This window comes from Clupea harengus, chromosome 14 (assembly GCF_900700415.2).
Source record: "Clupea harengus chromosome 14, Ch_v2.0.2, whole genome shotgun sequence".
Classification (NCBI taxonomy): domain Eukaryota; kingdom Metazoa; phylum Chordata; class Actinopteri; order Clupeiformes; family Clupeidae; genus Clupea; species Clupea harengus.
In genome coordinates, this window is record NC_045165.1 from 14,076,410 (window position 1) to 14,136,958 (window position 60,549).

At 45.2% G+C, this 60,549-nt stretch overlaps 2 protein-coding genes across 2 annotated transcripts; one reads left to right on the forward strand and one right to left on the reverse strand.

Annotated features, from left to right (window-relative positions):
- Nucleotides 1–23,825: 23,825 nt before the first annotated feature.
- On the forward strand, nucleotides 23,826–45,323 carry nhsl1a (NHS-like 1a). The gene is given in 9 exon segments (XM_012836631.3): nucleotides 23,826–24,335; nucleotides 26,832–26,984; nucleotides 32,182–32,309; nucleotides 34,266–34,461; nucleotides 35,143–35,274; nucleotides 36,313–38,989; nucleotides 38,992–39,668; nucleotides 40,872–40,998; nucleotides 43,078–45,323. Coding segments are annotated over 9 exon segments (4,929 nt in total). The 5' UTR covers nucleotides 23,826–24,280; the 3' UTR covers nucleotides 43,862–45,323.
- A 958-nt stretch (nucleotides 45,324–46,281) lies between these two features.
- Nucleotides 46,282–56,786, reverse strand: LOC105908366 (solute carrier family 22 member 8). Its single transcript, XM_012836867.3, has 11 exons — nucleotides 56,578–56,786; nucleotides 54,103–55,984; nucleotides 53,512–53,612; nucleotides 53,176–53,330; nucleotides 52,886–53,054; nucleotides 52,234–52,336; nucleotides 51,866–51,996; nucleotides 50,548–50,765; nucleotides 49,323–49,431; nucleotides 48,197–48,433; nucleotides 46,282–47,040 (listed from the first exon to the last, which is right to left on the reverse strand). Exons 2-11 carry the CDS (start codon nucleotides 54,337–54,339, stop codon nucleotides 46,917–46,919), a joined length of 1,584 nt encoding a protein of 527 aa, XP_012692321.1. The 5' UTR covers nucleotides 54,340–55,984; nucleotides 56,578–56,786; the 3' UTR covers nucleotides 46,282–46,916.
- Nucleotides 56,787–60,549: the final 3,763 nt, after the last annotated feature.

Here is a 60,549-nt window from a genome sequence, read left to right on the forward strand (position 1 = left end):
CTGAACGATGTCTGAAAGGCTCGATGTCTTGGAGTGAAACAGAGTGAACGTGAGCAAATGACCTTAATCTACTCTACTGAACCTGTGTGCTGAAGAAAGAACTTGAAAGAATAGTGAATGAAGTGGAATGAAGAGGTTCATTGCGTTGGTATGTCATATTTTGGCTGATGCGGGTGGGGGGGGGGGGGGGGGGGGGGGGGGGGGGGGGTGAGGTGGCCTTGAGAGGATCACGTGTCACGGACTCGTGTGGATGAAGTTGGACTGAGTTTATGGAGCTGAGGTTTCCATCATTAGTAACGTGTCATTCTTCTGCATACCTGTGCACTGAAGAGGGGAGTGGTGAATAGGTTGTGAGGATGGTAGATGAAGATCACTTTCATCTGACAAGGTCATCGCTCATGGCATATCGTACTGGTGAAGTGGATTAGGTGGATGTAGTAAAAAAAAAGCTGTGAAAGAGCTGTGTGTGTCTGTGTGCAGGGGCTGTGTGTGTTTGTGTGAAGGAGCTGTGTGTGTTTGTGTGAAAGAGCTGTGTGTGTGTGTGAAGGGGCTGTGTGTGTCTCTGAAGGGGCTGTTTGTGTGTGTGTGAAGCAGCTGTGTGTGTCTGTGTGAAGGAGCTGTGTGTGTTTGTGTAAAGGGGATATGTGTGTCTGTGTCAAGGGGATATGCGTGTCTGTTTGAATGGGATATGTGTGTCTGTGTGAAGATGATCCTGTCTGATAATCCTGATTATCCTTTTCTCGTTAAAAAAAAAATACTTTGATTTAGAACACGTATAGGGGTGGCCGACTAATTTTCATGCCGCTTAACTTTCACCTGCAGTATAAAGTCTGGTTTATTTAGGTGGATTATGAATTTTGTTCATCTGTTACAAATGACATTTCAGCGTTCTCAAGACCACGTCATTTCTGTCCCACCCTGAGCAGCTCACCCTGTCACACCTGATTTTTTGAGCACAGAGGGACTTCCTGTAAGGCCTGAACATTAAAGTCCTTGTTGGATAAATCAAATCGGAACTCCACGGCAACTGTACAAAAACATTTCCTCATGTAGTGTTAAACTCTGCACATTACATACAGCCTCTCATTGAGGCCTGTGTCATAATGACAGCCTGTGCTCAACTGAGCTTCACCACCCGCTTTGAGTGGCCGACAGACGGGATGTTTGTGCGGGGTTGCCTAGCAAGATACATGCACTCGTTGTAAAGTAGTTTGCCATTTCCGAAGCACCCTGTTCAACTCTGAAAGACAGAGTCATTTCATTGACGGGCAACTGGTAATGAGCAAAGCAACAAGGAGCGAGTTCCACCATACATGAACTAAAGGTACTTTAATAACTGGGCAAAATCATTTTGCTAATTTAATACCATGAGCAAGATCCTAAGTGCAAACATGTGTAGATCGGTGCAATGATCCCACTCTCCACACGATAGCTTTAGTTCATGCACAACGGACTTTGCTCATTACTTTGCTCATCGTCTGTTAACGAAATTAGGGCCCAGAGTATAATAACAGCCCAGTGAAAAACTCTGATGACAATACAACTGCAACCCAATCCACCCGGGCACCCCTCCCTGTGAGTGTATTATCTGGCATGTTGACTAGACCCAAAAAGCTGCTGCCATCAGTGGAGGGCTTAGTCATTTTAGATTTGTGTTACGAGTCAGTAACTGGACGTGCCATGATAATCACCTGATTTATGACATGCATTAGTGCTTATCAGGCAGGGATGTACACTATTTGACCAAAAAAATGGCTTCCCAGTGGATTTTGTCACAGGCCCACTTGGAAGGGTGCAGAAGGTTTTGATCCTCCTGTGTTGTCACGTAATCTCATGGGGTCGTGTCAGTGTGCCGGTCTCCTTCTCCCGTTACTGCGCGCTATGGAAACCGCTCTATCGTGATAAAGAGAGAGAGACCGCTCCCCAGTCCTAAAAAAAAAACCTCCCCGTAACCGCTGACCTATATTGTTATTGAACAGCGTGTACAAAGTGTTTTTGTGCATCTGAACAGCGCAGCGTGCAGACATACAGTGACAGTCAGTTTGGCCCTGAGTAATGGCAGGGCTTAATGAGTAGATGGAGGGAGTAGAGTGCATTCTGTGCTTCTTCTTTCCTTCCATTAGACCTGTTTTTTTTTTTATCGTATTCGTGGATGTTTTATGTCCCTGTTTTATGCAGACATGCGTAAAAACACCTTTAACAAAGACTCATGCTACACAGAATGTACACGGATATTGGATAATACCAATTTATCTCTGTTCCTTTCCGAAGAACATCATGGTTATGTAAAATGAATTGCTCTTTTAATGTTTTATATGGCATTATTAAGAGTGGGGAAAAAAAAAGATTTCCCACAAGGTTAGTCACAGATGAAAGTATGGATACTTCACAAAGTGTTGTGTAGAGTGTAGGTCTTTCCTCTGAACACGCGGTGCAAGGTTGACAGGCATCGCCTGAACTCACGTCAAAGGCCAGGAGAATGTTGTGCATCAGCTGAGGACGTTCACAAATGTGTCATTGTTTTGTCATTTCCCAAAACAGATGATGTCAGAGTTCTATGTGTACAGAAACATGCTGTCGTTCCACAAAGCTATCACCATGTTATGTTCAAACACTTCCCACGTATGTGACAAACAAGCCAGTAAGTAAACGAGTATTCACTGATAAGCCTTATCAGATCCTAGCACATGCACAGCTCTCAATTCCAATGGGAAACAGCTCTGCCTGGAACTTGGCTTCTTGTTGCTTGCCGAAGTTTGGTATAATAAGAAACCTTGGCACTGGTGTTTGCCAGCTTGTGTTTATGGGGCTGAGCTGAGATGACTGAGCTCATGTGAAAGCCCCTCTCTGGGCACCGGTTTGTTTTGATTGTAAACAATTAGGGCCACAGGGATTTGGCAGATTTCACGCCGGCATTTTGTGCGCAAAGCCCGAAACTGCTGACGGTTTTATTTCAGAACAATCGACCCCCGAGGCTGCACAGCCAGAAGGGATGGGTGTGTGTTTGTGTGTGTGTGTGTGTGTGTGTGTGTGTGTGTGTGTTTGTGTGTGTGTGTGTGTGTGTGTGTGTGTGTGTGTTTGTGTGTGTGTGTGTGTATGTATGGGAGGGGGCCAGAGGAGCTGCCTGACCTGAGTGAGGTCAGAGTGCATCTCTCCCCCTCTCTTTTTATTTTCTTTCTTTCTTTCTTTCTTTCTTTCTCTCTCTCTCTCTCAAGCTCTTCCCTGCTCCTCCTCCAGCTCTAACTTCTACTATTTTCAACTCCGCCTCCGCCGGGTGGAGAAGCCACGGGATTGGCCGGTGTTTTCTCATACAGCATGAGTTGGCAACCTGCCATGCAGTGTGTGTGCGTGCTTTTGTGTGTGTGTGTGTGTGTGTGTGTGTGTGTGTGTGTGTGTGTGAGGGAAGAGAGAGTGAGTGATAGAGACAGAGAGGAGGTAGAGAGAGGGGGAGAGGAGGGAGAGAGGGAATGAGAGAGAGAGCATTGCTCTGTGTGAACTTCTGTGCGTGTGTTTTTGTGTATGTGTGAGCACGAGAGGGAGTGACAGAGAGATAGACAGGAGGGGGAGTCAGAGAGAGAGAAAGAGGGAGAGAGAGAGAGAGAGAGAGAGACGGGAGTTTGTGTGGATGAACCTGTATGAGTATGCGTATGTGTATGAGCGACTACGAGTATGTGTGCAACAAATGAGGCGTGCAGATGAGAGTGGAGGGTTGGGGGGGTGAGAGAAAAAAAGAGCGAGAGAGAAAGAGAGCGCTGCAGACTTAAACCCTGGGCTGTGTGAGGACACCGCTCTCCTCTCTCTCTCCTCTCTCTCTGACACACTTTCACATTCGGCGCCCAGGAGAGGGGGAAACATGTTCTGCCTGAAAGGTAAGACCACTCTTTCTCATTAAGTCTGTAAAGAAAGAGAAGGACAGTTTGATGGCAACACTGTTTTTCCCCAACAGAAGTTCACTCTAAATGCCTAAAGTAGCCAGCAGCGACCTTCCCTGTGAATGACTGCATAGGAAAAACAGAGCGAAGGGAAGACAAAGAGGGAAGAAAGACTGGAGGAGGAAAGTTTTCCGGCACTTTCTGGACTTACAGGGTCGATTCGGTACCTTCTTTTCTCATTTCTTTTGTTGTCTTGCGGAGAAGTGGAGTGGCGTGTTTGAACTCGGGTGGGTGGTGTGTGGGGGGGGTGTTACGGAAAGGAGAGCCCTAGTCAGAGAGAGAAACAGAGTTATGGCGACCCTGCCAAAAGTTTTTGCGCGGTGATGAAGAGGGAGCTTCCAGCTGTTCGCAAGGGAAGCGAGAGCGGGAGGGAGGGAGGGAGGGAGGGAGAGAGAGGGGAGCTGGGAGCTTAGAGCCCCTCCATTGTGTTTTGCTGCGCCAGATCATTGTCTTGCACTCGCCGCTACAATGATTCACTTCGGTGTTCGTCCTGTTCTATGTCACTCATTTGATGAGAACTCTGTTTAAATGCCCCTGGCTGTCATGTTGGGGGGGAAAGCTTTCTTATTTGATACTTCTTTTGTTCCTTGCCTGTGTGAGAGCTGAAGGGAATAGTGCCATTGTAGTGCACAGTGCTTTTATAGTACCTTGCTTATAGTGTAAGTGCACCCTAAAATGGGTTTTCTTTTTGCTCTAAACTAAATTATATGACTGAACTGTGATGAAACACACCAGTGCTGGTGTTAACATTGACAAAATTCCCAGTTATATAAAAATCGGCATTTTATTGGTTAAAAATGGCTCAACATGCCATGTACTGTTTAAAATCATACTGAACCTTGCAGCTGAAAGCTGCTGCTTACGTATCACCAACCATTTGGTACATATCTACATCATGAAATGGCCCCTGCCTATGAGTGTGAGTACATTTTCATTTGCCGATTATTCACAAGAGTGTATGCCCCCCCCCCCCCCACCGCCTCTTGCCCCTTATAGTATTTTTTTTAAATCATATAGTGGGTGGAGTTAGGCTAAGAGCTGGGGATGAACCTACACTTTAAATGTCTTTGCAGTGTGCATGTGTGTTTGTGTGTGTGGGCTGTCACACACATTGGATCCCCTGTGATAGAGGCCTTTTTGTCCTCTGCAGGGTGGCTTTGGCTGGGGGTGGGGGAGTGTTGGTGTAGCGTGGTGCTTGGTGGGATAGGATTTCACCCTCCGAAGTTTGTTGTGGATGAGTGGTCAGGTGGCTTCTGTTGTGTTGGCTCTTTTTTTATTTCCTCTTTCTCTCCTCTCCCCCACCTCTCTCTCTCTCTCTCTCTTCTCTCTCTCTCTCTCTCTCTCTCTCCATCTCTCTGTCTGCCCCTCCGCCCCCCCTCCCTAACCTCTTGTGTTATCTTTTGACCTTTCCTTTTTGGCTTGTGTCGTCTCTCACTCCAACCATAAGTAATCCCCTAAGCACCGTGACCTGCTTTTTTGGAGGTGGTGCGGTGACACCGGTCACCTCTGTCATTTGGAGTGTGACCTGCGGCTTGTGAGTTGGCCAGGGACTCGACCTCTGATAGCATAGGAGAACGCACTCTGTCACTCAGCCACACACTCAGGCGTGCTTCAATCAGCACTGACAACCCAGGAACTCCAGAGAGAAATTTTTTAAGTCTTCCTGACAGCAGGGGTGAATGTTTTCAGATGGCATTTAAATGCACATGAGCTGCGCAGACAGACAGACGTAGTGCAATGGAAGAGCGTTGCACAGACAGCGTGTTTCTCTATCCCCCCCCCTGTGTGGGGTGTTTACGGCCTGGCTGGGGAGTCGGACAAAAGCTGATCTCGTTTTTCGCGCATGAGTCGTCTGCATGAATGAGATGTCTGAGAGGGACCTGAATAGAACATATTTAAGAAAACTGTTTGCCGTGAGGATTTGCGCCCCGTCCTTGTCCACTAGCATATGTTAGTTTCTAATTGTATCCGAGAGTAGTAATGAAGTTTACAGATGACCTGTCCAGACCCAGCCAGTCCCCCTTCCTGAATGACCTGAATGCTCCAGCCAACTGCTCTAAAGCTGCCAACAGGATGGAGAACATGGCTAGATTAAGCCTCATAAACTGCTCTGGCTGCCATCTATTTTCAGTGATTTCACTCTGCAGAGCCTGGGTGTAAGAGTATTTTACTGTTGCCCTGTGATCTGTGATCCCCCAATAAAAAGTGCATTACGCCAGATCATCAGGAGATTACGGCTAATAGGAATACAGGATGCTTACACACACACACACACACACACACACACACAAGCTGATTTTTGACAGTTTTTTAATAATGTGCATTTCCACTGATCTGTGGAGTATGTTTTCTCAGCAGTGAGCTTGTGTGCGCTTCTCTACCCCTCTCTCTCTCTCTGCCCCTCAGGAGCAAAGCTTTAGGTACAAGTCAGGGCAGGCAAGGCTTTCCCAATCTCACACACGAGGCGCCCCACTCCCACAACACCTGAGAAGCACAAAAACAAACCGGATTTTTTTTCAAAAATGTGAGAATCAGCTTACAGTGCAGCTAAGCGCGAGCCATGCTTTCTCCCGGGCCCTGCCGCTGTCGTGTTTTCATTTAAGCCTAGCAGTTGGTGGTTGAAACCGCACAGGCGTCACTCCCCATCCACAAGGCAAACAACCTGTGCCCAATATCAGTGTCAGTATTTGTGTTATGCCAGCTTTAAACAATTAACAAGTAGTAGCTATACTTAGTAGCTTGGCACTCTGAGATTCTTTGGAATGAAGAGTGAGTTACAAATAAAATGCATTATTATTATTATTATTATTGTATCTTCCTTCGACTTTAACTTTAACCATATTTATCCCAAGAAAAGTATGAGTGAGAGTGTTGCTCTCTCATTTATGTATTCTATTTGTTTGAATTCAAACTGGAATTGGGATAGAGACCATGTCCTCAAGTTGAGATTTGGAGAGTTGATTGAAATGTCTTTACGTGACATTTTACTTCAATAATTAAGACCCTGGTCACATGATTGTCATTGACGTTGGCCTAACGAGCCATTAAGGATCGGGAAGGAGCACATCTGGCCGACACCTTCCCTCACGAGCAGAGGGGGGTATCAGAGGAGAGCCTGTCCTTGTCCTTTCTCCACGCTCACATGGGGTCTGGCGCGGGCGGGCGCCTAACTGTGGAATCCTGTTAGGGTTAATTTGGTTTAAAGCAGTTGAAAGCCATCTTCTGTGCGGGAGAAAATTTCTTTTAATGTATTAAGCCATGGGTGACCCAGAAAAGCCAGGGAGAGGCTCCTTTCCCGTCCGGAGGTATGGAATGTGTTTGGAAGCGGCCCTGTGATATTGCGCAGTGTATGATTGGATGTTCTGATATGGATTCAGCATTAGACGTTAGACTTTAGACATTTCGATGTTAGATGTAGTTTTTTTTCCCAGCAATTGTCCACTTTTACTGCCCTACTGCTAGTAGATTCCTCAAAATGTCCCATCCTCAGATATCGCTCATGCCCTTCCAGTGAATCAGTTTCATGCTGACTGACTAACAAGTAAAGGGATTATGGGTAAATGCCCTTGGACTGACTGCTTTTGGCATCACTTCTAGTCCCAACTGTTACATGCTGACCTAAATGAGGTGTCAGCATCACCATCACGTCTTGCTTTTGAAGTACATATCTCTCTCTCTCTCTCACACACACACACACACACACACACACACACACACACACACACACACACACACACACACACACACACACAATAGAGGCCCAACCAGCTGTCAGGCTTGTGCCGGGCCCTTCGCAGGGTATCCCTGGCATTCTGGAATTTAGATCACGGAGTAATGGATCATAAATTCTAGAACTCAACGAAAGGAAAAAAAAAACACTTTGCCGTGCAAAACTGAGCAAAGTTTTCAACTGAAAGCAACAGATAAAGTTATGAGGCCAGTGCTGATTCAGTTTCCTAGGATGCAACATGAGCCATGGATATCTGATGGCACTGATACAGTGGATGGGCAACTCTGATAGCAGGGGTGGCTGGATGAGAACCATATCAAACATCCAGACCAGTCAACCTGGTAGTGTCAGCACAAAAGCTACGTATCGAGCGTAGCCATATCAAGCGACCGTATGTTTTGTTCTCCGGGACTGTATTCCATGTGAATGTTTAGCTTCGGAGTAAATGTTGACTTTGCAGCTCGTCGGGACCACCTCCTCATATGTCTCTCTCTCTCTCCTTGCTTGCAAAGGGGAGGGGAGGCCTTAAATCTGGGTCAGCAGGAGCAAGATTCATTCACGTCAAGATTCCATTAAAAAAAAGGAAAAGAAAGAAAGAAAGAAAAAGAAAAATACTTGTGTTACTCTTAAAGGAATCTGCAGAAATCCCCTTTTTTTAAACCACACTCATCATTTAAAAATGGCCACGATGTGACGTGAGCAGCCCGCAGCCGATGAATAGAGGCACCTTTCATGAGATGTGGTGAGTCAGCAGTACAGGGGAGAGGCATTTGTTTCACATCTCCGTGACTGGGGAGGGTGACTGGGGAGGGAGGGAGGGGTGCAGGGGTGCGACTGCCTTTGGTGTTTTGTTTTTCGGGGGGAGAGCCGGAGCAGACGGTGGAAACGCCCGCCTCAAAGGCATCTCCATCAGGGTAATCTCAACCCCAGACCACTGGCTCCAGAGTCAAAAGAGTTGGGACTTGGGAATGGGGCGTGGGGGGTTCAAAGCCAGAGATGCCTGGCTCTCTATGCGTACATGTAGCAAATGTGAAAAACCCACAAGCAAGGCAAAGCCCCTGGTCTGTCTATATTTACCCACCATTTTTTCAAAGGCATTCCAATCATCCTGGACCCGACACAATGTGTCACAGTAATTTTAATGACGCGTCTTTGTTCGCCCAAGCCTGCGCTGACAAACAAGCTGACGCAGAACTAACCGTCCTTAATGCCCGACATACACAATCACATTATTATGCCAACAAAATAAGACTTCAGACTACCAAAAATGTTTGGGATTGTTTAACAATTGAATGCACAATGGTCAAAGTTCAGATCCTCAAATTCTGCAGTTGTCGTGTCGGATAAGAGTGATTTTGTTGTTGTTTTCCGCTGGGCTGGAACATTTTGGAAAGTTTATGTAATGGTACTTATGAGTGAAATTAAGATGGCAGTGATTATAGCTATTATCCAGTAAAAGGCGTTATGGTTTTGCTGCTAGCAAGTGTGTGTGTGTGTGTGTGTGTGTGTGTGTGCATGTGAGTGTGAACGTGCATGTGTGTGTTAATGAGTTTGTGTGTTTGTGTGTGTTCGCGAGCGTATCTGTGTGTGTCTGTGTGTGCACGTTTTAAAGCCATTTTTGTTACTTTCCACAGAACACGTAACCTAAGGCAGTGAGTGCTGTCCAGCTGTTGTGACTAAGACATACAGCACATCTCTCTCTCTATCCCACAAGCCACAGGGCGGTTAGGAGCACAGCTGGAGAGCCACAGTCACACCAGGGCTCACTCCATATGTGAAGACTAAAACAGAAATTAAATATCATTAGCTAGCAGACTGTTGAAAAGGCACTTTAATGCACAGTTCATTTGCGCTTTATGTAATTTTGTGTTTCACGTAACTTTTGTAAAAGTAGTATTTGTTTATTTATGCGTACAATCAGAATGGATAGGTTTGGGAAAATAATCTCCATAACTGCATTTCACCTCCAAACATCCATCAATTCCTAACTTCCTTGTCAAACATTAGGATATGACCAAAGACCTGAGTGGGTCACCTTTCCAACCTAGTGTGTTGCCAGGGAAACAGAGGAAGGATTCTCATGGAAACGGATGAGATGAACTTCCTGCCCCTCTGCGTCCACCATTCTCAAGTGTATTGTCACATGCTGACACCACAGGACCCATGGCTCTTTAGTGGCATCAGATGTTTTTCCACCCGCTCAGTAAAGTGAAGCGCGGTTTTCCTGTAAACACGAACTTCAGCTGGCGCTGTGAAAAAGTAATTTCTGCAGTTGTCCTCCAAATTAACCCCAATAGCTCCCAGAGTTGGGGGGAAAGGAGAAGAGGAAGGGGGTGGGGGTCCAACAAAAAGGATAAAAACCGTCTGGAACAGCAGGTGATCCAATAAGAATTGGGGAACCAGTGACACCATGGCAACCATTGTTCTGGCCTCCCAGTCTTGCGGTGGGTGGCTGGCCTGGTCCGGTGCACTCGGCTTAGCACAGAGGAAACGAGTAGGGGCCGAGGGGCTGCGTTGTGTGCCTGGCGGAGACTGTCTCCTCACGGGAGCAGATAATCTCCATTGAGGGGCAGTGGTTTGTGTGATCTCAGGGGAGAGGCTTAACACATCTGGAGGCTGCCAAAGAGACTGAGCTTATTCTCTATGGCGACTTGAGCTCATAGTGTTGCTTCGTCTGATCACCAGGTGTTGTCTGTGTTTTCTCGGCGGATTAGAGAGAGCCCGTTAGTAAGAACCATAGACATAGGAGTTCTCCCCTTCATGTATGCGTGTATCTTAGTCGTCAAAATTCATGGACTACCAACAACAAGAACAACAAGATCATCAAATTGTTTTTGCATGACAGGAAGAGTACATATTGTCCCCAGATCTTGAGTCATATTTTACAGTTCTTGGCTTTGCCATGTGTCATTTGCAAGGCCAACATAGCTCTCAAGTCAAGCTATAATCTTGCACTCCCCAATCGAGAATGCTGTGAAGCTTTAAGCCTCTATTATAGAACTTATCTCTGTAACCATCAATTCTCAAAACACCCCTTGGCTGCTTCTTTCCTTAAAGAAAAAAACTAAATGAAATTCAGTGACCTTTGGGTGTCTGACAAAATCCCCATCACATCAGTGTAGGCTGTCATGTGATAGACTCCCAGAGACCTGCTGTCAACAGGTTTGTGTCAGCTGGGGAGAAAAATATGTGAGGCCTTTTGGGATGAAGTGATTTCACTCGTGGAGATATACAGTATGCTGGAAAGACCATTACAGTGTAAGTAAATCCAGATGGTTACACAGGCCAGTGACCAAACAGGCCAGTGACCAAACAGGCCAGTGACCAAACAGGCCAGTGACCAAACAGGCCAGTTACCAAACAGGCCAGTGACCAAACAGGCCAGTTACCAAACAGGCCAGTGACCAAACAGCCACAACAATAGCCGGCTCACCTATATTGAGGTTTTACTGGTCGAGAACAAAGGGGCTGGAGGCAAGCCTCTCGCTCACAGTGTTGGAGAGGAACTGAGTGGGAGCAAAGGGAAAGAGGTGAGGAACCAGGTCAAACTCCTGCGCTTCACGGGGGACTTTTGTTTTTGAACTCCGATAAAACCTCTCGGTAAACTTCTCATCTCAGAAGGAGCTCATATATGAATGTCTGTCGGTCTGTCAGATAAGCAAAGAGACTGAGAAAAAACTAACAGACTTAGCATTGAGCCCAAAGCCCACCAGAAGCCGTGCAAACAGAGGCCCAGGATCCCATTCTGGCGGTGTTTGGAGCCGGATACGATAGCTTTCTCGCTAAGCTCTGTTTTGGAGAGGGGCGATCCTGTGTGGTTTTAAGGTTTTGGCAGGGAGAGAGGTTAACATCTCCCCCCACCCTGCTCTCAAGTTTCTGGGTTGGCTGGCTGGCTGGCTAAGTGGGTGGGTGTAGGGTAGTTCGGCGGGGGGGGGGGGGGGGTCTGGAAGGAGCGGTTCTTCTTCCTCCCGTGGCTCCCTGGCTGCTCCAACTGCCTGCCATAAAGATGAGGTCAGGTTTTCCTTTTTTTTTGCGAAGCATTTATTTAATGAGACCTAATCAGTTGCTTGTTGGTTTAATCTAGGTCTTAGTTCTGCTTCGACAAAGTTGAATACAGGTCTTAGGAAGATCCGTGATCCAAGTTCCTGCTCGTGATAATGGGCAGTTGGTCTCATCTCTTTCAGGCTGACATGGTCAGAGGAGCTCCTAAAAGAGTTTTTTTTTCATTACTTGCATAGCCTCTTTTGGGTGCAGATAAAAGTACTCTGGTTTGTATGGGATATTACCTAACATCCCCTTTTTGTGTTGTGTGTGTGTTTGCATCCAGAATGGATGTCCCACACCCTTCAAGCAACCCCTTGTTTTCTTGTTGTTCTTAAGGTACCTCTCAGTCTTTGCAGTGATGACACATGCACAATGCAGCACCATTTGACAAACAGTGATGTGACTACAGTATTCAACCACTGTATTTACAGGGCTCCTCTTGTCACAAAACTGCCAAAGCAGTCATTAGCAGAGATTTGTCACAACACGTGCACTGAATGTCCCTTTGTGGTGAAGGGTCTTTGCACAACACGCACAGTCAAAATGAGTGATCTTTTCTGTGCAGGCTTAGTAGTCGTGTGTGTAATTACCAGTAGGTGGAGCTGTTGATTGTCTCTGTTCTTCTGGGCTAATTGCCAGTCTGAGCAAGTGCTTCTCATCCATAATCAGGGCATTTAGTGACACTATTTGCCACCGGCAGTCACTAATTATGTTAGAGTGTTGTTCTCCATAAAATCTAATATTTGGTTTGTTGAAAGACATGTTTTGACGTGCATTGCTTTTCTCACTTTGTATATTGGTTGCTGCATAAACTTTTCAAAGATGAGTGTCTGTCTTACAGCAATGAAATATTTGGGGCTTTTATGTCACGCTAAATCATGACCTGTTGCTTTCGTGGCCACCAGTGAAGCCTCCTCTGTATTCAGCAGGAAAAATAGCCTGACAGCCTGGCTAAAGTAAAGCAGCTATCACCTGTCCCTGCTGAGAAGGGAATGGCCCTTTTACACCATGGCTGGTATACCACAGGATAATCTGGGGTTAAGAGCTTATCCGTAGTCGAGGAGACCAAACGGAAGGAACCTCTCCTGTCCAGTCTTTGGAGCTCCCTGCATGGACTTGCAGTGGGCCCAGCTGCTTCTATCCTGTTCTGTCAGATTCCCTTTCGCAAGGGGAAGGATAATGTTGGTAAACACAGGATATTTCTGCAGAAGTTTTGCTGCATGAATTGGACTTTCACTTCTGCAAGGAACTTTCCCCAGTGTTCTGGGGCGTGTGTATGTGTGGTCATTGACCGCAACTTCTCGAGGTCATTGCTAGCCTTTCTTTGAGATCGACACTGGGGTCTGTGGAGGTAACACTAGAGGTGGGGGCCTGTGAAGAAGGACTGACGTAGGTGAGGTGGTGTTCCCTATCCACGGTAGCCACCATGATCGCCTACGTGGACTGCCTCTCAACCGAGCCGTCCACCAAGTGCTGGAATCGCAAGTACTACGAGGACGAGGACGAGCTATTGCCCTTGTACACCCGCCGGCTCCAGCCCAAGACAGAGGGCAGCCTGCGCCGGCGCCTCCTTAGCTCCAAGATCTACCAGCAGCAAGATGCCCTCTGGGCCCCCCGGACCCTCGCTGGGCCCCGTCCCAGCAAGGGGACCCCACTTCTGCAGCCAAGACGGCCCCCAAATCCCACTCCCACTCACGTTCGCCAAGAGTGGAGTAGAGGTAGAGCTCTTTTCTTTTCCTTTTATTATCCCCCTTGAATCATAGTATTTTCTTTACCAGAATTCAAAATTGCTTTCTTTTTCTTTTTTACTTTAAACCTGAGCTTGGGGGCCAAAACTGGAAGTCTTGTGAAAGTAGTTGATGTGAGGTCAGGTTTCCTTTGAGCGCGTGCAGTGTTTACGTTCCGCTGCCGGGGCTGCTCGCGACTACATTAATAGGTGCTGAAACCGATGCTTTCTCGCCATTTGTCAGCACGGTAATTCATATCAAAAGACATTAAACGCCCGGCCCTGTGGCTATGAGTCTCTTTAGGTGGGCTTCGACTGTGGTTTAGAGCTTCAGACAAGTTCCTTTTTTCCCCTCTCCTTGTTTACTGGCAGAGAGTAATCTGGGTCTTTGGAAGTGCTCACGTACTGTGAGGGCAGGCTGTGGCTTGCTTGTAGATGTTCATGAACCCAACACAGAGGCTTCAGTTTTCCACCACTATGTTTTTGACATGTGATTAGCAAGACTGCTCTGTATTGTGGCTGGTTTGTTGTCACTGCTACCTGATTGTGTTTGCTTACAACTGCCCTATTCGGAGATTTGTTAGCATTAGGCTTTAAGAGAGAGTTGAGAGCCAGTAGTCTGCTTGTGTGTGTGTGTGTGTGTGTGTGTGTGTGTGTGTGTGTGTGTGTGCGTGTGTGCGTGTGTGTAGGTGGGGATTGTGCAATGTAGACTAAGCCCTGTATCCCGGGTAAAGCCCCCAGAGGGCTGCTGGTGTCTGCCGGTTGTCAATCCTCTCAGGTGTCTTGCAGCAAGCTGCTCCAATCAACGTCAGATGCACAAGCAGATGTCTACCTCCCCCAGACCACCCCCCCCCACACCCCACCCCCACCCCCTTTCTCCACAACACATTCCCATACACAAACTCTTCAGGCCGGATTATCACTGTGGGCATGTGCAATCAAGTGCAGCACACAGCAATTCAGGCCTCTGCCTGGAACGTTTTAAGGACACACTTCATGTTTACCTTGATGGAGGAGGGGATTTTTAGATCTGTTCATTGTTTATTGTGGATTTTGAAAAAAGGTTGCCCTCTTTTTATTGAGAATTAAAGTATTGCCTATTAATAGCAACCCTATTTAGACATAAAATCATCATGTATTCTGTTTCCGAGTTGTTCCAGGCAAAACCTCTCATGTCTGTCATGTCTATAGCTTTTAAGACAAAGTTAATTATTTTCAGGAGTACAGACTATTATCTACCTCTTAGCCCACTTAACCCAAGCCCGTCATTTGCATAATATTGCTACAATAGTCTTGTCAAATATGATTCCCTCTACATCCCATAAGCTAAGAATAACTGCCTGTCCAGGTCCTGCTTGATTTCCAGGTGGCCAGAGGTCCATACGGTGTGCATGGAGGGGCAAACAGTGCTAATTCTCACTTAATTAGTTTAATTACTTCCAAATAGGCTTTGAGTCCCTAGCAGCTGTTCAGTGTGTCAGTCACAGCTCCTCTCCTGCTCTCTGTCAAGCCTCAGAGACCGCTGCTCTATTCAGTCAAAACATAACCCACCATTTTCACCTCGGCAGAAGAACACACTTAGCAAACCGCTGAAGAGTGAAGATTTAGACTCTTTTGTTGTGATATAAAAAACTTGAGTGATGTTATTCAGGTTGATTTCAAGGGTGGAAATGCAGAAGCATACACTATGTAGGGTTTAGGCCACAGGATGGCAGCAGTGGTGTAACATACGCAAAGAATCACTTCATCTCGAGGCGTTCTACTCCGTCCACAGTCGAACACGAACAATACATATGGCAACATAAGTGAAGCAACTACACCCTGATTTTGATATGCTGTACTGTGCCACATTGACAGCTAATGTCATAAGGCACAGATGCACAATATCAGCTGGAGACTCCAGGGGGTATCTGGTTACCCCGCTGGGGAGAGCATCCACCTGCTTTAGACAAAGGCTCTATTGTTTCCACATGTGGGTCTTTGGTGTCCTGTGTCACTTGTTCCACTGAGTTAAAGATCTGCAATAGGATACCAAATGCTGATTTGTTCCTTATTGTGTATAATGCGGTTCAGTGTAGCCTCTGGGTTTATGCGAGTTCTGGGCTGACAAATGATGCAAAAAAAACACAGCAACTTTCTATTTTCTTTGTGCTGTCGACACAACGGATCCGTTTGCATTTGACAAGGCTTACATTAGAAGTCCATTAGAAGTTACATTAGAAGCAGTTCAAATCTTCCAGACTGTGGCAATCTCACACATGGCGTGTGACTTAGGCTATTTTAAGGCTGGCGCATTGTCTGTGCCGTCAGCATAGTTTCTGTTAGTGCCGTCCCATCTCCCAAATGCTGATTGCTGTGTTAGAAGTCAACAAGGACACACACACACACACACACAAACACAGCCGAACCCCTTTCTGATTACATTAGGCAATGCAATTGAGTGTTGGGGCTCTGCACAACATAATCTAACACTCATGAGCCGCGGACTTGATTGGCTGCTCCCTGAGCGTCTCTCCTGTTGCCAAGCTCTTGTTAGTGACGAGCCGTCCAATGAGCAGCGAGCCGCCGCTAAAAGGAAATGGGTCATATTGTGTTCTGCTCATGTCCTCACTGTAGGGCGAGAAACCAAACGTGAAATTCATTAACCAACCGCAGAGTTTAATTAGCGAAAAGCGTCGAGGAGGCCTCTCCAGGAGGATTCACAGACAACAAGTGCTGAAGAGTTCAACTTCTTATGGCTGCTCAGAAGAAATTAGCCTAGAGCTTTGTCAGTGTCAGCAGTGATGGGGGAAAAAAACTGGATTAGACAGAGCGTCAAATGTACAAAATGGTGGTCAGTGGGGTCTTGGAAGGGGGCGCACGCACAGACATCTTGTGAACGTGTCACGTTCCTTTCAAGTGTAAAATCTAATTCTGGCCACTCGTTAGGGAAAGCGGATGGCCTTCAGTCCCTCATCAGAGCGAGATGGTCACGTTACAGACAGTACAGTGATGTTTATCTGTGCTGAAGGTCTGGATCTCACCATGTTTGCTCTGACCGTTGCCTTTGACCGTTGAAGAAAAAATGCTGTTCAGCATAACGGATCATTAATTAACTGATTAGCACTGATTAGCATTTTTGTTTTGTCACTGTGTATAAAATCTCAGACGACGCTTTTACAAGATCAAAAACCTTCACAGGTCATTTCCATAGCCTCCGCTGGTTCATTGTAAAGAAAAGGAAAACACATGTACTCATATATGAACGAATGAACGAATACGATATACGAACGAGAATGTAGAGAGAGACCAGGTGACCCGCCTCCACCACTCCTCCACTCACCCTCACCCCCTCTCTCTCTGCCATCCCTCCGTCCCTCCATCAGGTCACTGAGCCCCGCTGGTTGTTGCTGCGCCGTTGGCTCTGGCCCAGTTCTCTGACACACATACTGGCACACTTCTGATGGTGACGGTGGTGCCGATGGTGATGGCGCGGCAGGGTGGCGGGTACAGGGCGGCTGGGGGGGTTGGCAGACATTTTTACGCAGATCAATAACCCATATTCTGTAGGGCCCCCATGTCTGACAGGCTGCCTGGCCTTCTTCATTATTCATGGAGAATGTCTCCAGGCTGGGTCCCGTGTGTGTGTGTGTGTGTGTGTGTGTGTGTGTGTGTGTGTGTGTGTGCGTGCGTGCGTGCGTGCGTGCGTGCGTGCGTGCGTGCGTGCGTGCGTGCGTGCGTGCGTGCGTGCGTGCGTGCGTGCGTGTGTGAGTAAGTGGGGAGATTTTTACTGGTTTCTCAGAGATGGGAAGGGTCTCTGAAGTGTGTGTGCAGACAGAGGGTTGGGGGTGTTTGTGGTCTGTGTGCTCCCCAGAACATTCTTGATGTAACTGCAATTTTGATTTCGTTTTTTATTAATGCAGCACTTTTTGAGTTGGGAGTTTTTGAAAAGGAATTTGTCACAGATGCTATGTCCCACTCTTGGCTAGCCCTGAGGAGGAAGCAGACAACAAACGTCTGATATTGGAGGTGTTTCTTAAACACAACACTTACAGTCATAACGCAGGACACTACATAGACACTCATACTCTAAATAAGCCCCTGGGGAACAAGCAGATGGTGACTCTGAAGGAGAATCTTGGCTCCGAAGAAGAAAACCCTGGCTCAGAGAGAGAGATTTGCATTGGCATTCACATTATAACCATAATTTAAATATATAAATATTTATATAATCATATAAAATAACTGGACATGCTTTCAGTTAATCAGTTCAATCATCAGGAGAAAATAGGTAGGGATTTTTTGGCTGGCTGAAGTGGCAGTAATTGTTTACACAGTTAGTTTCACACAATTGCCTCTTCAAGTACCATTGTGTGTGTGTGTGTGTGTGTGTGTGTGTGTGTGTGTGTGTGTGTGTGTGTGTGTGTGTGTGTGTGTCTGTGTGTGTGTGTGCTGATGGTGGTGCTATCTGTGTTGTCCCATGAGCCCCAGCCTCTGCTCCTTCAGTGGAGGTGTGGCTGACCACAGAGCACCGCAGTGCTTAAGGTGAGACTGACCTTCCAGCAGCAGCAGCAGCAGCAGAAGCAGAAGCAGCAGCAGCTCTCCTCCTCAGAGCCTTCACAAGCCCCACATCTTCCTCTCTCTGTCCCCCAGCTACTCTCCCCATCCTTCTCTGTCCGCCAGCTTCTCTCCCCATCCCTCTCTCCGTCCCCCACCTACACTCTCCATCCCTCTCTCCGTCCCCCACCTACTCTCTCCATCCCTCTCTTCTGTCCCCAGCTACTTTCTCCATCCCTCTCTCCGTCCCCCACCTACTCTCTCCATACCTCTCTCTGTCCCCAGCTGCTCTCCATCCCTCTCTCTGTCCCCAGCTGCTCCATCCCTCTCTCTGTCCCCCACCTACTCTCTCCATCCCTCTCTTCTGGCCCCCAGCAGATCTCTCTCTCTCCCTCTTCATGCTGCACCATCTCGCCTCCTTTGAGACTTCCTGTGCAGGTCATTATCAAGCACCTTCTGTCCTCTCTCTTTTCTCTCTCCTCTCTTTTCTCTCTCCTCTCTTCCGGCAGTCTTCTTTTGCCCCTGAGGATTTTTGTATCTAATGATCTCTCTCTGTCTCTCTCCCCTTTCATTCTTCATTCTCATCTCAATCTTTTCTCTCTCTCTTTCCTCCCTCCAGCATTCCATCAAGTTCAATATCCCTCTTATGTACACACTCTTACTTTTTCTCTCATTGAGGTAAGGGCAGGAGGAAACATTGATTTCGATCAACTTGATTTATTTATAATATATTTCATTCATATTCCACATTAATATTCCAACATGAGAGCATTATAAGCCAATATTCCACCTTAAGTGTCCTTTACATATGTGCATACTCTCCTTGAAGTGCCTGAGACATCATGTTGGTACAAACTGCTATTTGTCATATATGATAAATGACCGCTGCAGGCATGCAATCCCTTCAGGAGGCAGACTGTCTTATGCAGAGTGGCTTTTCAAAGGTATCATCTTCCTGGATAAAATTCACCGCCCACCTCGTTACCGTAGGCTGTTGTATTATTCAACAGGACTAAACATAAACATCCCAAAGTAAAGCTTTAATCAAGACTTCTCCAAAACACCAGGCCTGCAGATGCTTGTCATTCAGGTATAAACTGCACAGGTTCGCTTTTTTCCCCCCTCCAGAATAAACAGAAATGCTGAGCTTTAGCAAACCTGCGAAAGTGGGGTGGGGTATGGTGCGGTGGGGGGTGTTCCAGTGTGTCCAGGCAGTTCTATAGTGCTGCTCAAGCAGCAAATTCATATATAGCTCCCATGGTAACACAGCCAGCATGTAGCCAGGTCACGCCGCTGTTGAAGACAGTACTTTTTTTGTCACGGAAAGTAGTCGAGGAGAGAACTAGAGCCCCATGGCACGTCTAGCAGGATGTTAATGTGTCTGGCCCCTCTTGTTTTATGGCCCTCTGCATTGTCCTGTGAGCTTTGGCTAGACCTTTGTTAGCCAACCGAAAGAGGAGGTTTTGTTTACCTCTTTTACAAGCGTTCATGGTTTCTTCATTAGTGGAATAGGTTTTAAATCTCAGGGTAAACTAGGCTCCCCTCCCACCCCACATACCTTAAGGCAGTATATCCACAGACATCTGTCTGAATATTTGTCCAGCGTTAATTGTTTTTGACCGTTGGGACTTGTCCCAAAAAACAGGCATGTAAGTCTAACGGTTATTCTTAGTTTCTCTGCACAGCTACAGTATATCGTTGTTTGTTATTCGTTCATTCCTGAGCACATGCTCTTTATTTATAGAGGCTTTTAAGATTTTAGCATTAGGATCCCAACTACACCTGTGGTGCTTTTTTTTGCTTTTCTTTTCCATATTCATCATTCGTTTGATGAACGACTTTCCCCGCTGGTCCTTTTCACAGTTTCATTATTTACCCCCAACACCCTTCAGGTCCAGTGAGGTCCAGTGGGACTCTCAACTCTAGCCTCGGCACTGGATAAAGGCGCCCCTGCATAAAGGAGTCAGTCACGTTTCAGACTGGGAGCCTCCTAAGAGATAAGAGGGAACAGCCTTTGACCCGACCTGCCTGTGATGGATGACATTGGGACAGAATGGCTCTATTGTGAGAGTCAGGGGGGGATGGAGGTTGTCTGATAAGACTGAGCAACCAGGTGGAGGCAGAAAACACAGGAGCTTGTCATCTGGTGGTTGACCCCTCAGCGTGTCCTTGCTAGCCCCAGGGTGCTGAGTAGCTTACTGTGCAAGGCTCCTGGTTAGCTTTGCTCTCGGTCTCATACAGTACATGTGCTGCATGTATGGCTTAGCTTCTTCTTTTACATAATTTAAATAGCTGAATAATTGATGCATGTCTTTTCTGTACATAAATGTACACTGGCTGCGTTGATGTAGAGGTGATGTTCCGAATAATAAGGTCAGCCAATCAAACTCCTTTTGGCGTATCAGGAAACAAAACAGGTCCTCTCCCATGATGTTTAGTTCCATGTAGGGATTTTTTTAGCTTCACATGATGAATCTTGTAATCTTTCTCTTCCATTGAGGCAAATCTAGGCATACATCTACCTGTACAGCATGCTTTATTCAAAGTACTCACACTATTTCATTAAGATTCCGCCATTTTGTAGTTGAGCTGAATGGGATGTGATCAATAAGCATCCCTAAATTACTCAAAATCTCTCCTTATTCAGTGGTTTTTCATTAAAACTCTAAAATGCATTTTTATTCCACTCTCCCACTTCTCATCATCACATCTTCAAATCACAACAGGGAGAGAGAGAGAGAGAGAGAGAGAGAGAGAAGAGGAATCATTAATGGGAGCCACTCCAGGGGTCTTACAGAAGCCTCGGCCCTAAAAGGGGGTCCGTCTCAATATCTAATATATTCCAGCTCTCCACAGAGTGGGCTATTGTCAGCGCGCTTTGATTAGCTGCGTTCAAGGGCTTTCTCCGTGGATTACTCCGCTCTCACTCTCTCCCTCTGAAAAGACACATACAGTATTAATCCCCACATAGTATTCCCTCCTAAAAACGTTCTGAAGATAGTGAAGTATGAAGCTAGTTACTGCCCGTCCATGACGGATTTAGCGGATCAGTGGGAGCACTTGTGGACCTGGCAAACAGCTATGTCCAAGCCATAGCCATGAAAAATTGGGGTCCAAATTCCTTAAAATGTTTCATGTTACCACCGTGGTTAATTGATGGGCAAAACATAATTCCTATTATCATCTGTGTCTCAGTCCTAATTGCTAATCTGGTTTCTGAACTGTGGATAAGACAGAGTCTCACCCAGTGAGAGACAGACAGAGTCTCACCCAGTTCTCCGTGTTGGCTGTTGCACTAAGCTAAACCCTCTCTACTCTTGGTTTAATGGTCCATATAGAGGGGCCACATCCAGCTGCTTTGGCCTCTCTGGGGGGCCTTATTTAGGGGCTGATGTTGGGGGGGGGGGGGGTGATGGGGTCCTGGGATTGGCCTCATTATTTGGTGTGTTGTCCAGAGACGAGAGGGGCTCCAGAGGGCCTGGGGTAGCTCTGGGGTGTTTGCGCAGTGCCAGTCTCCACTGGGCCGCAGCCTTAGAGACCGCAGCAGAGCAGGGGCACAATGGGGCAAGTCAGGCATAAACTCAGGGGCATCAAGGGGTAGGGAGGACTGGAGTTTTGGGGGGGTTCAGGGGAAAGAACTGTACTACACCACCCCACCATTTTACCCTTTCAGGCTTCCAAATGTGTTCAAGGGGCCAGATCTAAAACAATCACACAGTTTAAAGAGCTGCATAAAATCAATCTGGAAGCATTCTATAAAAAGGGTGCACTTTATTGCCCTAGCCTCGTGTAATAGGGGAGAGGTAATTTTGAAGAGGAAATTAGCATATGGACCTGCAAGGCAGTCTAGCGCTGAATGGGATTATTAAATTGAAGTTGTGCTGAGTAGGAAGAAGCAGACCCAGAGGGGGAATCAATACAGATGGGATGACCTTGGCCGTCATCAGCACCTACAGCTATACTGTGAAGGGGAAGGGTGCTGGACCTATGCCAGCAATCCGGTTTATGGTGGCAGCCCCACTTCACCTGATAGACAGTATGATGTGTAAAAGAAACATCATTTCAGTCTCTCACTCTCTCTCTCTCTCTCTCTCCCACTCTCTCTCTCTCTGTTTATTTCTTTCTCTCTCTCTCTTTCAGACCCTTTCTCTCTCTTCTCACTTTCTCTGTTTCTCTGTTTCTCTTTTTCTCTCTCTCTCTTTACTTACATTTGTGTACCTGCCGGTACCGAGTAACGATGCAAGTACGATGCAACAATTTGCTTATGTCTGTGTTCTCTTCAGTCGTAAAGTCCTGCTACCAGCTGTTTCCGGTAGGCAAATCTTATAGGCAGCAAAAAATAACAGAACACCTCCTGACCGCAGCCTTAATGTAATGATTAATGAGTTTAATGTAATGTTGCCATGAGGTGGTATCTGTGCATTGTATGGGAGAATTGTTATGAGTACGAGTATATGAGTATGATATAAGTGTTGGTGCATCCCTACTCTCTAGGCTTCTCTTCTTCTCTCCCTTTCCCACACATACACACTTTATTTTATCTCAGTTGCTCTCAGTCTCTTTCATATTCCAGCCTCACATTTGCATCCTCTCTCTATCTCACACGTACCCCAGCCTGTAGGTTTGAGGCATAATGTGCTGGACATATTTGCGGCGCTCCTTAATAATTAATGGATTGTTGAGCTGTGTGCCTCCTTTCATGGTTGGATAGGTTTTTTTGTGAGTGTGCTTTTGTGTATGTGTGTGTGTGTTTTGTGCGTGTCCTTTTTGTGTCTGTGTGTGGTATGTGTGTGTGTGTGTGTGTGTGTGTGTGTGTGTGTGTGTGTGTGTGTGTAGGTGATCAGGATTTCCACCACCTTCTCTGACGCTTGATCACAGTAATAGGGCGTGATGTGTACAAGCCTCTTAAGAGCGGTGTCGGCTCTGACCCGACTTAAACGCGCTGCCTCGTGCTGCCTTGGCATCCACCCCCGATGGTGGTGAAAACGGTCAGCAGCACGGGACTGCAAATTACAGAGAAAACTCTGCCTGGAAGCACTCTGTGTGTGTTGTTTGTGTGTGTGTGTGTGAGAGAGAAAGAGTGTGTTTAATTTAGTTACGCCTGTGTTTGTGTGTGTGTGTGTGTGTGGGTGGGGGCACACATATGTCAGCGTGCATGTGTTGTAGTGTATGTATGCCTGTGTACTTCTCTCATATGCATACCGTATATATTCCCATATATATACATATATATATATGTATGCTGTATATCGTGCCATACCTGTATACAGTTTTAGCCCCTTACCCAAATGAAGAGAAATGCTGATGGTGGAACTCTTTACTCAGTAAGCTATAGTAAGCTATACCATAGGGAGAGTGGAAACGCCTGACTGTAGAGAGTATAGCCCCCGTGATTAGGTAGACCTGCCCAAGGGGGTCTCTTCATACAGTATACTGCTGAGGACTGCAGCAAACGCGTCATGACAGCAAGACTGGAGGTGAGAGTCCTCAGTCGTCCCAGGCATCATTCCCACAAGCCCCTGCTGTTGAACACTATTACAAGCGATAGAAAGACCAAAAGGAGGAGAGAAAGAGAGAGGGAGGGATGGTGAGAAGAAGGGAAGGGTTGATTGTAAGAGATCTTTGTGAGGCTGGCTCGTTGCCAAAGATGCTGCTCTAGGTTGCTCTTTTGTGGAGGACAGACATAGTGAGGAGGACCGCTGGTGTCCTTGTCAGGGAGGAGTGTCACTTCACGGAGTGAAGGTGAAAGGATTCAGAAAAATATTGCACCAAAGTCTGGGGAGGGAAAAAGAAAGAGAGAGAGAAAAAAAAGAGAGAGAGCCACATGTGTGTGTGTGTGTGTGTGTGTGTGTGTGTGTGTGTGTGTGTGTGTGTGTGTGTGTCAGTGAGGGGAGGGGAGGGGCGCTACATCACGACTCTAGTCTGTACAGGCGGAGAGGCAGAACTCAAATGGTTGTAGTAGTGGATACCCAAGGGTACATAGAGAGGTGGGGAGTGAAGAGAGGGAGGGAAAGAGTGTGTGAAAGAGAGAGAGAAAGGGGAGGAGTGGTCTTTCTCTGCCGGTCTGTGAGCACACTGGGACTCTGTGTGTGTGAGTGAGTGTGGTGTGCCAGAGGGAGTGTGTGTGTGTGTGTGTGTGTGTGAGCACTGTGGGCAGAGTCAGTGCCTTGCCTCCTTCTCTTCTCTTCCTCTCCTCCACTCTCAAACGCGGGACTCAGCTCTGTTCCCTGTGGTCGGGGTGCCGGCAGCCCGGCTCTCTCTCTCTCGCTCTCTCTCTCTCTCTCTCTCACACACTCTCACACACCTGGAACAATGGTGTTCATCGGCACCACGCTCAAATCGGTCATCAAGTACTTCAAGAAAAAGGGTAAGCGTGTCTCTTTCGGACTCAGACTTCCTGATCCTTCATGTGCATGTGTCTACGTGTGTGTTGTAAATATATTGGCACACAGCCCATCTCTCATCACTCAAGGTCATATGAATATTTAACGTGCCTAAATTGGACAATAGGATCGCACGTGTGTTTTGTCTGCACAATGGGACTGCATGTCTCTGTTAGGGTGGGATAGCTCATCCCTCTGTGCAGCAGTCTTCTTTTGCCTTTTGTGTACCCCTCTCTCCTCCCAGTGGGGGAGCCGTAGTCTGGAGAACCTGCCCGTGGTAGTTAATCCCTGAGTGGCTGGGGGTAAAGTGAGCTCTGGGGTGTTGGATGGAGCGTTTTTGCTGGCCCACTCTCTTGTGCGATTTCATGGTAGGAGGTTCAGGTTCATTCAGCCCCGCTCAGTGATGAAAGAGGGTTGTGGGTTTTTTTCTCAAGAACTGGAACGGTGCTTTGTTCTTGGGTTTGCTTGTCTTTTTTTGGCTTTCAGGCTAACTAGGTGTTGATCGATTGTTCAGAATTAGTTATTTTTTGGGGGGGGGGGGGGGGGGGGGGGGGGGGGGGGGGGGGGGGGTTCGATGTTAGTGGGAAGAGAGCTCTCTGAGTTTCTGCATCCCGGAGGTGTATGACCTTTTATTTCACTTGATCAGCAGATTGACATGCTCTGTTAAGATTTGACTGCTTTCTTCTCAGCGTTTTTTTCTCTTTTTCTTCTGATTACACTGATTAACATTTATCAGAACGTGTTAAGTTTTCACAGCCATCAGCAGATTTCAAGCCGATTCTTCCACCAGGATCAGACATCAATCTTATCGGAAATCAGAGCATCTTCCTCCCTTCCCATTCCATAATTATCCCATTGTGATGCCAACTTCCTCATGCCACCCCGCTTTTCCAGGTCACCTTGAGTTGTCCCTGAGAAGCAGATTACAGAGTTTTCCATCAGGGATGGGGTTTATTTCTGCGCGGTGCAATCACAGAGTTTTACTCCCAGGTGGCTGCTAACGATGAAACAGATTGGTCCCCCCCAATCCGGCACGCATCTGCCGGGTCTGTGCCGGATGTGGGCCAGAACCAGCCCGACTCTGGCATCTGGCCCAGATTGAGCCTCAACTCTCTGTCGGGTCTGTCTCAGTGGTGATGTGCTCTTCGCTGGGTGGGTTCCCTGAAAGAGAAAGGGGGGGGATAGGGGGCAGGTGCTAGAGCCCTGATGACAGGTTTATGACCTGCTCCTGCTAAACCTCCCACACCATCATTATTCACACTAATCCTCACTGCTACGTAGGCTAATTTTAGGGTTGCCCGCCGAAGCATGCTTAATGAGGCTACTTTGCCTGTTATAGTGCTGCAGTATGCCCTTTCCTTTGTGATTCCCCCTGCCACTCTAAAGTCAAACGAAGGGGAAAATGTATATAGACTGTGCATTGTAGGCTATTTCAGAGAAGTCCAGGCTTCATCATATCTATTGGTGTAATTTATTCAGCCTAAATGTATGGCCTAAATGTTTAATTAAATCACATGACTAGAGTGTAGCCTCCATTCAGCATTTCCAGTCCAGGCGGTAATAGCGTTGTTTAAAACTCTCATGTCACCAGGTCCCATGTCATTGCAGTGCCCTGCTGACCTGATTTACAGCAAGGACCAGGAAATGATGAGTGTAAGCCCAATCAATAGTTATTGACAAATTGGCGATGCCCGCTGGTGATTGACTGGCATCCGGGATCAGCCTCGGCTCAGGTCTGCCAGCGGGAGAGTGGCGTGGGCATTCAAGGGCTGCCCTCCAACAGCTCTCTAATCAAATTAAGAGTCCGACCATGGGTACAGAGTGCAGACGAGCGTTTTCTTTTCTTTTTCTTTTTTCTGCTCTTACCCAAATCTCTCCTTCCCATGGGAGTTTCAATCACCCCTCGAGACCTCGAGAAGTGCAGCCAAGTCTAACTCACATGTCTGGCAACATCTCAAAGGACTTTTGCTGTTTGCTGTATAAAAACAGATTCAAATGCTGCGGTTGAAAAGTCAGGCATTCCTAGAACAAGAGGATGTTGTTGATGATTTTGTGTTGTTTATTTTTGAAAAAATGTTTCGAGAGGTTCCTGAACACATTGACCTTTGGGATGACATTTGGCTAGCAATGCTATAAATCATTTAACAGTGAGGGACAGGTCCCCGAACATTATGTTAAGTGGGTCATTACAGAATTATGAGCTAATAATCTAATGTTGAGATACTTGACATTAAGTGAATTTTCTCAAATACTGTATTTGACATGGTGTGAGAAAATGTATTTGCATATGTAACTGAACTTCAAGTTCTACCATAAGTGCTGCACTGAGTTAAACACTTAGTCTGCCTAAGGCTGTCATCACCATGGCGATATATGTTCCATTCCACTGGTGCTCTTTAACCCCTTGTCAGCTATGTTACTATGACCTTTGCCCTAACCTGCAGAACTGTGTGTGTGTGTTTGTGTGTGTGTCCTCACAGCCGTGTCCAGCCTGGACGATGAGAGCAAGTGGACGGTGCACTACACGGCCCCGTGGCACCAGCAGGAGAACGTCTTTCTGCCCGGCACCAGGCCCCCGTGCGTGGAGGACCTGCACAAACAGGCCAAGGTCAACCTGAAGACCGCCCTCAGAGGTGAGGAGCAGCCCACCCACCACAGGCCTTTCATGTGTACACTGACCTTCACCTTTACATTCAGCAAACACCTTTATCCCAAGCTGGATACAGTACTTATATCTTAATACAGTCATGCATTTCTTCCCTGTGCATTGAATCCATGACCTTGGAGTTGTTAGCCACAGAAGCATAGCTGAGATCCAAGAACATTTTAAGAGCGTTGGATGATGTCATTCACATGTTTGGTTCATGTTCCAGTCAATGCCAAGGCCATTAGTTTCATTCTGTGGGGAATTAGATCACTTCCAACACAGCTCAGTCTGGGCCTATTCTACTGACTCTCTATAGTGCCCATAAAGCCATGGCCATTAGTCTTATTTTTAAGGAAAATTAGATACATTGTAGCATATCTTTAAAATGTAAGACCCAATTAGCTGACTTAAATCTAGTAGTTATGTGGTTCTGGAAGTAGGTATGCTCTTGTCCTGAAAAGACACGCATTAAAATACACTGAGATGCAATGCATACAAGAGTGTCATTTATACATTTATTAGATCCGTATAGGTTAAAGCTAACAGGCAGCTGGTCCTCTTGTCTTTCTGTCTAAATGTGTGTATTCATTACATTGACTCCAGCTGCATTTGATAAAACCGCCCTGGAAAGTGAATTATTCCAGTCACACTAACTACTCACATTCACTATCTATCTTTAACTGCATGCCATTGGCTTCAGGCATAATGCCATAGGAGGTTATGAGGTGTGTCTGTATTGATAATGTTACTGTGTATGTAAGATATTAAGCACCACATATTTGGTTTAGTTCTACTCATCTTCATTTTGTTATCCATAATAGCTTTCACAGCCTTCCTAACACTGAATCGACTGAATTCCTCTTTAATGAGACCATGCAGTTAGAGGCAGTGAGATAAGCTTTCTTCTATGGGTCTCTGTGAGTTCTGTATCTTCAATAAGAAAAATGAATCTGGTATAAACACACAGGGTGGACCTGGAAAGCAAGCTGGGGATGGGGGGGGGGGTTGGTTAGCCAGTAGGTATCTGATTCCACTCTCACCTTTCCCCCAGGGACCTGATGCACTTTGTGCCCCCCCTGCACCCATTGTATTTCATAATTAGGAGAGTGACTCCAGCCGGCTCATGTCAGTTTGAGTGACCAGTACAGGATTACTCGAGCATCTCACTGACGTCCTTGAATGCTAATGGCTTTCATGCAAGCTTCATACGACCTCCATTTGACAGGCCTGTCATAGCGCCGGTGTGTGCGGCAGATGGCTCGCCAGAGACTAGCCCAGATTTGACCGCTGACTTCTGGCAGCCGGCACAGTAGTTGTCCTGGTGTCTGCCAGCGAATGGCCAAACGGTTTTCCCCATGAGTGCCCTGGTGTCTGGCAGCCTGGCAGCCTGGCAAAACAGTGCCCCCTCAAACAAAATCGCCATTATGTCAACACGTAAAAAATGTTCGAGCTTGTGTCTAAAGGCTTGTGTATTTGGTGTTTAACTAACAGTTTCACTTTATATAGACTAACAAAGCCTTTTAGTATTTCCCCTATTTGTCTCTGTTTTTTTTATATTCTAGGATGTCAGCACGTTGGCTGGTGCTTGATTTAGTAGTTCAGAAGGTGTCAGGAGTCAGGTGACAACCACTAAAACCCTTCTGTTGTGGGATTAGAGGGGGGGGGGGGGATCTCATGCATATGTTTGTAATGCTTAGCAACAACAGTGACCCACTAGTTCCACCCACTGGATAGCCAGACTATTAGTGTAACTTTAGGCTGAAGTAAAATAACTTCAAAATCACTTTTAACTTTGTACCATAAAGTTTTTTATGTTTGTCTGTCTGCCTTTTAATCTTTGCTAAAGAACTGCTCAACACTACACAATATCACAGCGGCTCTCCTCTGTTTAGAAGACATTTATAAGGGGACTATCAACCCTGGAGACCAATAACCACAGCACTCTCTTACAGAAAACCGTGTAACCCGTTGCGATCACTTTTATGACCTATAAATACACACACCAGGATACTACAGTAGCAGTGTTCCTGCAGGGCTGGTTTCAACAGGGCTCTGTGGCTGTTAATATGCGTGTGGACAGAAATCAATGGCTATCGTGATGCTGCATGTTGCTTTCGTGTCATATTGAACTCAGTCCAATGCGAGTGTGTAAAACCTGAGAGAGAGTGCGGACTGCTCCCGTGACTAGCACATAGACGATAAGTGCAGTGAACGCTGTTAATGGTTAGCCAGGGTCATGGCAGAGTACCACTGTGTGATAAAACAACACAACAACAAAACATTAGCACCTGAGAGCTCAGGCTGTCTGATGTTACGTGCAGCAGCTCAGAATCCACTTCTCCTACTCCAACTAAATCTGCATGAAATATAATAAAGCATATTGTGGTGTAACTGTGAAACCATACAATAAAATATACCAAAGTAGCAAACTAATGCAATATGCAGATTTATCATAAACAATGTAAATGTTAATAGCATGATGCACAAGTGTTTCTCTAATTGGTAGAGCAAGCAACAGATATACCTGGATAGGATGCCTCCTGGGAAACACACAGTGATTAAATATTAACTTTCCCTGTTTCCCCACTGGACAAGAAACCTGCCATGTGTAAGACTGTGGTGTTGTACAGGGCCAGCGTTCGCTGCTGAGGAGTCACTCTGGAGATGACTCTTTCTGTGAGAGTGAGATGAGTAATATTCGTTGTGTGTGAGGTGTGGTGGTTGTAACTCTTTGTCCTCTCAGTTGTCCTCTCCTGTCTATTCTGGGAAAGCTTTTTTTTTTGTAAATGTGTGTGTGAAGATGTGCTCTCCTGTTCTCTCTGGGAAAGCTTTTTTTTCTTTTTTTTTATGTGTGTGTGTGAAGTTGTACATGTAGGCCATGCGGCTTCTTTTTTCTCTCTTCGGCTTTGTGATTCCTTCTCTTTTTTCTCTTCCATCTTTATTTATCTTCCCCCCTCTCTTTCATTGTTCTCCTGTATTTAAATATATGTATCTATCTGCCTGTCAGAGGAGACTCATCTGCTGTTGTGTTCTTCCATACCACTGATGGAAAAAAAGTGTTCCTGTGACAATGGAAGTACCTCTGCGTATGAAATGAGATTTCCCCATTTCTCTCAAATAGCCCACCCTGCAGGGGATGGGATGCCATAGAATATGCAGTAATGGGACATTTGATTGAAATGTATCGCTTTATAGTTTGGCACAGATTCCAGTGATATGCAGCAGTGGGATATTTGATTGATATGTAGCGCTTTACATTATTGGCACAGATTGTGGTGATATTTGTATTTGCCTTACCTGTGTGGGGAGGGGGAGTTGGGCTTTCGTAAAGCGTGTGTAAATGGATTCAAACTCTGCCACGATCCCTCAGCCTCATCATGATTTTCTGCTGCAGTAAAGTGGGGCGGTGACTTTGCCACCACTCCAAATATCACTGTGCTCAGAGACGTGGGGGTGTGTGTGTGGGGGGGTGTGGGGGGTGTGTGTGTGTGTGTGTGTGTGTGTGTGTGTGTGTGTGTGTGTGTGTGTGGTGTTTGTGTGTGTGTGTGTGTGTGTGTTGGGGTGGGAAAAAGAGAGGGAGAGTGTATGTGAGCCACTGCGGAAAGCTACGGATGAGGTAATTACCTCTTTTTGTGCTAGTCAGGTGGAAGAGTGAGGGAGAGAAAGAGTGCATGAGAGAAAGAGAGAGAGAGAGAGTGGGGGGGGAAGCGAGGGATGGGCTGAAAAGATAATGGGAGTGCAGAGTGGATAGAAACGGGGGAAAGTGGATGGAGACGGAGCAAGAAGAACAGAGAGAAGGAAAAAGGGGATGATGTGAGAAATAGAAAATGAGAGCAGGGAGGCGTTGTAGAATGAATGAAGAGAGACAGAGCGAGGAAAAGGAGGAAGAAAGGATGACAGAGGAGTGGGTAAAAAGAGAGAGCGACTGACAGAGACAGACCCCCTTCACAGTGGGGTGTAATTAGAGAGTGTGTCATGTCAGCAGTGCTCATCTGGCCAGATGAATAGATCTGTCAAGGACAGGTGCTGAGGTGGAGCCCATTTGAAAGCACACTCTCCTCGCTGGCATATCCAGCCTAGCTCAGGACTTACAGGAGCGCACACCTTCACCCTGAGATGCCCTTATTCTGCTTTGCTTAGCTTTGCTCCGGTAGAATGGGGTGTATTAGGCGTGGAAGTAGGCGTGCGCCCATTGCCAGTCAGTTCATTTCTGTTTCATTATTTATGAACACTTGTCTGTCTGGCGAGGGCTTATTTGGCCTGTCCACCCCAGTGATCACGTGGGGGATTTTGTCTTGTAAGAATTTAGGCAATTTTTTTTTGCAACATGGTTTGTTAGAATATACACTGTGAACTTTTAATTCTGTTCAAATTAAATGGGTCTTCGAGTCTTAGACACCTGTGTGTGCTTACGATGTCAAGCCCTGCTCTCCCTGCAGTTCTCTGTCACAAAACAAGCACGGCCTGTGTGAGGATTTGGGGGAAATTGAAACTGGTACCCCTGGACAACCCCTCTGTCCACTTCCTGTCCTATCCTGGGTGTTGACCGTACCTTCCCCTTGCCATCTGTCAGACTGGGGATGTGTCGTATCCTCCTCCTCCACACACACACACACACACACACATACACACACACACACACACATACACACACACACACACACACACACCTCCCCTCTAATGAACCAGCCCTATGCAGATGGGCTGTGTCCATGCTGTTCAGTGTAAGCCCAGCCAAGGCAGTGCGGCCTGCCTGCTCTGAGAGTCTGTTCTCAGCCCCTGATTAAAGGCTTTTAATTCCGCTGCTCCAGCCCTCCGGTACTCTCCCTCCTCTCTAGGAGCTTTTCTTAGTGTTCCCTCCAGTGAAGTCCCATCCCTCTGAAGGCATATAGCGTTTTCATCTGAGTGTGTTGCATTCTCTCTCAGCTCTCCTGTGCTGCCTAAACAATACAATGCAAATCAATAGCTGCAATGTACATCCTGTGTATGGTAATGTAATGCAGATACTTGAATTCTCTCTGAGGAACAGCGGTTTCCATTAACTGGCGTTTCGTCCCCCCCCTCTTTTTACCCCCCCTCTTCTCTCTTCTTCTCTCCCCTTTCCTCCTCTCCATTCCTCTCTTCTCCTCTGCCCACCCCTCCCCTACTTTCCTCTCCTCTACTCCTCCTCCTCCTCCTGGCAGAATGCGACAAGCTGAGGAAAGATGGCCTCCGCAGCTCGCAGTACTACTCCCAGGACCCGGCCTTCTCCTCCTCCAGCCTGTCGGAGAGCATCCACAGCCGTCCTGATGCCGAGGAGAGGGAGAAGAAGGTAACGCATCATCATCCTCATCCTCGCTCTTATCCATTCCCGCTCTCTCATCATCCCCCCTAATGTGAAACATAACCTGCTGTAAGGCATGAAGACTGAAACTCACTGGATCTAGAATCCTCTACACAACCTGTCCAGCACGAAGCTCTCTGATACGGCAGTGTTTGTGCACACAGACTGACTAGAGAGATAGCTAGGGCAGTTACAAAACAACACCACTGCAGGCATGGTTAGGTGTTTTATCATGCACCTAACAGTTTGAGAGCAACTTTTTTTTGTCTTGTGCTGAAAAACTTTGGATGTCCTCCAGGGTTTTTGTAAGTCATGTCTCAGTTAAAAACAGCACAACCAGAGCAGAAGATACCGTGTCCCCAATAGTTTGGGCTTTTATTTAGAGTGAATATTTATATCACTTTGTATCTACAGTAACTCCATTCAGTGCTGTCACTTCAGACCTGTCAGACTGTTGGTGAAGACTGTATGAAGAATGTAGGTCAAAGCATCACATGGCCAAATTGGGCCAAACGTTAGTTCATTTGAAATCTGTTCCAACACTTACCTAATGCACAGCCTGCTGACAGTCATTATCAACTGGGGAAAAGTCCCAATAAATCTGCAGAGTTCAACACACAGATTCAATTATGTGGGGTGTTACTCAAGTGTGTGTGTGTGTGTGTGTGTGTGTGTGTGTGTGTGTGTGTGTGTGTGTGTGTGTGGTGTGTGTGTTTGTATGCATCTTCTGAATTACATCTAAAATTTTACATTGAAATAAATAAACTCAGGTTTATACCTTTTAAAGATTGTTTTTCATATAGTGCTTGTTGAATAATGTATTAGATTAAATTAAATTGAAAGGAAGTAGTGGTGTAACATTGCCCCCCTCTGGTGAGAATGAGCAATTGCTATTGCAACTCAATTCACCTGAAGAAGGATACTATTTGGATAGTATGTAAAGGATGATCAGAAATCAGTAATTATTTTACAACAAAAAAAAATGTAAAAAGTTTCAGTTTACCTTTTTGATTTCATTTTGCTGTTTTGTTCCCCCCCCCTTTCCTTCAATCTATTTTGTTGAGCAGTCCGGGCTGCTAGACTGTTTGAGTCAGTCTTGCCTGTCTCTCTGCTGTCATTTGAGACCTTGGAGGAGAAAGGTACAGCTATTCCCTGCCTACCCAGAGACCTAGACTGTGCGGTGCCCTGTTGGAGGTCGACTCCATGTAGCACTGTGTCTCTCTGTGCTAAAATGGTGGCCTTGTGTCCTAACTGGTCCCTTTGTAGAAACCCCTTGCCTAGTTGTCAGATTGTAAGTAGTGGCTGTTCCTGTTTTAGAACCCTAAAGCACAATAGTTTGGGCTGTGATCTGGTGTTACTGCCATTTTGTTTCTAGACAGAAAAAGGACTAGAGTTGGTGGGATGGCAGCCATTTGTAAAAGGTGTTGTTCAAGCCTGTTCAAATTAGGACCGAGAACATTTTAGTCATTTTTTTATCTATTAGATGTTACAGTAACATAACAGTAAATGAGTCCTATTTGTCTCGTCTTTAAACACGACAAAACTGACTGAGTGATTCTGTTTGATCTTGGGCTCTAAGGAGACTGCTGAATAATTCAGTGGATTACACAAAGCCACAGAGCTCCCCTGGGTTTTAAACCGCTCATTCACTCTCAGAAATATTTCATTAAGATAAAGATGCTGAATAAAGCAACTTGAAGATATGAGGATACATCTTTTTTTGTGTCTGGACTTGCTTCTCATTAAAGTATGTGGGTGGAGGGGATATGCCCAATTCCCAGAATGACATCGCTCAGTGGAGTCAAACCATGTCACAAGAACAGCTGAAATCTGTGGTTACAAAAAACTACAGATTTGTTGTTAACTTCCTCACTGCTTCACCACTGTGCCGTCTGACTCTATGCTCTGTGTGTGTTTGAATGTGTGTGTGTGTGCCACGCCCAGTCCGCAGGCTCCTCCCCCGACGAGGAGAGTCTGGTCTACATTCGTCCGCACACGCCGCTGATCGAGGACGTGACCGACGATGACATCAGTGGCCACACTTACTGGAACCAGTCCTTCCCCCTGCCCACCCCAGAGGAGAAGATGAGGCGGGCGGCCCAGTCTGTGGTCACCGACGTCATCCCTATCAACATCACAGGTAGCTCAGGGAATACCCACTCTCTGCTGCTGACTAACAGGGACCGGCTGCTGATGTTACGGCTACTAATGATAAACTACGGTAGTAATAAAGTGAAAACTCAGTCAAGTTATACGCTTTTTTTTACTTTGATACCTAGAGAGGGATATGTTGATGTCAGTGATACATCAGAATTCCATGAATTCATGGTGGAAATGGAAGACATAATCCAGCCTTTTATGTGTTGTGTTTAGGAGTCATCCCTGTTCTAGCCTGTGTTTATTGTGATGTGATTGGTTACATGTTTCCTAGACAAACTGAGAGAGTTCTGTATGTACAAACACACTCTCTCTCTCTCTCTCTCTCTCTCTCTCTCACACACACACACACACACACACACACACACAGAGAAAGACAAAACAGTCCTCCCCAATCACACACAAGACACTATTAACACTATGCATTCACCTGAATCCACACAGTTCATCTAATAAGTCACACTTTGCTGCTATAAAAATGTGACAGATACTGTGTTGTATGTAAGTTTATAATAATATAAACTGGCATCACAAGCCTCCATCTGCTGTGTGTGCTCCGCGTGTGTGTGTGTGGCGCGTAGGCTATACTCTACTGTATGCTATGCATGGTGGAAACATGCCTCAGTAACAGTGCGTCTGCTTGCTCTCGCTGCTTCAACCTCAGGCGAGAACTTTGACCGGCAGGCCAGCTTCCGGCGCTCCCTCGTAAACACTGACACTGTGATCAGGCGACCCAAGAAGGTCAGGAGGAGAAAGACTATTACGGGGGTGCCTGACAACATCCAGAGGGAACTAGGTAGGACTCTTCATGCAGCGTTCCTGGTCATCTGTCCTCAGTGTGTCCACACTGTCCCGAGCTTATACATTACGCTTCAGTGGTCCTGGAGTCCATAAAAAATGCAATTACTAGAAGTGCATTTCTTATTGTTGTTACAATAATTCAGACGCATATTAAAATGTATGTACCATTTTAAAAGATATTTACACACATTTGTGAAGTGTTTGCAAATAGCAGCAAACCATTACTTTACTTGAATCATTTTTATTGTCAATGCTGCCAAATAAAATTGTACTTTGTGACAAAAGGCTTGCTTTAAAGAGAGAACAGAAAGAGAACAAGGACAATTATAATCAGCTTGCTCATTAATTACTGGCAAGGCATTCAGGTTTCACATGTTAAAAACAAACTGCAAAAAACCATGGATATAAAAATTGAATGGATGGAATGTGGAATACCACATTGACCTAGAGAGTGAGATTCCCACATAAATCCGATGGAATTACTTGTGGTGTACACAAGCAGATTGGATTTTATTTGGCCTTCAACCCTTTCGTATCCTCTCCCACTAGTTCTCTCTTTAGAAGGAGCATTTTGTATGTTTCATGTGCTAATCTCACATCATCCCTGCTATAACTGTAGCACCCATCAGTGTAATCCCATAATTCCCATTTGAGACCCTGCTACATGCTGAATGAGTAATTGGGTAAAGCTTGTTTCCATCTCCCAAAATCTCCTGAATTTCAATGGATTGGGGTTAGGCTATGGTTTGTGTGAAATAAGGGAAGAGAGCAGGATTTCTGTGATGGGAGTTTATGTGATCTACTGTTCGGCAGATTTACTTATAAATATTTCTGAAGCCATTTTTATGAATAGACTGTTCCGTAATGAGGCTATGAAGCAATTTTCATTTTGAAATACTTGGCTATCCTAATCATTCAAACAACTGTACGGGGGTTTAATACAGTAAAACAACGTTTTTTTTGTTGATTTGTGTAACATGTTTTATTCCTGCCTGGCATTTATTTGGTTGCCTTTATCCCTCTAAATCTTCAGCCCCACAAGGGCAGGATGACGGCAGAGCCCACTCCATGTACCTCCCCGGTCAGTACTCCTCTCTCGGCCGCACCGGCAGCATCAACTCCACCCTGCAGCACTCGCTGAAGCGAGACTCCAGCTGCCAGACGGAGGAGGTGAAGATTGTCCAGCCATCTGTCCGGCGGATCCGCGCTCAGAGAGGGCAGGGCATCGCTGCTCAGATGGCCAACATCTCCACTTCCTCCTCCGGGAGCCTCTCAGCCATGAGCGACTGCAATGGGCTTGTGTTCACCCCCCAGCACACCAGTAGCGACCAGGGCTTCCACAGCCTGCCTCGCCCAGGGACAACGAGAGGGACCTCGCAGTCGGAGCCTGGTAACTACGCAACCAATCATTACCGAATGACCAACGGCTCGTCCCATTCACTGCCACATCCGGTAGAGGTCAAGCAGGCCAACGATCGCTCCCTGCATCTGACTGCCTCTCTGAAGACCAATGGTTTGCCCAGCCCCAAGTTCCAAGGCTACCAGAGCGAGCAACCAATCACCTCCTCCTCGGACTTTGCGGGACATTTCAACGGGACCACTTCTCTCAGTGCCAACGGTCTGATGCTTGCTCCGTCAGACTTTGAGGGTCCCCTCTACGAGAATGGAGGCTACCACATACAGTCTATGGAGCCCTTGCCAGTCGATAGACCACCGAGCACGGCTGAGTCGTCCCGTTGCCAGTCGGCCGCCTCCATCTCCACAGGTGCCAACACTGAGACGGACTCCCAGTGCAGCACGCTGGACGGCCAGAACTGCAGCAGCCCCAGCTATACACGGCGTGAGTCCAGCAGCAGCACCCAGAGCTGCGGCACCATCACCTCTGACCCATGGGGCTACGACAACATCTCGCCCCCCAAGCACGACCTCACCTCCACCTGTTCCTCGCCTGTGAACCACATCTACAGCAGCTCGGAGCATTCTCCCAACAAGACCGACTCAAGCTCGCTGTACTCAGTGGACAACGAGGGGTACTACACCTCCATGCGGCTGGACTCGGGGCTAAAGTCACACAGCCACAGCTGCATCAACAGGGCAGATAAGGCCAGGCACAACATTTATGAGTGCCGTAAGCACCACAGCCAGGACGACCGCATAAGCCTTGGGAGTAACAAGTCACTCACGAGGAGCATCTCCCTGCGCAAGGCCAAGAAGCCCCCTCACCCTCCCGCTCGCACTGACTCCCTGCGACGCAAGTCTGCAAAGGCACAGCACCTGAGCGAGTCAGTTCTGAACGAGAAGCTGATCTCAAGCCTGCAGCAGTCGCTGCAGATGAGGAGCCAGAGTGCGTCGATCACGACCCAGAGCCTCTGCAGCGACTTCGAAGACCCTTGGGTGCGGCGGCCCAGGAGCCACAGTAACATTAGCGTGGCCAGCAGTGGGATGTCGGCCCCCGCCGCCATGTGTCCGGTCACACCACCACCACCACACAGCGACAACAGCAGCCAGCGCTCCGACTACACAGAGTCTTGGGATTTCTGCTCGGAATATCAAGGGCCTAGATCAGAGAAAGGACTGTCTCCTATTGGCCGATCGTTAAGCAATGGCATGACTGATGAAGGCCTGACCAATGGGGATATGAGTCATTCTGCCATGACCAATGGTGTGCTGAGCAGTGATGGCATGACTAATGGTCTCATGACCAATGGTCACAAGATGTGCCTGCCTCTGGTTCACGTGAACACGGTCGATGGGCCGAGATCAAAGATGACCTCTCCTGAAAAGATCCACCGACTGACATCCCCCTCTAGTGGCTACTCTAGTCAGTCGAACACCCCAACAGCAGGGACCCCCACAACTTCGGGAATGAGGGCCAAGTCTCCGGGGGCTAGAAAGCCACCCAAGCCCAAGCCCAAAGTGCCAGCGAGATCGTCCTCACTGCTGTCATCTGTCTCTGTGTCCTCCTCGTCCACCTCTCTCTCCTCAAACACCTCTGATACAGTCAAACTCCCCATGCCACCACCTCCTCCGCCTCTCCCTGGCACCACTCCACCTCCCTCTCCCTCTGCCTTCGCCACCAACCCTTCCCCTCCGACCCCTAAATGTGATAGTCCTTCACCTCCTCTCACCCCTCTAGTGTCCGTCAATGAAAAAGATCAGACCTCTCCCCCAGTTTCTCCAGTAATGGCAGAGATGAGTACAGAATCACTGAACTCGTCGCCAGGCTTTCCCTCCCCTCCGCCCCCAGTAGAGGTCACCCTGGAGTCTCCGTTGCTATGCGGCAACACCTCCCCTCTCCCACCTCCACCTCCTCCTCTCCCTGCCATGCCCTCACCATCCAACCTTCCAACTCCACCTCCTCTGCCACCTTTATTGGGTATGGGACTTCCAACAGCCTCTGTTTTCAAATTCAAGCCTGTGAATGTCCCTGCTAAACCTGCGGAGCATCCAGTGAACACAGAGAAGGCAACACCGCCGCCAAGTCCAGGGCACCTGGACGAGACAATGTCGCCAAAACCTCTGATCACAGCAGAGGCTCTGCAGATGGTGCAGCTGCGATCTGTCAAGAACCTCAAGAAGCTTGAATACCAAGATGAGGAATCACCAACTTTGACTGCTGTTGAGAAACAAGAGCAGAAACAGGATCAGGACTGTCAAAAGGTTCTAGAGTCAGAAGAACCTAAAACGTCAATCATCCCTGTTCCTAACCACTGACCACATGCTCAAGTCCGATTGAGAATGGAATGGATGTACCCCCATCCCCATTGAGGGAACCCATGGTGATTACAGACAGATACAGTGCCCCTGAGCCTGTGGAAAAGGGAACGACCTGTAATGGACAATCTGATGATCACATCCCAGAGATCCTATCCCAGGACGAGCCCACAGGCGATTCGTCAGTGAAATCAGACAATATACAGTCCCTTGAGGATCAAAGTCCATCTCCACCCTCCCCAACCACCCCTCGCAAGCAAAAGCCCCCCGTATCTCCCAACAAGCCCAAACTCTCGCTGATCGTTCCTCCACTTCCCTCTACGGCATCCTTTGAGGTTGAGTGCATGCAGGTGCTAAATGCTAACGGCGCCATAGCCGTCACCCCGGATGACACTCCTCTGTTCGAGGTCACCGGCGGCCAGTGCTTCACCCTGCACCAGGAGGAGGGAGAGGACACCGACTCTGGGTGCTCCACACCCGTGCTGTCCACACTGAGGAGGGACTCGCTGAGCAGCGAGCTGTCTTCAGACGGGCTTCCTGGGGGGGCGCACCTCCAGGACCTAATCATTCAGGAGCAAGACCTTGGGCTGAGCGACGAGAGGAGCACGTCGGACGAGGACGACCAGGCCCCGGGCTCCACCTTGGGATCCATGGGCTCCAGGGAGGAGCAGCCAGGTGAGTGAGACTGTTGGATGCATTGTTTCTGAAAAGCAAGTCTTTCAAAGGAAAGAGAAAATCCCTGAATATGAAAATACACAAAAAACTATTAAGAACACATGAACACATACTGTACATTAATATTTTAAAAGGATGTTTAGATACATATACATTACATGCAAGTACATACATACAGTACATTAAAAAAGTTAGGAATATAAATATTTTGTTATTAGGTCTATTTTTTCATAATAATCTATCTCTAGTCTGATTGTAGTTCCTACCATACATTTACTAAGCCATATCAACATTAAAACTAGAGGATGGCTTTCACTAAAACGATTTCATGGTAAATCAATACACATAACAACTATGTCACACAATACACCACAGAGTAGAGTGTGATGAGATTCTTCCTTGTTAGAGTGTATCTGTCGCTGGGCATCCCCCAGTTATTATGTCCAATGCCGCTGGAGCTCTCATCCACAGTGGGTGGGTGGTCAAATGGAGGGTCATAAATTGTGAGCTGTGAGCGGAAGCTCTTTCTCTGTGGGCTGCAGTAATCTCCCCCCCCCCCCCCCCCCCCCTTCATCCTCATGGCCAGTGATGACACACAGCAGATTGTACTTTACTGTAGTCTCTTCCACATTCACATCCTCCCCCACAGCTGAGCACAAGAAAGCAAGCCATCTTACCTTCAGCACAGCTATATGAGGGTCTCTCTCTTTCTCTTCATCTCCGTCTGCATCTGTTTTCAGTTTGCGTGTGCTGATTGGTCATTTCAGTGTTCACTTGACCGTATAAATTTAAGGAGAGAGAGGAACTTAGTGAGTGGAAAATGTTGAAGAGGAGAATGGGAGATGCCCTGCTGCCACTGGGACTCCAAAGTACAGATGCTGAGAGAAAGAGCGATAGGGAGAGAGAAGTAGAGGAAATAAGGAGGGGAACAAGAGGGAAAGAGAGTCATAGGAAATAGAGGAAGAAAAAGAGAGAGAGGGGGAGAGAGGGGAGGAGGGAAAGCAAGAGAGATACGTAATCGCAAAAGGCGAGTGAATAAATAATTTACAACATGTAAGAGTTGGGGAGCCTTCTGCACTCTCTCTCTCTCTCTCTCTCTCTCGCCCCCCCCCCTCTCTATCTCTATCTCTCTCTCTCTCTCTCTCTCCCACTGTGTTGGTGGGGACTGCAGCTGACATGTGGCTCTCTGTCCCCCTGCCGTAGGCGTGGTTCCTGACTCCCACACCAGCAGCCCTGCACGGGAAGCCGGCACCAACGGAGAGGCGCACGGAGATATGGTGACCCCGGCACGCCCCCGTACCACCGAAGATCTCTTTGCCGTCATACATAGGTACAGTACAGTTTTCCTGTCTTGACCATAAACCCTCTTATTGGATATTTCTTCTGTGTTATCATAAGCTGTGTAATGTTATCATTTGTAATCAGATTTTATGGTGACATTCCAGGTTTTATTGTGCTGTTCTTTATTACCATAGTATTATGACAGGATAGGTCCGTTTCTGATTGCAGTCGTGTTTGTTTTAAGCCTCGGAAAACAGATGGCAAATATTTTCAGAAATGATTGTTATGGATACAACTTATTTATTTATTTTATAAATACCTTATGCATACGTTATTTTATGAAATGTATATGTTTATGAATTAGTTTATCAACTATTTATAATCTTGCTGTGGATGCGCTAGTGATGTATCGTGACCTTTAAGCGGCTCGGCTAAGTTAATTGCTCTATGCAAATTAAACTGGAAAGATACTTGGCTTGGTGAAAGGTGTTGAGTAAAAATCAATCCTGAGATCAATATGCACATTTCAATTCAAAACACACCAACTATAGACATACAAATACTCACATTGAGGTGTGCCAGAGTGCATGTGGCTTTGGACTGTCATGATTTCTTCTTCAGATTCACTGTGTGCTTTTGCCATGTGTTTACATTCTGTTTCATTACTTAAAACAAAAACAAAACAACATCCATAGCATGCTTTTTCGCACTCTGTGACATGGTTTTCATCATGAAGGGTGTTCATATTTCTGATTTGACGTGTCCTCTCCATGTTTGCTTAAATACTCTTCTGTTTGCACCCTGTGCCGTACTTGTCTCTTGGGAGCAGTGCCAGACGGCAGACCGTGAATGCCCGAATACAGGCGTGGAACGAGCTGGCTAATAATCGGGTAATTTACTGGTGATCGTGTCCCTTTACTAGTGTGAAGGAGACTGCAGAGAGTAGTGCCCAGTAGTGCCTTGGATACCAAAACTACCCCAAACACCTCTTTCCCCACTAGTACTGTGATATTGTGCTGTTATATTGGTGTGATGTGTAGATTGTAGATGAATTTCAGATAGACGTTGTGGTTTGAGAGAACCAAACTCCCTGCATCCTGAGTTCTACTTTATGCTTCTGTAATGGTACAAAGATAGCTTGGCTCTGTAGCCTAGAGGGCTCAAACTGCGCAGTTTTATTCTTAGCACTTTTTGACACAGTCAATATGCATTAATCAAATTTTAATATCCTGCATAGAAATTTACATGCCTTAATGCCTAGCGGCCAGCGCTTGCTATTTCTACCATGACTGGAAATGGAATATGTGCTATACCTGGAACTGGGCTTTTATTAGTTCTCAGAGTTAGAGAAGCAGTATAAATATTTCAGTCAAAATGTCCCAATGTAAGTTACTACCCGCATGGCAGCCTCACCTCTGCTTTTACGCTGAACTCTTGAACTGATGAACTCCTGCCAGGAGTAGGCAGTTCATTTTGGAGATGATTTGTAAGTTTTTGCCAGACTATATACTTCATAATGTCTTAGCTTTCAGGGAAAGAGCTGTGTAAATACATTTTAATGTTCTTAAGAATGATATACAGAATATATTCATGATTGACTTCTACAGTCCAAAACACACCTATTCTAAACCATTTAACGCATTACTTTCTATGTGACATTAATGTGATGTATATGATGATATAAAGCCTATTAACTTGTCTTGATCTTCCTAGGGTCAGGATCTATAACTGCTCATTTGTTATTACGAGCAGTAACAGCAGTATCATTGACTTCACTAGCTATCATTAATCTCACCTATTCCATTTCCATTTGTTATTGTTTTCTCCACTACTCATTCAAAGGTGCTTATGTATGGCTCTCAAGACCACAGAAAAATGACATCCCTTGAAAAATGGATTCCATAACGCTTCTCATTATTTACAGGCCCTTAATGAACTCTTGATTGTGATTGTGTGTCTATAAGCTTTGACAGTTTTGAGCTATCCCCACAGGGGACCTTTTTGTGTGGAAAAGGCTCAGTGCAAACTCTATGTGCTATAAATTCTAAACAGAGGCCTTGTTATTGCTATATAACTAATGAGGCAGCAGTGCTATTTTCTCACCACCACCTCTGCTCTACTTCACCAGGTCAAAGAGGAAAGTTCTGGGCCGTGGCGACGGTGAGGAGGACCGTTGTCGCGGCAACGTCCTCCTTCCCTCCCCCTCCCCCTCCCCTCCGGTGACCCCCACGGGCGTTCCCCCGGGTCACCACGCGTCCCTGTCCCTCCCGCGTCAGACGGGCTCCATCCAGCGCGGCCTGCGTCGCTCCAGCACCAGCAGCGACAGCTTCAAGGCCCTGCTGCTCAAGAAGGGCAGCCGCTCCGAGGGCAGCTTCCGCATGTCCGCCGCCGAGATGCTCAAGTGCACCGACCCGCGATCTCAGAGGACGCCGCAAAAAGACGTCTCTCCCTCCTCCTCCTCTTCAACGCCTTCATCGCTGTCCCCTCCACCGTCCTCATCCCCTTCCTCACCCTCCCAGGCAGTCCTGCCTCTGGTGGAGAACGGTGTTGGCTCGTCCTGCCTGTCTCCTGGGCGCAGTCGCCGCTCCTTGGCGGAGGAGTGGGCTCGGAGCTCAGAGCGCCTCTTCCCGGGCCTCTGCTCCTCATCCCCCCCCTCCTCATTGTCCATCGTTGCCCCCGGCAAGTACGGTCGCTCCCGCACGCCCCCGTCGGCCGCCAGCAGCCGCTACAACGCCCGCGGCCGCATCCCCAGCAGCCCCATGACGGCCATCTGCGAGAAGGAGGGCGAGCTAGCTGAGATGAGTGACGGCTACGAGGACCAATGGGAGAGCAGGACACTCGGACGACACCTGAACCCCTTCAGCCTGACCCTGAGCCCCAGCGCAGGACTGTGCAAGGGGGGCAGCACTTAGGAGAACGTGGACTGCACTGCAGCCACGGAAAGGGTGCTTTTAAAAACTCTTAGGGTTTAACCACGACTTCACTCTGGACCTCTAAACACCTCATTTCTGACATTTGTTTTCTTTTGAGAAACAGCTTGTGCAAGTGGAACACACGTGACTAATGAGGCATATTCCCCTTCAACTCTTAACTGTCATCCCTATTTGTTCAACTACTTTCACTGTCTTCCGTTTCCGTCACAGATAATCGCCCCCCCCACCTCAAAGAAAGTTATAACACTGTCCGACTTTTTCCATGTGTAATGTCCCTCATATGTTGATGCTTGTTTTGCAGGTTGGGTGTTTTGGTACTTTTTAGGCTTCGTTTTGGCTGTGATGAGTTGGATTATCGAAAAGGTTACATGAGTGAGACCAGGGAGTGATGGCGTTGAGTGGTCTGGGTTGGGTTGTGGTAGCAGGGGTATATATTCATATACAGTTTGACTGGAGATAGCACTTGGCTAACTGAAAGTTTGTGGGTGGTGACATCTTCACGGTACTCTTGTCAAAATCATGTTTTAACGAGTTTACGAGTCGTGTGTCAAGAATGGGATACTTTATGCTGTGAAGAGATGCCCATAAGTGGGAGGGGAAAGTTACATTGCTGGGTAGAGAATGTGAATGACGGATTCAAGGAAGGACTCTTTGGCGGGGGATTTGTGGAGAAGCTTCTAGAGCTTTCGTTTCAGATTGTAGATTTGCACTATATTACTGTTTTATTTCTGACGTGTGCCGTTGTGTACAACAATCATTGATTTGAGTGGGGATTCAGTGAAGCAGTTGAGCTTCTGAATACCATTGAGTTTTATTAAAGGTATTTTGTAGCCATGTGGCTAGATCAACTGACCTGATGTCTGAGAGGGAAAAAATGACATGCAGTTAAAACGTATGCTGTATATATTTACCAATAACATTAAGCCCTATTATACTTCTAGACTTCTTTTCTATCATTGCCCAAAGTCAGTGCTTTGATTTATGATAGCATGTGGTTGCTATGGACATACCCACGAATAAAGACAAGCATTTAAAAAATGATATTACCCGCAGGGGCATATCTTGTAAAAACAATCAGTGCTTCAATGAGATTCACCCCACAACATACACACACTCCCACAACTGACATTCGATTTTATTACAAATTGTTTTGTAAATGAGTAGAACAATGTCAATATCAATGTGAAGCAACCACCATGTCCTTTGTAATGGACCTTGGAAAAAAATTGAATCCCAACTTTGTACATTTTTATAACTTTTATTTTTAACAGGGGGAGTACTTTGTAGTGTTTCGCACACTGAGAACCCAGACAATCCCAGTTATATAGAGTATCTACATATGGTGGTCTGGGTGTGAGGAGTTAGAGATACCCTGAGGTGAAGGCTGTTTGCTGACCCTAAGTTTATCTCTGTAATAAATAAAACCATGGTGTTAATCATGTGTCGTGTCATATGCTGTCTTATTCACAGATTGAACACCACAGCTGCATATATTAAAGCAACATTATGGTTTTATTCGTTTTTATACAGGACTTTCCTATGCCTAGGCCTATGTACCGGTAGTTTTGGAAAAACAGTGGAAATAATAACAGCTTTTACAGCATATCACAAAATATTGCTGAGATCCATCAGTTAGCAAGCTTGCTAGCTTTTATCAGATACAGCAGTGCAGTTCTCGGTGTTTGCAAGGTAAGTGTATTGACTGTCTGCTAGTGCGCTCGACAGTTTTACACTGTAACTCCATAACGCCAATTCAACAGATCAGTAATATTGACCTAGAATCCATTTAACTGTCTACCCTTTGGGAAGAAGGTCTGCTTTTGCATTCCTAAAAATGAATTAAGTGTAATATACTTGAGTGCAGCATGGTTTCTTTGTATATGCCTCAGGCGTTAAATTGCTCACAATCATTCCTTTAGTGACATTAAACCTTTGACTGAGACAAACACACTTTGACTGAGTGAAAGGGACCAAATCACCTTCATAATACATTGGCGTCTAAAAGGATTCTGTTTATCCAATGATAAGCTTATCAACAACTACACGTGTAGGGACTCGGCTTCCCCTGTGTGACCCGTTGTGTGTATGTTGATGTTGCGTGAGGAGCTGGTGTGAGCGTTGAAATGAACAGACTCTTCAGATGACAAGGAGGAATTCCCTTTGTTTTCCGTCTGCTGGTGTTGACGGTAAATGATGCATGGCTGTACGGGGAGGAGGAGGGACTGGGGAAGTGTTTACTGTGGTAAAACCAACATGTCATTTTTACATGAGACTTTCCTGAAAGGGGATACTTCCTCGAACCAGTCAGCTCCATAATTCTATACTGATGTCTCAAATCAGTGGTGGCTTGTGATGAGTGAACATAGCTAGTAAAGACAGGACATGCGTGGTGAGCTGGAGAACACAAAGTGGTTGTTAAACCAAATGAAACCTCGGTATTATAGCCATCTAACCAGTATGATGCAGAAGGGCCAACGATGAAAAATTCTCACCATGATACTTCGTTCTCCATTTAAATGTGCATTTTTTAGCTTCTTGAACAGCACTGAAATTATAAGGTTTGCCAGATCCTGAGTTCACTAGCACAACAGTGTACCAGATGGTTTATTTCCGTTTTACCAAAGAAAAACAAAACTTGCTTTTCATTTTTGCTTACTGCACAAATACAGTGTAATAAACAAATAACATTTGGCATTGTTTCTTTCTTTTATAAATGAAACAAAGTAAAAAATAGAAGAAACTACAAGCAGCATTAAACAATTCATATTTACATTTTTAAAAAGAACATTTTTGAGAGTAACCTAATTATGACTGCTGTGATACAGGTACGTATGTGTTCCATATGAATACCATATGGTAAAATATTAAAAGATTTGGCTGGACTTTATTGTGAAAAATGTTAATAATCAGACAAAATGACTGTGTCAGACAAGTCCCCTCAAACACCTGACTGTCACTTAATATAAAACCTTAAAACCTAAAAAAAAAAAAAAAACTTAAAAACAAAGCCCATTCATGCTGAATCAGACACAGTTTAAGCCACATAGGGGGGTTGGGATGTTTCAGTGGGCAGAGCAGCTTTCTTGAACTCGGACTCCAGAGCCAGCTTTTCCTTCATATCAGAATCTTCACCCTCTAATGTCCGATCAGGGGGAACCCTGTTTGGAAAAAACAGGAATGTTTTTTTTTTTTGACAAGTAACGACTGGGCCATGCTACAACATTTACTTTACTGTTTTTGAGCCACTCCATTGTTTCTTCACCCTCAGGCCTAGGGTCATTTTCCTGCTGGTAGGTAAACCAACTCTCAAGCCTTAGTTTTACAACAGTCTAACAGTCTGTGAACAAAAGCCTGAACACTTATGTGGAAGGACATTTTTTGGGGGGGTTCACAGACGTTCATATGCAAAGCGACTTAGAGTACAGATAAGGTGTATATTTTAATCCATAATCTATGATGTGGAATCAAAAAGGAATAAAAGGAATTAAAAACCCTGAACTTGGCGTTGGCACCTTGTTCTAAACATTTATGGAGATGAAGTAACAAGACCTACTACCATCACTTTGAAAGCGTAATGCTGTGAGGGTAATACATCTGTAGCATTAATCCTAATACGGCAATGTTTTGTGTTTCAGAAGAACAAATTGATTATTAGTACTTAAATATGACTTTAAGCATATTTAGATATAGGTCAGTAAGCTCACTGTGAAAGGACTGAATTGTGGTGAGGCATGTTATCAGTGTGCTGATCAGCCGTTTCATGAAACCCGTTTGCCACAGGTCAGCAGATTTCAGCTGTCTTCACTTGCACGTTTCAGGGAAACTACAGTTACACGTTCCACGTGAGTTTGAGGAGCCTACATTTACATAAGTGTTGTAACGAGTAAAGCCATTAAAGACGTCTGTATAAATACCTAGCTGACATTAAGAATACATCACTACAATAACTACAGTTAAAGATGCCGTGCAAGTGGAACTGAACTGAACTTGTGACCAGTGGAATCTCTGCTGTAGTGTGACTAAAATGTTGATGATGTAACGCTAGCCTTGTGTGGCCAGGTGTACATTAACGTATCTATCTAGAGACAAATGTGGACTAAATCTGGGTGGATCAGAAGTCTTTGACAAAAAGCACAGAGAAATATGGAAATTATAAGTGGGCCTGAAGAGATAAAGCCAGTAGGCATAGAATTCCTTTTCGATGTGCTACTAGTCCATAATTTCAACGAGTATGTAAAACTGCTGTCAGTCACGTAAGTGCCAGTCTCATCTGGCACCACCACACTAATGTCATAGAAACTAGCGGCCCCTCACCTGGAGAACGGGAGGCACTGCAGGTGAAGCCGGGGCTGTTTCTCACAGTCGAGCACGGTGTCGGGGAGTGGGATGCCACTGGTCTCGGGCAGCAGTAGGCACAGCGCTGCTCCCAGGAAGGGCCCGCTGCTGTAGCAGATCATGGCGGGCAGCGGTATCTCACCCCGCGGTGCCACCAGCGCGTTGACTATGCTGCCAATGCGGTAACACACGTTCACCATCCCAAAGCATTTCTGTCTTTGAGGAACAAAAAGCAGGAAAATTATGTTGAAATGATGTCTTAGGGTTTGAAAGTGGGTCATCTGCCCAACACACTTTCTGCCAGAGATTGACAAGAAAACATGCACCATACATTAACAAACCCTCCTGATTGAGATGTGTTAAAATGTTATGTCATATTATGTTGATGCCAATATCATCAGTAATAATGTGAAATGGAAAATAAATAAATAGAAGAAAGCGTTTCCTCATTCATATATGAAAACCCAACTCAGGCATGATAATGTCGACACAATCACAGGCCGTCCTTGCAAACTGACTGACTAAAGCAGTGAGGTACATGCTCTCTTTGTATACATTTCCTATATGGACCTCTCATATAGGATGAACACGGGATGTTGTCCACAGTGTGTCTAAGCAGGCTTAATGCTTTCTCTGAGTAATCTAATGCCTTTCACATAATAATCACATTTGTAATGCCTTCAGAGGGCAGTCTAATGCTTTTTGATACACTTTTAACATTCATTAGGAATGGATACCGTGGCGGCGATGTTTTTTTCTCAGTATAGAGGCTTCTCTAACACATTAGTACACGCAAAGGCTTCCAGTTGTTTGAGATGCCTCCATATTGTAAATACAAGAAGAAAATATAATTATAAAATGCTGATTAGGTGCAAAAGATAACTTTTTGTATGGATGTTCTTGTATATGCTGAATTAATGCAAAAGTTTCTAATCAAACTGAATAAGACTAAAGACTAATATTACTTCTTAATTACTTATGAACTAAGAATTAACTTAATTCATATTAATGTCAACCTGACCCAATGGCAGATTTTTTGGCACTGAATTACTGGATCACAGGACGTGTGTCAATGACAAACCAAGGATGCCAATGGCAAACTTACCTGATTACTGTTGGGAAAAGCTCTATTCCGTACAGCAGAGACACACAGGACGTGGACTGCATACACAGTTTTGCCATTAGGGCCAGAGTCATCACCAACGGGGGCAAGTCTGGTACAAGACAGCACCGCAAGTCATGTCTGACAGTCAAACAGATCTTATCCCTCTTTTCCTACCTGGTAGAGCAGGGCACTAAAACATTGTACAGGATCTGTGTCTACAGGATGGATAGCTGCTATGCTATAAACCACTTTGATTAAAGATGTCTGCTAAATGAATACTAAAGGAATAAAGTGCAGCTAATGTCATGCAAAAGAAACGGAGGAGCCCCTGTTGTTTTGGGAATGCGTCTAAGCACACTGACGAAGTCTGCAAGAGCTCTCCTTCTAAGGCGGCTTGTTTATACAGTGCCAAATGAGGCAAGGCCTTGGCAGGATCTCAGCCTAGCCAGAGGTCAGAATGAACATTAGTTATTCAAGAACTCCAGTGAGCTACTGGAGATTCCAGCCTGTTGTGAACGTGCATTCCCTGGTGAGAACTGGGCTCCGACGTTGTTAAAGTTCAGTCGAAAGCTTGGCTCGCCACATGCACACCCTTTTGCCTCTTGATATTGAAAACCAGTCTTAGAGGATTTAACCACAGGGCTATAACAGCAACTTGATCTGTTATGTAGAAAGTCTAAAAACGATCTGTGAGTCAACGACTGGAACAACAACCCCTTAATACTCTAGGGCCCCTTTTTAAAAACCTGTTTACCAGTTCTCCAATAACCATTCGCCTTACCTTACTTCTTTGAATTGATGAATGTAATAAATGGTCAGTATGTATAACTTTCTATAAATATAATGTTAGTCCTTCGCTTGTATGCTCTATTATACCTCAGAGCAGAAAATCAATAACAACATATTGTGAGTAACACCCATACATTACTGTCGAAAAGGTGCCTTTGATCGTGGCAAAAGATTATTGATATTTGAATATTCAGTCAATCAAACACACCCCTCCCTTCAGTGTTCCTTAAGCAACGTTGTTGATCGGCTGGATAGGTGTAAAGCCACTTTGTTTGTTTCCTATTTACAGAACCAGGACCTTGTAGGAACACACAGCACACACACAGAACGGACAGCTAGAGAACCATGAGGAGCTAATTCGCTGAATTTGAGAAGTGTGTTGGATTGAAAATCAAGGACTGCACCTTTAATCGTGAGTGAGGCCACCACAGCTTACCACAGAACTTGGACACCATGAGGGATGTGAAGCTGGCAACGCCACTGACGAGGAGAGACATCATAGTGAAAGCCCTCCGCCCGCAGCGGGACAGCAGAAAGGGCAGAAACAACGAGGGTGCCTCTGACAGCCCCGAGAAGAACTGGGCCAGGTAGATATTTACCCCAAAGTGCCCCACGCTGAAGGAGATCCCATAGTAGGTGAGTGCAGATGCCAGCCTGTGACAGAGGAGAGTGGAGGATGTATTCACATGGTAAGCCAGTGAATGCCTGTCTTGACACTACAACCAGTAGATGACACATCTGGTTCTACTGCATATCAGTCGGCGAAGCATGTGTCTTCAATGACGAATGCCAATAGTCACAGGTTTGGGATAAGGGTTAGGCATGGGTGCATGTGTGGTTTGTCAAAGGGAAGAGTGTCTCTTTGTTTGCACAGGCACACAGGTTACATGGCTGCCTGGCAACCAAAGAGAGGATGAAGGAGAGACAAAAAGTGAATGGGGGCAGGGGTTTAGATGGTCTTGTGTGTGGAGCTGTGTGTGTGTGTGTGTGTGTGTGTGTGTGTGTGTGTGTGTGTGTGTGTGTTTGATTGGATGTAGGTACAGGGCCAAAACCTAGAAGATTGGGTTAAAGTTCAGGGTAAAGTTAAGGACAGGTTGACAGGTGATGGAGTGAGGGTTAGGTTTAAAGTTAGGGTAAAGGTTAGGGTCAGGGTTTCGCCTAAGGAGGAAGTTTGCTCAATAGCTACAAACTCGAAGACAGTTGCTCTTTCCGGGTTCTTTTGATTTAAAATTGTCAACCATCATGCTTTTATCACAAAGACAATGCATCAATGTGTTATTGAATATCAGAAAGTGGTGAAGAAATGTACTGAATGACAGTTGTGTCACTGAGTAATAGATCTTTAATATGTGATGAAACAACTCGTCCCCGCTGGTTTCTGTTGAACAATTATGTGTGTGACCTTTGACCTTTGTTACAGCACAGAGAACGAGATTCCAAAGTGTCAAAGGTTTGAGAGACTCAGTCTCCTCAAGACAGCTTGATTACAAAATAGATACAGAAATACTGAGAAAGTGTAACAATACAACGTCAGTGTCAATGAGTTCACTGGATCTATAAACTAGATATGTCAACAGAGGATCTCTGGGAGTACTGGATTAAAATTGAGTTTGATTTAATCCATAAATAAATAAACATACATAAGTTCTGTAGTCTCCAGAGGAAATTCTTAAAGGAAAACAGTTTCAGTCAGAAATGTAAGTCTACAGGTTACTTCAGTTTGAGTAATTTTTGGAGTATGTTCACTTACCTACCCAATAAAACCCATGATCAGCAGTCGAAGTATGATGGTGGGCGATTTGAACTGCGTGATATGGGAGGTTTGGTCATTCTGGCTCTTTTCCATGTTGCCTTTCTGAATCTCACTCTCCAAGGACTCTAGCAGCTGGGAGAGCAGGAAGACGATGATCTCCTCTGAGTCTCCACCTCAAAAGCATAACCTCTTGTGTTGATGGTTCTGATTTGTTTTTTGGCAATGCAACAGGCCTCAAGGCCTCACCCAAGTCATTTGGAATACATAACAAGAACCACTCTACAGTTCTAACAGGGTGTTCTTTGTTTTACATAACAAGTTCCACAGTTCAGAGTTTAGTGTGTTATAAGTGTCTTGTCAGTGAGTTACCTGGTCAAGGCAGTTCTTGTCTTCGGGACTTCTGGCACGATACATATTTATCACATCCGATCTTTTGTTCAATAGCAGCCAACGGGGGGATTCTGGTATGGAACTAATCAATGAAGAAAAGTCAGAGATGTTTCTCTAAGAAGTGTTTTAGTTATAATAGACAGGGTTGGGGAGTAGCCTAACTAGTACATGTAACAGAGCTTTGTAATTCAATTACAAAATCAATGTAATTAAATTAGATGTTAAAGGTAATTAAATTACAGTTACTAATCAAAATGTAGATGGTTACAAGGGGGTTATATCTGAATATATTATTATCTGTAAAAAATCGTTAAAGCTTATGTAGAATATAACATTTTGCTGTCTAGTTTTTGATTGGTTCTCCTGTTTCCAATTGAAAATGATACAATGTAATAACTTTGATTAATTAATTTCTTATTACATTTTGAACAGGGCAACTAGTTATCTATAACCTATTACATTTCAAAAGTAACTTTCCCAACCAATATAGTACGTTGAGCAAAGATGGTATATGAAATCAGTAATATGCACATTTAGATTACATTGTTGTGAACAGAATTTCACATTTTTATAAAAACGACCCGCACCATAGAATGAAATAAATGAACTTTTAGCAAAACCTGAGACGCACAAGTAAAGTGGAAGGCAAATAATCTGCGGGAGGGAAAGCATGAGATGAAACTGCATCCATCCTCGCGAGGCATAAGCCACGCCAGCCAGACACATCATGCCCACGCTAAAGCTGAACGACAGAAGTGTCGGGGGCCAAATCCGGCCCTCTGGAAGACTCCACTCCACCCCTGGAGGACAACATTGTTAGAGAAATTGTTAAAGGATGCGTCTGTGAATGTTTGCAGATATGTGTAGTTTGAGTGTTTAAACCAGGCTTCAACAGAACCTTATATGAGGAAACAGTCCTACCTAAACTAAAGCTGCACATGTGGATGCCACAACAGGTGATCCCCGTGATACACCGAGCAGCGAGGTAAAAGGTTGAATAAGGTAGAAGCGCTGTCGCCAGCGGCATGGTTGCCTGTACACAGCAGCAACCCAGGAGAAGGATTCTTTTGCCATATCTAATTTTGAAATAAATAGATTAATAAGCAATATAATGTATGTATTACTGTGTGTACATTTTATAATGTAATCGTTTCTGGGTAGTTGGCAGTGGGCTGACTAGGGCAGTAAAGGTTAACCTATAATATTCAAGTCTTAAACAAAAAGGCTATTCCTTCAATCCACATTTGAGTGCCATACCTGTCGGAGAGCACACCAGAAAATGCCGATCCGATCAACAGTCCCATCATGAACATGGTCTGTGCATAGGCCATGATACCGGTGTCCATGCATGTTGAGTTCTGCAGCTCAACACATCGACGAACAAATCAGTCGATTCTCCAAATAGCACACGAGCATTTTTCATTGATTGACAGTGTAGTTTGGCTTTAGTTTTGGGGCTCCTCGCAATTTAAAACAGGTGAGAGAGTCACAGATCAATCTTTGAGACTGTAATAAGACTTAGGGTCAACAGGGGTGTCAAGACGGTGAACGACAGCCAAATACTATTCTTGTCTAGGATCATTTACAACACCCATACGTGAAGAAGTAGCCTATAGCTTGAAATCGCGGGAGCCACAATTTCAGTCACTCTAGTTTAAACTAAACTGGTGTAAAGTCAGGATTATTTTCCCCACCAACGTCCTCACTGGTTGGTGTTACTTACAAAAGAGAAAGGCATATTATGAATCTGTTTAATGACAGGCTAAAGTGAACACATTCTACAAATGTCCCTGCACATGGCTGACAGTTATTAACATCTCGACATAATGTCGCGGTTCTGAAACTCACTTTTGCATCTTCACTGCTGTTGTCAACTGACCAGATTTTATGTGACACGTTTTCTTGAGACTTCTGCTTGAAACCGCGAATCCCGATGTCATCCACGGCAATGCACAAACTGCTGTGAGTTGAGAACACGTCCAAGAAAAAAAGAAATGCCGTAAAAAATATGACCAGGCTCAACTTCCAGCAAACGCTCCTTTGCAATGTCCCCAAGGGAAAACAACGGGTAGTGAGCGGATGCATTACTGAGGCGTTACGACAATCCCCATAGGAAGAAGTGCTCTTCCCCCCACTCTTATTATATTACTTGCTCTGTTATAAAACTATAACGCGACACCAGAATAAGCTTCAGAAAAAGCTCCACACAACCCAGACAATGCTGAGCAATCCCAGACCATTCAAGATAAGCGGTGGTAACAGTTGTTAGTACAGTACACATGTCCTGCAGACACGCCCCTCTGTTACGTAAGAGACGTCTAATTCGCTGATACGGAGAAAGGCCTACACGCGACTGAAGACTCCATCTAGACTACCCCAGAACATGGGAGGGTCGTTTGACATGTAACAGTGTGCGATATCTTCGATTCAAATTTCTGAGATATGATTACGGAAAGCCACTACTTGTGTAGTTGCTGTAATACAAATTTCTCTCGCATTCTGCTCACACTGCGCTCTTAGATTATAAGAAACATTTAAATGTATATCAGCTTTGATAACACGTGGCGGTCGTGTTACCAAGACGGCAGAGGGGAGATGCGCTAAATGATTAATCTAGACTGACTGAAATTTGCCTAGTTTACCTGGTTACCTGGAAATTTCGTCGTTGTTCTGGTCTCTCAGGTGTACTCTGTGTGGAATTATGAATTAATTAGGATACTAAATCCACCCAAAACTATAGACATGCCCAAACGAACATTTTTATTTGTGTTAACAACATGTTTGATTTGTACATCACCCCCTTAAAAGTGAGAGATTTGTGTCGACATTCATTGCACAGAACGCGTGTTGTGATCACAGCCCACCAAAATACATCATGTCAAAGGTGAAAGATCATTACTCCGGAAAATATATGGCCTGATAATCCTGTGGTAATAGTCTAAATCACATTTTGAACAACATAAACACAGAAAAAGTGTAGTACTGTGTGTGTGCTTATGAAGTAATTTAGTTAATTGTTTTAGGGAGAAAACCGGTAAATCGAGAATATGATCACATAGCACTAGATTTGGGAAGACAATTTACTTATTCTACTGATTTAGTGAAAGGAATTAGACAGTAAGTCTAATTTCAACCAGCTACATTTAATATCAGTCCTAGTTGTTGAGATGGTAGCCGGCATGAATACCAGGATTTGTGAGTGTACAAATGCATCGACTGACCGAAGACATAAACACAAATACAAACATAGACCAATTTGAAGTGTTAAAAGACATGTCAAGAAAAAAAGAAAAATCTCTTTCAGCCCAGTTGAAGAGTTGTATCTTTGAGTGCCTGTCTACAGGCCCCGTGTGTTTCGCTGTCAAGCCTCTCTGGTGGAAAAGCCGAGGATGGACAGTAATCGGTGGGAAGCTTTTGGCAACCACTAAAGACTGGGAATCCAAACATCCCGACCAGCTTCGATGTAAACGGCATTAGGTTACTTCCTCTCCGCTTCTGCTTCCCATAGGTAACTGGCTTGTGCGCCACATTATTACGGACGGCATACAGCTCCCGTATAGAACACACAGAGGGTGGTCGGGTTCGGGCCCTGCGGCCAGCGTCGGCGGGCGGGTCTTTGAAGCGTACAACATGAGCGAGGGTGCTCTTGATTCCAGCTAAGGTTTTGAAGTAGGGGAAGATCTTTGACAGAAGTTCCATTGATGTTCTCCACACTTAGAACAACTGGATCCTGAAATAGGACAAACACACACCAAGAATCAGTGATTTAACAAATCCATCAGATAGCTCTTTCAATTTCATAAAAGCAATAAATGTGATCATACTGATTAGATGTCGCATATGTCCGACCTTCTATATACAATCAGGGAGTTTTAAGAATTCTTCCTGAGTAAATGGAAACTATGACAGCCCTGCTAAGACTTACTAATCCCTTTGCTTCCGCTTTGAAACACTTCTTGCTGTTTCCACACTGCTGAATGCATCACGCACTTACTAAAGACAAATCACAGTACAATTTATCCAAGTTCTATGTATTTGATTTGGTGTAGTAATTAGGTACGCATTATCAGAAGTACACTGTTTATATTCTGATGTCACATTGTACCATTTTAAGATAGAAGTCTATGTTTTTTTACCACAGGTAGGTCTATGGTGTTTATTAATCACCAACATTGGCTTACAGCTCTTTAAAATGTTCAATAGGCTTTGTTAGGACACTCTACAAGTGAACAAAATCTTTGATAATGATAAAAGAAGATTTTTGATAATGGAATCGACATCAAGACGAAAGTACAGTTCTCATCAAGTCTGATTTTGACTCACCAGTCAGAGTTCAATGGTCAGCCACCGGTGGTTAGCCAGCGTCCGTCCTCAAAAGTAATGCTGCAACACCTGAATGAGAGCAGGAGAGCCACCTGGCATAGATGTTCTGTTCTTTCCACTGAGGTACCTATAGCATGTGTCCAAACGAGGCGGGTGTTCTGAGATTACAGCAGTCCTTCCTCTGGACAGTCAAAGACCCAATGAGCCGTGGAGCTGTCAGAGGTATCTTTATCTGAAGGTGGCGTTAATTGAATCAGGGCATCACATGATTATGCCTCTGGGGATTACTGGGACACAGGCACATGAGCTCACAGGAGGTTCTGTTTAGGCATGGTGAACATGCAACAACACAATTAAGGAAAACAATTGCATGGGGCTTTGGAGACAGCAGGACAAAAGGATTTCAATTGAGATGTGCATCGGACAAAGGGTTTGTACATCATACTGACGTCTCACTCACTCTGCTCCAATTAATGGGTAAATCCACTAAATGGATTATTTGACTTGTGTCAATGTTGACCAATAGTATAACTAGATTGGCACTTGGAGAGTGAAGACCTCCACCAAGGCCCATATGCCCTATCTCAATGTTAAAGGTTCCTGGGTCTTACCCTTGATGCAGATCCACGCCAAAATCTAAGAGTGCAAAACTATAAAAGATAGAAATGTTAATAATTTAATTAAAAAGAAAGTACAAAGTATATAAAGTAGTAATTAAAAGACATTGCACAGCACGTAATTAAAAGATAAGTAATATCATTAAAGTAAAAGTAAAGTGCAGTAGAAGAGTGTGCAATTTTTACAGCACATGAAAAGAGAAATGTTTTTAAAAATTGCTCCATTTGGGGCACATCTAAGATCTTCTGGCAGTTTGTTCTAGTTGCATGCACCATAACAGCTAAATGCTGCTTCATGTTTAATTTGGTCTTTGAGAGAATGAACTCTAGCGCCTGGTGGGCTTTTTAACTTTTCAAGCACCTTTTAGGTGGGAACAGCTGTGAATGACAATGGTAAGATCCCTCAAATTAGCCCTCTGGGCCTCCAGCTGGCTAAGGGCCTGTAGACTAATCTCATGACCCTATGACGTCTGAGGCTATCTAGGGGAAGCTAAGCTTCAAGCTCCGCACTTGCCAAAATCAACTATTTGCTGGCCTGATCGCACCCAGCATGAACCTAAGTGTTTTATTGTTTGGCTGTTACTCGTGTTTTTTGTTTGGCTGTGAAATACATATTTGTTGTATAGTCTTAGAGCACTAATGTACCAGCTACAGACACACACACACACACACACACACACACACACACACACACACACACACACACACACACACTCACACACACACACACACACACACACACACACACACACACACACACACACACACACACACACACACACACACACACACACACACACACACACACACACACACACTCAAGGTGGCTATAAGGCTGTCAGGGACACCCTCCCCGCACACCCACACGTGACTCAGCCTGGGATCAGCCTTGCTCTCAATGCACAGCTAAACTGTGAAAATGGCAGGTGTTGAATACCAATGTGGTGAGACAGTCACAAAAACATGACAAATCATGAATGCATTGTTTTAATTGCTCTGTCCAAAATGACTGTTTTTAATACATATTATTCAATCTCATTCTAATCTCATTAATTATTTTAAATTCATTTATTATCTTTTTGGTATATTATATTATCCTATTTCCTATTCTGCACTTCATTAGCACTTCTATTACTTTGTATTATTGTTGTTGTGACTGTATGTTAAGCACCTTGAGATTTCTTTGTATTTTAAAGTGTGCTACACAAATAAAATCCATTATTATTATTATTATTATTATTATTATTATTATTAAATCCTGCCTCAAGACTCTCACACCCAAAAGCATGGACAAATGCCGGGAAATGCTGTTGCACTGGGATTCTTTTTCTTTGGTGAAGAATGTTGGTGATTTTTAAATCATGACACCATTTTATTTCATGCACTGTATGGTTCCTATCAAACCTAAAAACTTTTTCTCTTTAATTTATCATAATATTATCGTTAGTCATTATACAGTATGGCTATACCTTTCACCAGCTGGACCTGGTCTTCCAGACAATCCCTGAGTGTCCTCCTCGTCTAATTAATTAAAACTGTGTACTGTGCTTCCTGACTAGGTAAGATAAGCTGCATTGTTTGTTTTCGAGAGACTTTTCAAGGTCTCGAGCAAGAATGAGTACATGGAGTTTCAAATTAAATTAAAATAGAGCTTCAGATAAAACAAATCCGTCAGTTGGTGTTTCCAAGAGAAAGTGATGAAAGAAAAGATTCTGCAAATGAAATAATTCCATCTGCTGATTGTGTACAGTCCAGGCAAGTGGCAGGAGTATCCTACACCAGAGGTTTGTGGAATAGAACGAGGAATGCTGTTGTGGTTTTAAAAGGTGTGACTTTGGTATTTAAACAGCAGGATATTACAGCTCTTGTGGATAGTTTCCCACATTGTCTCTTTGTGCTGTACTGATGTGAAATATCAGATGTGAAATATCAGATCAGATTTGCTTTTCAGGTTTTTGTTATAACACTAGTCCAGAACACAAATCTCAGAAGAGGTGAAACAAAAGTGTACTTGTTTTGCTGTAAAGCAAAATGACACAGTTGAGAAACACAATAGAGCCTAATCTTGTCTATACAGTACAGAAGTGGGAAATAAGGAAGTGTTCTGAAAGGTAATCCTATATTATCAGTAATTGCCAAAGTGAACTTGAACAAATAGCCTACTGCAGCTGAACCACAAAGTCCACGGCAAGGCAAGGAAAGGCAAGTTTATTTATATAGCACATGTCATACACAGAGTTAATTCAGTGTGCTTTACATAAATAAAGGCAAAAGGAACGGCGCTTAAGAGTGCTTAAGAGTGCAAACCTATAAAAGATAGAAATGTTAGAAATTTCATTAAAAGAAAGTTATAAAGTAGTAATTAAAAGACATTACACAGCATGTCATTAAACAACACAACAGTTGACAAACACAATAGAGCCTAATCTTGTCTATACAGTACAGAAGTGGGAAATAAGGAAGTGTTCTGAAAAGTATTCCTATATTATCAGTCATTGTCGAAGTGAACTTGAACAAATAGCCTACTGCAGCTGAACCACAATACCACAATATTGAAGTGGGAAATAAGGAAGTGTTCTGAAAGGTAATCCTATATTATCAGTCATTGTCATCATTATCATATGATCAACTGATTTATATTTCTTCAACCACATTTCTATTCAGGTTTAAGTCTGTGTCCACAGTTTCATATCAGTGAAAGGACAACTTTACTTATGGGAGAACACTATTGGTACCTCACTGATACAGTACATGCTTATCCTGTTACAGTAGGATTGCAGGTGAATGTGTTTGAAAATCAAGTTCAAGTAAAGGGGTTTCTGTACCAGAGTCGTCCCCCCCCCCCCAACCTCCATTTACAAACTCAAACATTATTGGTGGTTGTTTTTTTCTTGGTGGCTGGCTTTCTTCCTCCACATGACACCTGTTCCTTAGGAGGTGTTTGTTTTGGCTCAGCATCAGCGTCAGGCCCTCAGAGCAACACAGTGCTCAGGTTTACTGAGGTCGAGAATTTCTTGAGTGTGTTTGAGCAGGTAAAACACTCCAAGGCGGTGGTACCCTGACAGCACTAAACTGTCATAATTTAAAAGAAGACTATAAGAAGCCTCCTATTGTAAACCGGTCAAAAATGACCCCAAAACTGACTTTGATCCAAAACTAACCCTGACTCTGAATAAAAGTCAATTGCAGGCTAACTGCCATATACATAATAATCAATAAATGATCCATGAAGATTAGATAAGAATCTGACAGCACACACCTCTATTTGTCCCTCCTTCTCCTCCATACCCCTTGTCTTTCAAAAATGGGAACATAGATAGACATACGCACTGTACCAAATTGAGCAGCAGTGTCA

Coding starts and splice junctions, on each gene's coding strand:
- LOC105908366 (XM_012836867.3), bottom strand. CDS start 54,339: ATGCATCCGCTCACTACCCGTTGTTTTCCCTTGGGGACATTGCAAAGG. Junction 53,055..53,175: donor CATGTGCAGCTTTAGTTTAG/GTAGGACTGTTT, acceptor GTTGTCCTCCAG/GGGTGGAGTGGAGTCTTCCA. Junction 50,766..51,865: donor CTGATCATGGGTTTTATTGG/GTAGGTAAGTGA, acceptor CCTCTGTCACAG/GCTGGCATCTGCACTCACCT.